The sequence below is a fragment of the Alexandromys fortis genome, unplaced genomic scaffold (genome assembly GCF_014885135.2).
Source record: "Alexandromys fortis isolate MF-2015 unplaced genomic scaffold, M_Fortis_MF-2015_v1.1 scaffold_140, whole genome shotgun sequence".
Taxonomy (NCBI): Eukaryota; Metazoa; Chordata; class Mammalia; order Rodentia; family Cricetidae; genus Alexandromys; species Alexandromys fortis.
Window position 1 is genome coordinate 4,523,355 of NW_026068048.1, and position 66,812 is coordinate 4,590,166.

Below are 66,812 nucleotides of genomic sequence, written 5' to 3' on the forward strand. Positions count from 1 at the left end.
CGTGCCAGTGGGGCTGCGTTGGTGAGGGGGGACAGAGCAGGAGGTCTGGTGGGCAGGTATGGTGGGATGTGGGGCCAATGGGCTTGAGTGAGGCTCTCTGTGTGGCTGGGAGCTGTTGGAGCACCTGGCAACCTCTGCGTACCATGGAAACCACCTTTCCCTCAGACCCACTGGAACCCCTAGGGATTGGGGCCCTGGTCAGAATGGAGATGTGCCTCTGCCTTAGGGGACCCAGAACTTATCAGTGAAGAATGGGAGAAATGGCCCTCAACATTCTCAATAGCATCTCCTTTGATGCAGGAACTAAATAACTTTATTCTCAGGGACATCATCTGCACCGTGGGTATTTAGCTACATTCCTGGCCAGGACCCACTCAGTGCCAATAATACTTTTCCATTACTAGCCATCAGTCATATAACCCAGTTGTCTTTGGACATTGCCAATTGTCCCCCGGGAATGCAGTATCATCCCAAGTCAAGCACCATTAACCCAAGTGCACAAAAGACCTCGATTTATTTTATTTTATTTTATAATTTTGTGTTCTAGAGTCCTGGATGAAAGAGATGAACCAGCCAGCATCTGGAATTTCTCGTTAGAAGACGCTGGCTGTAAGGACCCCTCTGGGGTTCTAGATGTAACTGTGGCCTGGAGTCCGGAACCAGAAAGGGCTGTTGTGAAATGGGGGAGGATTCTTTTGAGGGAAGATTGGGGAGATGTACTGTGGGGTAAAAATGGGGTCACACTGGGGCCACATGGTACACAGGGTCTTGAGCCACAAGGAGCAGGAACTCGGGGCAGAGACAGGGACAGGGTGTGCCCTGGACTCCCTGAGAGGGTGAGCTGGAACTGACTCCTTCCCTAACGCCTGGGGTTAGAGGACACAGTGTGAAGGGTTTGTAAAGCGGTCCTGGGAGGGTGTGAGGGTCCTCTCCTAAAACCGTCAGTACACCATGAACACGTGTGGCACCCAGGTTTCCACAGCCTCTGCTCCAGCCCTCCAGAAGTTTCTGTTCTTCCTGTTGTAGTTTTGAGATAGTTGCCTGCCAACCTTAGCTGGCCTCAAACTTGCTTTGTAGCCAAGGATGACCTTGAACATCTGCTCTTCCTGCCCTGCCTCCCACTTCTGGGAATATAGGGGTGTACTACCTAAAAGAGGTGTAAGGAGGGCCTGTCTCAAAATAAAATAAACAAATAAATAAAATGGCCGGCCAAGTCCAAAAGAAATCAGTTTGTGTTGGTTAAATCTTAACAGTCAACTTGCCTGGGTTGAGAGGCACTTAGGTTTGTAGAACACCTCCTGGCATATCTGCACTTAGGTTTGTAGAACACCTCCTAACATATCTGCACTCAGGTTTGTAGAACACCTCCTAACATATCTGCACTTAGGTTTGTAGAACACCTCCTGGCATATCTGTAGGCCTTTCTAGAGAGGACGGGGTAAGGCAGAGGACCCACCCTAAGTACAGACGTGTGTCAGCACACTACAGGATGGAGATCTTATTCCGCAACAGGTGGGATGAGAAGGGATAAAGGAAGAGTTCTAAGAACTCGTCGGGGGCAATCTGTCTCTTTTCCCAGCTACCATTTGGGGATTTTTGTGCACAACAATTAAAGTCTAACTAGTTAGTGCAGTCCTTCAGAATGACTGGAGCCCCAATCCTAAAGAAGCGTTCAGTGGGTTGGGTTATTATGTAGAAAATGAAGAGGAGTTTAAAGTGGGATTAGGAAAGTGGAAAACACATTAGGGGAAATTTCACGAGCAACAGTATAGAGGAAAATAGGAAAGGTTAAGTCTTGCATTAGAATAAGAAGGGCCAACCTGAATATAATGTTGAAGACTGTGCTAAAGCATCCAAGACCTATCTTCACATTGAAGATACACACCGAATCCTAAGGATCAGTGCCTAGTGCCACATTCCTGTAAGTCTATGCTCAGGAGGTTGAGGCCAACGTATCAAGACTAACCTTGGCTACATGGTGAGAGCCTGTTTCAAAAATAAAATAATTTAATTTTTTTAAAAGCACTTCATACCACAATAAAAGAACACGAAAGACAAAACTATTTCTCTAAGATGCCAGGGAGAAATGAAGGCCACCGCAGAGTGGCAGTCAGTCTAAAGACAGCCTTATCAGCACTGACTCTCAGAAGACTGGAGGCTGGCATCTCGGTGGATCAAGAAACAGAGAGCCCTGGGAAGACACTCTTCCACCCAGTGAACCAAACTACAGACCAATAATCAGGATGGCTTCACTTTGGATGGGTGCTTTCTACTTAAGAGTGATCAGGCCCAGGCGAGTAGGCAGTGGTGGTGCACACCTTTAATTCCAGCTCTTATGGGGGGCGGGGCAGAGGCAGGAGGATGTCTTTGACTTCAAGACCAACCTAGTCTACAGAGCGAGTTCCAGGACAGTCAAGGCTACACAGAGAAACCCTGCCTCCAAACAAAACAAACTCACAAAAACTGGTGAAAGCCAAGATCAAAAACTGAGCTAAGTATCCGGTCCTGTCCTGTAAGCAGGGTCAAAGGTCAGGGATGGTCAGAGGATGCTGTCACCCCCTGCCAGCATCTCACATGACTTTTCTTTGCATTCTGTTCCAACATTGCCTCTTTCATATGCCTTCCCTGTAGAGAGGGCACGTGGGAGAGGGAACAGGGCCTGATTCTGCACAGCCCAGCAGGCAGCATCCTCAGCCAGAAATGCCCTTACCAAGGCCACCTGGTTAAGTTACTCCCTTACTGCTGTGATCCAATAAGCACCCAACAGCAGCCACTTAAGGCCAGAAGGAGTTGCCTTGGCTCACGGTTTACGGGATTTCAGTTGGCAGTGGCAAAGAGGGTATGGCAGTTAGGGTGGCTGACTGTGGTGGGGGGAGCTTGCAGCCTGGTTTGTTCCGGGGGAATCAAGAGGCAGAGAGTGCAGTCCAGAACCAGAGTCAGATATCACCCCCAGGGCTCACTCCAGTGACCTACTGCCAGCCGAGTCACAGCCCCAAGGACTGGACAGACTCCGGAGCAGCACTACCAGCCGGGGAACCAGGCGCTCAGACATAGCAGTAGGAGACATTTCATATTTGGACCACATTAGCATTTGCATTAGCATATTTCCACGCGGGGAAGTTGGTACCCATGGGTCTCCCTTCCAGTCGTGGCTGTAGGCAGGGCAGAGCAGTGTGGGTACCACGCTAGACAGAATAACGGTGACAGTAAGATGAACTCCACTTGCGTCTTGCTTCAGCCCCTCTCAAGGCTGAAATTCCAGGAAAGTACGACTGTGCCCAGCTTAAACTCTATAAAGTCTTTAAGTTAGACACCACCCAATCTCTTTGTGTGTGTGTGTGTGTGTGTGTGTGTGTGTGTGTCACAGCAGTACAAAATAGATGAAGTGGAGAAAGCATTGAGTTCTTCCACCCTGCCAGGCATCATGGAGAACGTCAGTTCTCTTTTTGTACCCCCTGCGGACGGACCAGGAGCTGCGGTTTACTGTGGCCGCTGCCAGCATCACAAGAGAGAATCACACCAAATACCAAATGCCTGCATCATAAAGGAAAACAAATTGCATCTAACTGTTGTAAGCCTGGAGCTAGCTATGTGTACAGAGCACCTGAGGTTCACCAGGCCCTGCTAACCCACTTTGCACAGAAACTCCCAGGAGAGACCTCCAAACCTGCTGAAAATGGGAAGGCTGCTCCCCCACCTTGACTATTGTCTTAGTTGGGGTTATGACTGCTGCAACGAAACACGTGACCAAAGAGACTTGGGGAGAAAACGTTTTATTTGGCTTACACTTCCACATCACAGTTCATCATCAAAGGAAATCAGGGCGGGAACTCAAACGGGGCAGGAACCGGGAGTCAGAAGCTGATGCAGAGGCCATGGAGGGGTGCTGCTTGTCGGCTTGCTCCTCATGGCTTGCCGAGCCTGCTTTCTTATAGCACCCAGGACCACCAGCCGAGAAATGGCCCCACCCACAATGAGCTGGGCCCTCCACCGCCATCAATTATTAATTAAGAAAATGCCCTATGGGCTTGTCCGCAGTCTGAACTTATGGTGGCATTTTCTCAACTGAGGCTTCTTCCTCTCTGAGGTCTCTAGTTTGTGTCAAGTTGACATAAAACCAAGCCAGTGATGGAGGCCACTCCAGGGCGTCAACAGGAACCGTGGCTCAAAGCCTGCTGTATAGGAAAGAGATCTAGAGCCTGGGCCTGTGCAGGTCTTGATATGGGACAGAGGGAAGACATCCTGCTGGGGCAGGATCCAGCAAAGGGTTTATAATCAGCATCTGTCAGTATGGAAGTCCTCAAAGGCTCCAGACGCCTGGCTTTTTCCTGGGTGCAGCGGGAACCCAGAAAGTCCTTGCGAAAAGAGAGAGACAGAACGGAGCTCTGTGTCCCACTTTTAGGTGAGGCCATGAGCAACTTTACAGGCTAGCTTTTCAGGGACAGCAGTGATATCACAGGTAGTGAGCCTAAACAGTCCCCAGCAGGCAGCTTGAGTATGGGTCCAAGGAAGGCAAGTGTGGAGGCCTGTGGCACTTCCTAGAGACACAGTAGAAGGTTCCCGACAGAGGGTGACTAAGGCTCTATTCAGGAGCAACCACCCCCACACCCGGAAGGAATGGCAGGCGGACGCTTGCATGGCACTGGGGGCCACTTCCTAGTTTCATCTTATCCTTGCTGGGAGTATAAGTCCTGCCCAAGTTGGCCGGCTCACCAGCCTCTGAGAGGACCACAGCGGAAAATGGAGGGTAGAATTTGTAGCTGACCAGGAGGAGACAGGGTCCCCGCAGAGCCAATTTAGGCAAGATGTCCTTTGCCAGAGCAAGTATGGGAACCTCTAGAAAGAAGGTATCTGTCATCCTGTACCCCCTGAGGCACATCTTCCCAAGGGCCCCCCTGCACCAGGTGGGAGTGGCCATGGATGTTTGTCCTCTCAAAAATCTGCGTCCTTTTGCTTCCTTTCTCCAGAGATAAAGTGGCTTTTACTTCCACCACCACTGACGTCTCTCAGGCAGGGAGGCCTAGAGAGCTGGGGCCAGTGTTCACAGTCGGCTCAGTGGGCAGCAAGGAATCTAGAGCGAAGCTCGGTGTCATTTTACCCAGGGACTCACCGCAGCTATGGTCACCCGTGTAACACCAAGCCACCATTCCAGCAGACAGGGCTAACTAGACTCAGCAGGCTCTTAACAACAGCAAAAGGGGAAACCGGGCCTGATGGTGCATGACTTTAGTCCCAGCACTCAGGAGGCAGAGGCAGAGGGATATCTGTGTGTTCCAAGCCAGCCGGGTTTGCATAGCGAGTTCCAGGACAGCCAGGCTACATTGGGAGACCCTGCTTCAAAAGAAAAAGTGGTCGGGAGTCGGGACAAAATGGGGTGGAAAGTCATGTTCAGTGCCTTGGAGGAGTGAGAAGGGGAAGTTGGGTGCAGCAAGACATTATTTACATGTATGAAATCATTGAGAAATGAATAAAAGATCTACTCTTTTAAAAAAGAGTGGCCGTCACGAGGGGGCGTGGCCTTGCTGGGCAGCGACACTGATCTGGCATGGAATGCCCTGTCTTGCTTAGAGGGACCACAAGGCAGTCCCTCAAAGTGCTGCCTCAGCCCAGAACCTACCTGTCCAGCCTCTTTTGTCTTTTTTTTTTTCCCCCCCGACGGAGTCTCTCTCTAGCCCGAGTTAGCTACAGATGTCAAAGCGTCCTCCCGGCTTTTCCAGGGCCGTGATTCTAGGCATTTAACCACCAACCACACCTGGCTCTGCCTCACCCTTTGCACCCTGCTGCTGCTGAGCTGGCCCACCCCGAGAAAGGCGTGGCAACCTCTGTGCTCGGAATCCCACTGCCCACTGCCCGTGACCTCTCGGAAGAGCCTTCCAGCATACAAGAAGTCAGCTGTCCTCAGGAGCCTACACGAGACCTCACCTGCTTTCCCTGCCCCACCCTTTCCAACTAATTCCCAAATGGTCACCGGTTGGTCCACATTTTAGTAGAGCCCGGGGCTCTTTGAGATAGCAGGGTCTAGCTGCAGGGTGGAATGTCAAGCAGTGAGTCAGAGGCCTCCAAGGCCTTGATCTCCAAGATCTCCAAGCCTTTGGTCTCCATCAGCTCACAGGTCAAGAATTCGAGGCCTGGGAAAAGGCCTTCTTGTGGCCTGGGGCAGATGGTAGGTCTTGGCTCAGATCAAAAGACATCTCCTGTAGGACAAGCCATTTGTTCTGGGCACAAGATATGAGGGACCCCCCACTCACATCTGAAGTCCCGTGTCTCAAGCCACAGGGTTAGCAGGAAGGGTGGGTGGGTCAACCAAGGAGTAAGTGGGGTGTTCTGTACCCACTCAGACTCCAGGGTATAGGTAGTGACACCTGGCTCTCATGAGGTCCTTGGGGCTGTCCCCTAGCCCAAGGCGTCTGCTTCTAGCTCCCCATTAAGAACTGCAACCTGACCCCTGCCTGCCTCTCTAGGTCTTGTAAGTCCCCCACTAACCTCTGCCTTCCTCCCTGGGTCCCAGCCCTCCAAAGCATCAGGGTTGATGTCTGAGAGCGTCTGGGAGTTAGGAGGGGCTCCATGCGGCTCCAAGGGCTTCTGCAGGTCCACTGGCTCTGCAGTCTGACTGCGTTCTACAAGATGGGCAGAGTGAACAGAACTTGTGTACCTGTAGGTAAAGTCAGTGTGTCTCTGCGTCTGCACTGTCTGTGGTGATGTCTGTGGGCTGCACTGGGGTGGGGTGGTATGTATGTGGTGTGTGTGTGTGTGTGTGTGTGTGTGTGTGTGTGTGTGTGTGTGACATCCCTGGGCTACATCTGTGTGCTCTGAAGGGTGAAAAGCACATATCTGTATTAGTATTACGATTATCTGAGCTATATCTGTGTGGTTGTGCCTTCCATATGTGTATAGCATGTATCTATATACATGTATAGGTTGTGCCTGTGTTGTATGCATTTTTTAAAAATTTTATTTATTTCATCTTTTATGTGCATTGGTATTTTAGCCATGGGTGCCAGGTCCCCTGGAACAGGAGTTACAGACAGTTGCTGCCATGTGGGTGCTAGGAATTGAACCCCAGTCCTCTGGAAGAGTAGTCAGTGCTCTTAACTGCTGAGCCATCTCTCCAGCCCAAGTGTGTGTATTCTGTGCATGTGATGTGTGTCTGCTTGTGTATTGTATGGCGTTTGTGGCTTGTGTCACTGTGTTGTGTGATGTCTCTGGATTGTGTCTATATGATGTAGCTGAGGTACATGTGTGTGATTCTGTGTGCAAGGCATGTGCCCATGGCCCCGTGGGGGAAGCCATCTCAACAGAGTCCCCATGAGCACTAGGCAGTGCAGCGTGTTATGCTAAGCCTGGCTGCACCCAGAGATTTAGGCCCCGAAAACAACGAGAAATGAAGAGAACCTGATTTCTCTCTGGTGGACACCTAGTCTCCAGGCCTTGTGAGGGGCCAGCTCAGAAGCCTGATCCCCACATTCTCCTTCCTGGCAGATGTTGTTTAGTAGACTCAGGGCTGGGGAAACTGGTGCTATTATCTTTCCCTTGTGGCCAAGTAGGTCTCTGGGTACTCACAGAAACAGAGAAGCTGGTGACAGACACACCATGGCCATGCCCAAGTTTCTCGACTTACCCTGGTGGAAGATTTACAGTGGGGTGTTAACTCGGTGCCCAAGGAATCCAAGCTCCAAGTCCACACCTAGGCCCTGAGCCACAGGAGCCAGCTCCCTTCTCCTGCTTTCCCAGGAGGTTGACCAGGTGTCCAGATGCCCAAGTGGGTCCGTCTGCAGGCTATACACACAGCACTCTAACTCAGAACCCCATGGCAGGGTGGGATAGATTATTCCTACCTGACAGACTCCAGCCCTAGCTAAGGAGGCCACCCGTGTTCTCAGAGAGGCCAGAAGGCTGGCCGAGGGCTGGCCAGAGACACAGCCAAGGCCATGGTGTGGGATGCAGGCTTCATAACCACTATTTAGCCAAGCCTGGTGGCATATGACTGTGATGCCAGCTATTCAGGAACTGGGGAAGGAAGATGACATACACAGGGCCTATCTGGGTAATTTAGTGAAATCTTGTTTCAATGCAAAAAATGCAAAAAGAGGGCAATGGAGTGTGACTCAGTGGTAGAGCCCCTGCCTAGAATCCCCCAGTGAGGGGCTGGGGTGTGGCTCAGTGGTAGAGCACTTGCCTAGAATCCCCCAGTGAGGTGTTGGGGGTGTGGCTTAGTGAGGATCTGCAAGCATTGTCCAATGGTAGAATACTTGCTTAGCATACATAAGATATTAGGTACAATCCCCAGGACTGCAAAACAAAACAAACAGAAAACCACAAGTTACCATGGTTGGACCGTCTGCACTACCCATTGACCTCTGGGCCTGCTGCCTTTGTGGTCATCTGTGTATCTTCCACCTGTCTGGTCTGCTCTTTGTCCTGATAGTTTCTCTAGTAAAACAGTCAGGCAAGACCTAGACAGGGCACGGGGGTCCCTGCTGCGGTCAGAACGTTTCCTAGGGCCAATATGCTCAAGTCTAATGGGGTTAAGAAAGAGATGAGAGATCCCAGCACTCTGGGGCCAGGCCCATGTGAGCATCCCTCCTCGCCTTTCCCGTTTACACCCCTCTCTAAGCTTGAGTCCCCATCTCCAGTGTGCTCCCCACCAAATGCTCACCCACATCTTCCGTGTTAGCCAACAGCCTCTCATGGTTCTCCCTGTTCCCCTTCCCTGCCCTTCCTCCTCTGCTCCTTTTCCTCGCCTGAGAGGGGAAGTTTGTCTTTGTTGGACTCTCTGAGCCATTGTCCCTCTCTATGGCAGATGATCATGGACCTGAGACACACAGTGACTAAGCCTATCTGAAGGCCAGGGTGACTGGCCTTCCAAATACCCCAGGGAGCAGAAGGCATCTCCTCTCAGGAGCCAGGTAAGGCTCATATGTTTGTTACCCCACAGTCTCTGGGTCAGTGGTGTCTTCCAAGGAACCCTGGAGTCCTTAAGCTGCAAGCAGAGTGGGTCGGAAGAATGGGGTCCTGGTACCCCCAGTAGATCCACCAGCAGACAATGTACAGAGCTTCCCAAGTGGAACAGGAAGAGTGGGCAGGACAAGAGTGGGCACATCAGTGGCCCTCCCAGCAGAGCCACAGGGCAAATGACCCAGGGAGCACAATGGAGGCCTGTGAGTCATCCTCCTCTCATTCCCAGTCCAAGCTGCAGGGCTGCTGGGTCTCGGGTTGGCAGGGCGCTTACTGCTGGGAGAAACCCTCTGGCTGAGAAAGACAGTGTCTCCTATCCTCAAGGTTTGTGGACTGGCTCTAATGTTGGCCGTACGCCATCTGCTACTACACCCCATTTCAACTAGACCATGCTGAAAACTGGGCTGTGAGCCCCAGAATCCAAGCCCAAGGCACAGAAGTTTGACTCTGCTAGGCACCTCTGGGGACGCTGGAGAGAAAGCAGGAAGGCACCCCAAGGCTGGAGCTCCCACGGCCCCTTAGCCTCAGAAGGGCTTTTCGAATCTTTCATTCATAACCTCCCTGGGCTCTGGAGCACCAAGGGGCCTGCACACAGAGCCCCCACTCCATGCCTCAGCCCCTGGTCTAGAGGAAGGCGAAGAGACTGGACCTACAGGCCTCCCTTCCTCTCTAAGCCTGGACCAGAGCCAGGGGCCAGCCCCTCACCCACCCCAGAGACCAGGGCAAGGATTGGTGGAAAGACCAATAGGTTCAGGGGTCACCATGTGTGACCAGGTCACAGGTCAAAGATTTGCTGACAGTAGCCTGGAAGGTATTGATCTAATGGGGGAGGTGACAGAACTCTGACCCCTGCCAAGGACTGTGGGCAAGGCTGGTGGTCAGCACGCTGGATTCCACACAGCCTGCTCGGAGCAAGGCGAAGAAGTAAACTGAACAGAGAGCTAAGGTGGGTGCTGTGATCATCATAAGGGCTGGAAGGCCCTCCCATGGCCCCAGGTCTCTCAACGGCAGGGACAGATGATGGTGCCACAAGTGACTTCATTGTCACCCTTGAACTGATGTACCAGCATGCTGGCCAGGGGACAACAGGGACCAGAGGTCATGTGCTCCAACTTCTGAGGTTTGAGACAACCAAAGAATTGAAGAAATTGAGAAGGCCTGTCTTGCCGGACATGTTGGTACACACCTTTCATGAGTTCGAGGCCAGTGTGGTCTATATAGTGAGTTCTAGATCAGTCAAAGGCTAGACAGAGAGACTCTGTCTCAAAGACATGAAAGATGAAGGAGGAGGAGGGAGAAGAGGAGGAGGAAAAGGAGGAAGAAGAGGAGGGGAAAGAAGAGAAAGAGGATGGAAATGAAAGAGAAGGAAGAAGAGGAGGAAAAGGAGGGAGAGGGGGAGGCTGTGTCCCCACTTCTAGCCGGGACCAAGGGACTGGAGGTCTTTAAGACAGCAGCAAGCTGAGGGCTGAGTTGCTCAGCTTCAAGATGCCCCCATGACTCTTCCAGCCCTTATGATGAGCACAGCACCCACCTTAGCTCTCTGTTCAGTTCACTTCCATGGACGGCAGGAGGGATTTCAGCTCCTCCGCCCCAGACAGCTGTAATGGGTGAGCCTGGAGAGACTCCCTGGTCTGATCAGAGGAGCCCCAGTCATGGCTGGACACTGTAGCTGCCCCTCAATCTTCCCACTCCCGTACACCCACCAGTCCAGATGGGGCAACATCTGGAAGATGCACACGGGAAGAGGCCCTCTCCCAGCTAAATTCACCCCGGAGCCTTTCCACATTTACCTACAAGAGCCTGGGGACAGAGAATGGGAGTGTGTATGAGTGAATGTGTGCGTGTGCTCTGTGTGTGTGTGTGTGTGTGTAAATGTCCATTTTCACAAGCATCTCAGTATTCAGTGCACTCACTTGTGTGTGCTTGAGTTATCTGTGCGTGTATGTGTGTTGTTGGTGTGCATCAAATGCATGAGTGTGCATATGTATTTGTGTGTACATGTCTGTATTTGTATGCACATATGGGTTCATTTGCTCGTGTTGACATGTGGTTGGGTTCTGTCCAAGGCTGGGATGGATCCCTTTGAGGTCCGACTGGAGAAACGCTGCAGTTGTCCCTTGCAATGGCTTGGCCCTGACTTAAAAACTTACCAGTCCCTGCAGTCCTGGCCTTGGCCAGGGCTTCTGTAGCTAAGGGCTACTGACTAGTGCTGGCCAGCTGGCAACATGGCCAGAGGGCAGCTCTGTCCACTGGGAGGACATGTGGTGGCCCCTGGCTTAAAGCCGACCCAGGCTGGAGGTCACTAACATTAAGGCAGAAGCACGTGAACCCTCCTCTTGGGTCTGCAGCTTTAATATAACCAGTGCCTGGTGGGGACTTCCTCATGGCATTGCCACCTACTGGACATATTTGGTACTGCAGGATGACTCTACTATGTCTTGTCATAGTAACAAAAAGCTCCCTTTAGAGGAACAAGGTCCCTACAGTGTACCCTACAGTGTACAAAAGCTGGAATTTGTCTGGTGTTGCACCTGGAAATCTCTCGGGTTACTTCAGATTATTCCAGAGCTCTCCCCACATATATACACATTGAAGGTTCATCGCTCTTTACCGCTCTCCTTGAAAAGGGGCGTTGGTTTTAGTTCCCTACAAGTGCTTTAAAATCTCTCATCTAGCTTTACCTGTGTGTGTCTCCAAAAGACCTTTCTGTTTGAATGACAAATGGATTTAAATGCATTTACAACTCAATTATCTCTTAAAGGGTGTGTGAAATCACGGAAATGATGCTGTGTGTGCCCAGTGCAGGAGAGAGCTGATTTAAATATCTCTTGGAGACCAAAAGAGGCGATGGGAGCCGGGGTCACCCCTGGAGCTGAATGGCCTCCATGGCCCATTCCTGGGAATCTCCCAGGGGTAGTTCTGCCTCACCACCAAGCTCTAGTGGGGACCCTATGGCAAGACATTCCAGTGACCTGTGGTTCCTCTCCAGAGGGCACAGCATCCTGATGGCCCGACTCTCCTGAGGCACCACCTCTTTCTCACCATGTGCTTTCCTGACTCCTGTACGTCCCCCACAATGCCTGTAGCCCACACCTTGCCGAAGGGAAACCCCGAGTGACTGTGGCTTGGCCACATGGGCCTCAGGTGGTCCCCCGACTCTAGCCTAGACAGGCCGTAAGAAGCTCCCCTCGTGAGATTTTCTACAGGGAGCGGATGAAAGCTAAGGCCCAAACCCTTGTTCTATGGCCAGATAACCTTAGAAAGGATGGAGGCAGCCTTGTACCTTGTTCCTACTCATTTCATTCATTCATTCCCTTATCCAGTTATTCACTCATTGCTGGGTACGAACACTGAGTTGGTCTGTATGAGCTAGGTTCTGCCCAAGTGACGAAGCCAGAGTGGCTAGCATATAGGATAGAGTGGGTGATGGAAGAGATAAATAGGTAGATAGGTAAGTATTACTAAAATAGGTGAGTAGCGGGCCTGGTGGCACAGACCTGTAATCCCATACACTTGGGAGACTGAAACAGGAGGATTACAAATTTTAGGACAGTGTTGACTATATAGTGAGTTCAAGGCCAGCCTGGCCAACATAGTGAAACCTTTGTGTAAAGACAAGAAGTAAAAAGAGAGTAGGAGTGTGACTCCTTGGTAGAGCCCCTGCCTAGAATCCCCCAGTGAGGGGTTGGGGTGTGTGGCTTAGTGGTAGAGCCCCTGCCTAGAATCCCCCAGTGAGGGGTTGGGGTGTGTGGCTTAGTGGTAGAGCCCCTGCCTAGAATCCCCAGTAAGGGGTTGGGGGCATGGCTCAGTGGTGAAGCCCTACCTAGAATCCCCCAGTGAGGGGCTGCTGTGTGTGGCTCAGTGGGAGAGCCTCTGCCTAGCATGAGTAAGGCCCTGAGTTCAATACTTCAGTATTGAAAGAATAAAACAAAATAAAAATAGTGAAGTGGGGGAAAAGCAAGACGGTCGGAAGAGAAAGAGCTGTTCAAATGACTGATCAGAGCAGGCCTTGTTCTTGAGGGAGGGAGGGACTGGGCTCTGAGGATTACGGGCAAAGAACTTCCCAGGTGGAGAGAACAGCCAGTACAAAGGCCCTGAGGCAGGACAGAGCTGACTTAAGGAGCAAGCAGTGTGGCTAGTGCCAAGTGGGGGAGAGGAAGAAAAGCAAGGTTACAGGGGCTGTGCATGTCGCTGTCATGGCTGGATCTTGGGTTTCCTAAAGGGGGGGGGGGCAGCGGAGACCAACCCTGCCCTGAAAAGGAGAGCCCTAGGTGTCGGTCTCAGGTTCCAGCTGCTTCTCAGCTCGCGGAGATGTAGGGCTAGGTCCTGTGTGACGCCTTGGAAATTGTGCCCTCTCTTTGCAGCCTCTGCCAGTTCCAGGCAGCACAGACACAGCAGCCAGAATGTTCCAGGGTTTTTTTTGTTTTTTTTTGTTTTTTTGCCAAGGGGCTGGATCCTGAGGGGGACCTGGTGAGAAGAAAGCAATATGACCCAAAGCTCTGGCTTCCTACCCATCAAACACAGCTCCCAAGGCCCACAGTAGCCTGGGTGGGGTCTGGGAATCTGATTGTCAAGGTAGGATCTGGGTGGGGTAAGAGTGGGGATGGAAATGAGGAACCACCTACTTCACTGAGGCTGTCAGGTAGGGGAGGCACAGGTGGGGTACTTTGACCTGGATGTGCTGCAGAAGGTCCCCTCAGCATGAATTTGTGTGGGTGGGAGCAGAGGAGTTTCTATAATGTGTCGTCTTGAATAAGACGCTAAGCAGACATCTCAGCTAGTGGCCTAGACACCGTAACAGACTCGGGAGCGCCCTCTACTGGCGGGAGTGGGAATACCTGAGGGATATGGGGCTCTTAAGTGGAAGGTGCAAGAGCTTTTTCAGTCCCATGGGCTCCTGGTGACACCTAGTGGCTAGTATTTTCTTTTGAATTGTCTGCCTCCATTCCCCAAACTTTGTTCCATCTTCTGGGGTTATACGCCAAGAGCAAGAGCACCCCTTGCTGCCCAAAGTCTCCACCCACAGACTCGTTCTCACAGTCCGCCTCCCCCCACGCGGGCTCTGGGATGTTTGCTCCCACACGCTCACTCTCACGCTTTCTTTGGTGGTTCATCCCTCCCACACACACACTCAGTGACAACTCATGGGGCCCATGACAAGGTGTCCCTCAGGCCTTCTGGGCAGAGAGGGTCTTTTCCAGGCTAACAGCACCTCTCCCCTCCCAGACACGTGTGCCTGTCCAGGAGCACCCCCTTGTAACCCTCTAATCCGTCTAGAGAGGTTTGGCCTAGGAAGAAAGACCCATGGCGACCCTGGACTCCTGTCCCCGTATCCTCCCAGCTGGGGTTCCCCTGCTGATAAAGTCAACCGCACAACAGAGCCAAGACAGGGTCAAGAAACAGCCCGAACCCAGGTAGGAACAAGGCTGCCATTTGACCAGACGCCTAGAAGGACTCAGCCCAAAAGTAGGCCCACAGCGTGACAGCCTCTCTCCTAACTCAAGCCAGGCTCACGTTAGCCAAGAGGCAGCCTCTCTCTGAGACACAGCCAGAATGCCTGCGTCACCCGGAGGAGCCAAGGAACTGGGGGAAAGGCCTAGTAGGCAACGGTGCCCAGAGCCCTGCCAACTGAGGTATGGGGCACACACAGCCAGTGGCACATGGCAGTGCCAGGGGTCTGAAGCTTCAAGCCCAGCTGACCTGAAGGGTCCCACTGTGGACAGGCCACGCCACTGAAAGAAGGTGCCGGTCACAGGGCTCCTTTCTCAGGCTGGAAGCACCAAAGCCCACAACGGGGCATGCTGGCCCAGAAGTCGAGGCGAGTGCCCTGTCTCTCAGTTTTGGAGGGGAAAGCTGCTCGGTTTTGACTTTCTACACCGTCCCTGGACCCCGGTGGCCTTCAGCACTGCATGCCCGGGCCTGCCAGTTTGGAGGTGGCATCTCCTTCTGGGCACTGTCTGCAGTGACTTCCAGTCCCCCAGCACAGGGCAAAGCAGGATTGGGACAGGGTAGGGTCTCTTGTCTGATGGCACTGGGGACCCAGTGGGACTGAGGAATGGCTGGATGGGGGCAGTCACCGCCTTTTCCTAGTCATGAGCCACAACGATCCGGGCTGGGCAGGTTTGGGGGTACATAGAAAGGGAAGTAGATGCTGCAAGTTACCGGCAGTGCTTACCCAGAATCAGTGCCCAATATCTTAGGGACCCTTTGGGAACTGGAAATTTAGGTTTCCCAGAGAACTGGCCCTAAGCCATAGACTCCTACAGGATCCCCTGGAGGGAATGGAGGTGCCCCTGCCTCCTGCTGATCTTTTTCTATTTGGATTAGGGTTGTTGTTTCCTGGCGGGTATTTTCAGACAGAGAAATCCCATAATCATAATCCACCTGAAGGAACTAGAGGAAAGGGCTGGGTAGGCAATGGTGCTGAGAACCGTGCCAACTGAGGCACCTGGCAGACTCCCCCCACCCCCAGATCCTGCAGAAGAGGAGGGAGCTTTGGGCAAAGAGGCAAGATTACAAGTGGCTCCCCAAAGGATCCCAGGGACTTAACCTTGTCCACTGTGGCCCCACTGTCCCCCCCAAGTCTGTATGTGCTTCCGGGGGTGGGGCAGGAGAAGCATCCGAGGAAGCAGATAGAATTGAACTGAGTCACGGTCTCAACTTTGCCATTCATGTTCCTGATGTCTTTCAACAGACAGCCAGGGCCAGGACTTACTAGGAGGCTGCAGAGGGGAGAGGAAAGGCCCTAGCTGCAGCCTGGTGAGAAACATGTTGGGAGCTGCCAGGGAGCGGGAGAACCCAGATCTGGGGGAAGGACTGCTCAGGGGGGCTCCCCAGAGAAGGGCATCCGGACTGAGGAAGCTCCACCGGGTCAAAGATGTGGTCCAGTTCTGAAGGAAAGAGGAATGGGTGGAAGGGGAGTCACGGTTTAGGGCGGAGACTAAAGCAGGGAGCAGAAGGGGCCACAGGAGCCTCTGCTTAGAGGAGAAAAGAGGGCATCGGGTCTCACAAGAGGAGGGGGAGCTTTCTGACCCCTGTAACCACTACACTCAGGAAACAAGTGAGTCAACCTGAAGCATGGGGTGCTTCTCCCACTGTGTGGCTTGGAAATGAGAGAGAGAGAGAGAGAGAGAGAGAGAGAGAGAGAGAGAGAGAGAGAGAATGTTTGTTGTTGTCTTGTAATATGCTTTGTCTGTTTTCTGCTATATAGGAAAATATTTAAGGCTAGTTAATTTAGGAAGAATAGAGAGAGATTTTGGGAGTTCATGGTCCTAGAGGTTGGGAAGGCCAAGTATCCAGGTGGTGGCGCCTGGTGAGGGACTCCATTCTAATGTGGCAGAAGGCATTATGTGTGGAGTCAGAGAGAGCATTCTCTTAGAACAGAACCACTCCTGTCAGAGCCTGTTCTTGGCCAGGTGTAGTGCTACATGCCTGAAATCCCAGCACTCATGAGTCCCAGGTAGAGGACCAGGAGTGTAAGGCTAGCCTGGGCTACATAGTGAGCCCCTGTCTATAAACAGACAGACAGACATACATACAGACATACTGACAGAAAGAAAGAAAGAAAGAAAGAAAGAAAGAAAGAAAGAAAGAAAGAAAGAAAGAAAGAAAGATAGATAGATAGATGGGTTTGGAGATGGCTTGGTTGGTAAAAAATGCTTGCCAACAAGAATGACTTTGGATCCCCAGAACTCATAGAAAACTGATCACGGTAACATGCGCCTATAATCCCCATGCTCTTCCTTTGAGACTGGAGGCAGAGACAAGAATCTTGGGAGGCCCACAGGCCAGCTAGCAGCAATGGCAGACCCAGTCTCAAACAAGGAGGAAGAAGTGGCCAGCACCCGAGGTTGTCCCTGATCTCCACAGGCGTGCGCTATAACACGCGTGCAACCACACTCACACACAGTCACATTCTCCTCCTTGAGAGAGACCAGCGTGTCTGATCGTGTTCGTGGGGGCAGTGCAGGGAAGGAGAGTGATAGCCCCTGCGCGTTCTGCTTGTCTGCCTTTGTTTAGCAGCACTGGGCATGGGACTCAGGACCTTGTGCCCATTTGGCAGCAGCTCACCCTCTTCTCGGGCCCTTGCCTGGGGAAGCACAGGCAGCAGCAGATGGAGGTGCGCCCTGCCTATGTAAAGAAGGGCAAGGGGGGTTAAGGATGAAAACAACCCTATGCTTGGGTGCTGCCCACCCAACCGTCGGCTTGAGGGTAGCTGGGCACAAGCGACTGAGGTCTGAAGCCAGATCCAAAGTGGACATTGCAGACCAGAATGTACCCTGGGAAAAGGAAAGAGGCCCGAGGGGCAGCGCAGGGCTAGGTGGAGGACAGAAGCAGGTCTTGTATGTCCTCCCCACTTCCTGTTTTTTAAGATAGGGTTTCTCTGTGTAGTCCTAGCTGTCCTGGAACTCGCTCTTGTAGACCAGGCTGGCCTCAGTCACAGAGATCTGCCTGCCTCTGCCTCCCGAGTGCTGGGATTAAAGGTGTGTGCCATCGCCGCCCGGCGTCTTGTGTGTTCTTATGGAGAGTGGGCAGGGGGTCAGGTCCAGGGTGGCTTGGGGTGGGAGGAAGGTAGGAAGGATTAGGAGCTATTCCTAATGAAGACCGGAGTGGTTCTGGGGTGGCGGAAACACAGTGAGGCCTAGACACCCTCTGACCTGTGTGGAGGTTTCCCTCTGAGACTGCCATTCTGGGAAGAAGCCATCAGGCCCCACTCAGGCCCCTCAGGGTGAGGCTGGCCATGCCCTGCCACTGGCAGGCCTGCCTATCAAACTGGGCAGGGCCGTGGTGAGTGTCTGGACCCAGGGGAGGATAAAGCAGAGGCCACGGAACATGTGACATCGCCTTCCAGGGACTATGGCTTTACTCTCTGGCTGTTTCAACTCACCACTGAGAGCCACGTGACCTCCTTACCTCCCCTCTCCATCTTCCCGGTTCCCACTCTGCAACGAGGGGATAACAGGTCCTATGTCCCACCCTCACAGGACACCCTGCCTGAGCTGGCTAGACAGTGCTCCTTCCTGGCATAGGGCCGCCCTGGCCAGGTGGCCTAGGCCCTAAGCACCCACCAGCAGCCTGGAGCACCCACCCTGCACATTCCTCCTCCCAGGCGAAATGGCCTTACACCAGTGTTCTCGTCCAGACAGCCTTTAGGCCAACGTTGTTCCCAAGTTCTCTTGGTCAGGCAGCCAGAGGCCCTCTGTGACTCACAGAGAGACAGGGAGACCCATGTTTTTCCAACAGAGGTCTCAGACCAGTCCCTCAGAGTTTTGGGTGCCTTTGTTCAGAGAGGAGAGGCAGGAGGAGGGGCGGAATCTTTAGACCCTGGGTACATGATAGCATCCAGAACCTATCTGGGTCCCTGGAGAAGTACACCACAGGCCATCCTGAAAAACACAGAGCCCCCCAACTTCTGCACTAGAAGCAGAATGCAGGCGCAGGCAGAAAGGCACCTCAAAAAGCCTTATGATCAGATTTGTTTTTAAGTCCCCCCCCCAAAAGAAAACCGAGGGCACCCTCAACGCCCAGGACAACTCCAGCTCATGTCTAGAAGAGGCTGCTTGCCTCACACCCCACAAAACCGCTCGTTCTGTTTGTGTTTTGTTTTTGCAGATTGGGTCTCAAACTCTCCATCTCCCCACCTGGGACTCTAGGCATGCGCCATGGTGCTAGGCTCCAGCCAGGGCAGTCTTAAAGTCAACACAGCCCCGCTTTCTCTGTTTGCATTGGAAACATTTGTTAGAAGTAAACACCTACATTTCCGCATTTCTGCACCCAAGTTTAACCTTTCTTTAAGCCTCAGAGAAGCCCATGTGGCTTTCAGCCCCAAGGTGCCCATCATACTGCCCCGGAGGCCCAATCGGGCCACCCGCGCTTTTCCCATGCTCCTGGTAGGTGGGGCCCTGAGCCCAGGGCCTGCCGAACATTCACGGTGAGACCTCCACGACGGCTCTGGCAGGGCCGTTCCATTATGTTCCACTACGCTGTGAGAAAAGTCCAAGCCCATCAGATAAGGCTGGGGCAGCCCCCGCAGCCACCTGGGCCGCCATATGGCCTCCTAGGCCCTCCCAGCCTTGGCCCGGGGCAGGTGTGCTGCACGGAATGAATCTCGCTACCAGATCATTCAGGTTTCACTATGAGTTTCCCGCCCCAGGCCAGCACCCACGGCCCCTGTCAGGGGGCCTCCTCTACACCTTCCAGGCCAGGAGGCAAACCCCACTGGAGCTGCAGCATGAAGGTGCCTCGGGGACTGCCGCCTGGCCTTCACGACCTCTGAGTGTCTCGAAAGAAGCTAGGGCACCGTGCCTGCTCTCCTGATCCCTCTACCGCATCCAGCATCCTTCACCACGCAGAAGCTGGAGGTCCAGCTGAGACTTTCAGACGGTGAAGTCTGAGAGACACACTGCCCTCTAGTGTCTGTATTTGGGACGGACCATGCCTTTGAATCAAAGACAGAGCATAAAGGTCCATGGAGTAGGGGTTCTCTAACCCATCCCCACTCCCAGTCCAGGAACCTGGTCTGGCTCAGTTCATGTTGGGACCTCTTGAGAAGGAAAAAAGTTCCAGGTTGCAGATCAGAAACCCCAAACCCACCTTTGTCGGTGTTCTGGATCCGTGTAAGTCACAATGACCCCCGGTGGCCAGCACAGGGTAGAGGGTAGACGGCCTAGAAAGCCCTGCGCCTCCAGAGCCTGGAGACCAGGAAGGAGTCCACAGGAGTTGCCACCTGAAATGCTCAGAGAGGCCACGTGCTCTGCCACACAGAACAGGGACTCCAGAGATTAAGGATGCATCCAGCTGCAAGACGAGGCAGAGCTAGGGTGAGAACTGTAGCTCAAATTCTAATTGGTCTTAATAAATAAAACCCGAGGTCAGATATTAGGGGTGAAAGCCGAGAGATTAGAGAGGTAGTGTGGTCAGTCACTAGAACCTTCTACCTCTACCAATGCTCAGACAAAAGAGGCGATCCTGTCCTCAGACGGTACCCTCAGGCTGCATCTGTCTCCACCAAACCTCAGACTGTACTGAGCTCGTGCCACTCCCGTCTGTACCTCCCTAGTGCTGGCCTTAAAGGTGTGGGATCCCAACTGTGGAAATCACCTTTGTGTGAGCTCTGTTTCTCTTCAGCCCTGTGTAGCCCGGGGTGGCCTTGAACTAACAGAGATCCCTCTGCCTCCTTCTCCAGAGTCCTGGGATTAAATGTGTGTGTGCCACCACTCCCTGGCCTCTAGTGGCTTAGCTCTCTACTCTGATCTTCCAGCAAGCTTTATTTAGAACACAAACAAAAACATCACTACAGAAGATGATTCCTGGGTCAAATGCTTCTTTGGAGACCCGTTCAAGACCACCCCTTGAACAGCAACGTGGGCACCCACCATTCACTCTGGGGACTGGGAAGGCCTCCTAGAGAGGACAAAACCCTGACTCACCAGCTGCGTGAGCCAATTCTCACGTGCAGAGCAGAGTGACCAAGGCTGGGTGTGGTCTTTAATCTCAGCACTGGGTGGTAGAGGCAGGCAGATCTCTAAGAGTTTGCTGTCAGACTGGTCTACATAGAGAATCTCAGGCAAGTCAGGGATGCAAAGTATGACCCTGTACCATCAAATAAAATAAATAAATAAATAATAGCAGTGATCACATGCCCAGCTTGTGTCAATACCTTGCCTCATACCCGTGCCCTAGATTAATTGTTAATAGTGACTTTTTTTTTAATCTTAAAAATCGTTTCCACTGGGGACATGAATGGCTTGACTGCCAAAACCTCATCGTGTGTGTGTGTGTGGGGGGGGGATACTTGTCACCTATGGTAGCACTGGGCAAGATGGCTTGGGATGGGGTGGGGACTAAAAGTGCCCTCTAGGGCCGGGCGGTGGTGGCGCACGCCTTTAATCTCTGTGAGTTCGAGACCAGCCTGGTCTACAAGAGCTAGTTCCAGGACAGGCTCCAAAACCACAGAGAAACCCTGTCTCGAAAAACCAAAAAAAAAAAAAAAAAAAAAAGTGCCCTCTGAAGCACACTGTCCACTTCAAGAAAAGGTTGTCGGGTGTTTGGGCGGAAAGGGGTGGCAGTTAGCGCTTTGGGCAGGCGCACTAGGCTCTGGGCCCCATCACAAGAGGAAGCTGGTGCTTTGTTGCATCTGACCACTCCAGAAACCTGGGAGTGACGTCCTCGGGTCATTCTAAAAGCATGGACAGACATGGAGCCCGACCACACACTCGCGCTGACGCTGTGGTTGCTACCATGACTACCACCACAACGGGGAGGCGGGGCGTCACCTGCATTGCGTCACGACGTTTCTCAATCTCATCGCCCAAGGTGTCTAAATTTGACGGCTACTGGGGCAGAGGAGAGAGGCGGGGGAGGTGTGAGCAACGAGCCCCTCAAATGAAGAGAAGGCTGGGTAACCGCGGCACGCATGTCAGCGCGTGTGACAGTGACTGAGTATTTGAATTTGTGTGGGAATGTGTGTCTGTGTGCGAGGTGTGGGTATGATTGGTCTGGGTGGGTGTACCGGAATTCGAGCGTGTGGCGTCTCAGCGTGGCTGTGTGAGTGTTCGGAATTCAAGAGTGTGGCGCATCAGTGTGGCTGTCCGTGTGAGTATACACGAATTCGAGCGTGTAGTACGTCAGCGTGGCTAGGTCAGTGTCCCAGTTTTTTCTCTGTCGCTATGGTAAAACACTCACCAAAATCGATTTGGGGGTGTAGGGTTGAATTCTGGCTTACAGTTTTAGGGTGTAGCCCTTTAGGGAAGAGAAGCAGAGACAGCAGGAGAGGAAGGCTGCTGGCCACCTGGCATCCCCAGCCGGGTCGCTGGGAAAGGTGAATGGGGCCACTCTTTTCTCCAGCCATGGGATGGTGCCAGCCTCACACACTTGGGGTGAGCCTTCCTACCTCAGTAGCCTCAGTTAGAGGCTCCCTCAGATACATGCCCGGAGATTGTTGGTATATTAACCACCAAAGGGTTGTAACGAGGGACTTAAGAAGCACCCCTTCACCCCTTTACCTCTTCTGTCCTAGGAAGACGGCTCTGCCTTGCTGGTCATGTGACTTCCCTCGGAAGCAGTGAGGACATTGGCTCTACCCTTTGCAGAAAGTGGCTAGAGTCTCACCGATGCTTGTCCTTGGCCTCTTAAACCAATAGGACAGGATACTTAGCTGAAGTTTAAGTCTCCTAGAGGCGTCCTGTCATCCCTTGGTTCCCTAGGGCCTGGCTCATCTGAGGCAGGGGACACCATATCAGTTGTCCTTTTGGCCACCCTGTCTTCCCTGACTTCGCTCTCATTAACTCCTGTGGTTATTGAATACACAGAAGGTTGGTTGTAGCAGTCCCGAGGAACATACAGTGGCTTAACACGGAGCTGCTGTACAGTCTTTATTTATTTTTTTAAAAGATTTATTTATTTATTATGTATTCAGTGTTCTGCCCACATGTGTCCCTGCAGGTCAGAAGAGGGCACCAAATCTCACTACAGATGGTTGTGAGCACATATGGTTGCTGGGAATTGAACTCAGGACCTTTGAAAGAGCAGGCAAAGCTCTTAACCACTGAGCCATCTCTCCAGCCCCTACAATCTTTAGATAAAGCTGACAAAAACAGGGTTTTCAATTTTCATTTTATGTGTATGGGTGTTTTGCTTGATATGTGTGTGTGTGTCTGTGTGTGTGTCTTGTGCTACATGCATGCAGTGCCTGTGGTGGCCAGAAGAAGGCATCAGATCCCCTGGAACTGGAGCTATCAATGGTCTTGAGATACCATGTGGGTGCTGGGAATCCAAACTGGATCCTCGGCAAGAGCAGCCAGGGTTCTTGACTGCTGAGTTGTCTCTCTGCAAATCCCCAAAAAATAGTTTTAAAAAGCATTTTATTTCTTTCCTCCCTTTTTCTCTTCCTCCTTCTTACCATGTGGTAAGCAGCTTGGCTTCACCCTGTGGTGCTGCCTGAGTACAGGCCCAATGGCCATGGGGCTAATCCATTATGGACAGAATCTCCAAAGATAGCTGCTAAAATATATCCTTTTTTATTGGATAACAGGCCTTTGACAAAGTTCAATGTCTTATGAAAAAAGCCCTGATGAAAGCAGGAACACACGGGGCATGCCTCAGCACACTAGAGACTGAATATAATAACCTATAGATGACTTTAGGCTAAATTGGGGATGATTGAAAGTTTTTCCTCTAAAATCACGAACAAGATGAGCCCAGAACTTTAAGTCTCAGGTAGAGCAATACGCCAAAGAAGAGATGAGGGATCGGAGAATGGGAATGGGCGGAAGGGAGAGTATCCCCTGCAGGATGTATGATGCTACACTTCAAAGACCCGGAAAGTCCCAGAAAACTCTGGGACCTAGGAACACTCCCAGCAAAGTAGCAGAAAGCAAAATTAATGTGTACAAGTTAGTAGCTCCCCTATATGGCTCAAACAGACTTCCGATACCTACTTACACACACTGGCTTCCTGATCCATGGCACTGTGTGAGGAGGGGCAGGTGGTACAGCCTTGCTTCAGCAAGGGCAGCACTGGGGTGGTGTCTCGGTGAGGGTTTCTATTGCTGTGAAGAGACACGGTGACCACGGCAACTCTTCTAAAGGAAACACTTAATTGAAGGGGCTCACTTACAGTTTTAGGGGTTCAGTTCATTCTCATCATGGTGAGGAGCATGGTGGCCTGCAGGCAGATAAGGTGCTGGAGCCGAGAGTCCTACATCTTGACTAGAAGGCAACAGGAAGTCGACTGACTGTCACCCTGAAGGACACTTGAGAAAAAGAGACCTCAAAGCCCACCCCCACCGTGACACATTTCCTCCCACAAGGCCACACCTCCAAATAGTGCCACTCCCTTTGGGGGGAGTCATTTTCTTTCAAAGCACCACAGGTGGACTCTGAGATTAAAAGCCTCAAATTACTTTCAGTTTGCTCTCTGCTTTGTCCTGATGGTTGAGATGGGAGCTCAGCTTCCTTTGCAGGCCTGCTGCTGGCTGCCAGGCTCCCCTGAGATGGATGGACTCTGATCTCGGAAATGGAAGTCAAACTCACTTCTCTCCTCCTTAAGCTGCTTTTGGTGGAGACGTTTTGAACGTAGCAAAAGAAAACGACGGACACACTCCGTATAGAAGAATGAAACCATGCAAATTAATGCAAAACGGATCAAAGACTTGCAACTCTGGAGCGGCTGGGGGGAAAGGCATTTCAAGGTGCGGTCCATAACAAGGCTTCTAACAGGAGCCCAGGAGACCAGAAAGTAACCCTAAGGACTGGCAAATGGGATCTCACAGCAAAGGAAGAACTAGAGTGAAAAGCCAGCCTACCGAATGGAAGAGGGAAAAGGATCTTCGTTAACTAGACATGAGACAGGGGGTTAATATCTAGATTCTACTAAGAGCTTGACAAACACAGAAATCCCAGACTGTCTCATCCATAGATGAGCAAATGAGTTGAACAAATAGTTCTCAGGAGATTAAAGACAAATGGCCATAAATATTTGAAAGCAAAAGAAGTTAAACGTCCTTAGCCACCAGGGAAATGCAAGTCACGCTGCTTTGAGATTTCCTTTCACCGGGTCGGCATGGCCATCATGGAGGATGGGAGGCAGGGTAAGGGACGCTGCGTGGTGCTGATGGGACTGCAAACTGAAGCGGCCTCTGTGGAAATCACTATGAAGTCTAAAAGCAGAACTGCCATAAGATTCAGGTACCTCAGTCCTGCTGGAGGATTCTGTCAACGCTCCACAGAAATACTGGTACACCCGTGTTCGTGGCTGTGGCACTCACGATAATCAAACAGCCTAAAAGGCCATCAACAACAAATGGATAAAGGACACAATGGAATTTGATTCAGCTGTAAAAAAGAAAAAAGAATACTGTCATTTGTAAGAAAATGAATGGAAGCCCTGTGGTGGTGGCACATACCTTTAATCCCAGCACTCAGGAGGCCGAGGCAGGTGGATCTCTGTGAGTTCAAGGTCAGCCTGGTCTACAAAAGCTAAGTTTCAGGATAGGCTCCAAAGCTACAGAGAAATCCTGTCTTGTAAAGAAAAGAAAGAAAGGAAATGAAGGAGTCAGAGAATTATGTTAAGGGAAATAAGCCAGACTCAGAGACTCAGACTCACATCTTTTCTCTGGCATCTAGAACTGTATCCAGCTACGTCTGTATTTATCTGTGACACTATGAATTATGGGAAGCCTAGAAGGCATTAAAAGCAGAAAACAGTAACCCAGACACAGAAAGACAATTATCACATGTACTCACTCATAGGTGGTTTTAAAACATAAAGCAAAGAAAGTCAGCCTACAAACCACAATCCCAGAGAACTCAGACAACAATGTGGACACTAAGAGAGACATACATAGATCTAATCTACATGGGAAGTAGAAAGTAGAAAAAGACAAGATCTCCTGAGTAAATTGGGAGCATGGGGACCTTGGGGGAGGATTGAAGAGGCGAGGGGAGAGGCAGGGAGGGGAGCAGAGAAAAATGTAGAGCTCAATAAATATCAATTTAAAAAAAGAAGAGAACAGGAAAGGGTGATAGGGCAGTAAGACAGAATACCACCTGTTTTCTCACATATGTGGAATCTGAGCCATGTACAAAATACACACACACATACATACATACATACATACATACATACATACATACATACATAGGTATGCGTGTATTTCTTTTCTTTTCTTTTCATTTTTTCGAGACAGGATTTCTTTGTAGCTTTGGAGCCTGTCCTGGAACTCCCTTTGTAGACCAGGCTGGCCTCGAACTCACAGAGATCCGCCTGCCTCTGCCTCCCATGTGCTGGGATTAAAGGCGTGCGCCACCACCGCCCGGCCTGGTATGCGTGTATTTCTGACATAAAATAGAAAGATGTCTACTTGAGGAGAGAAAGGGACCAGTGAGTGATGCATGGGAGGGGTGAGGAAGGGTGTTGAGGCGCAAATATAGGCAAGGTACAATAGTAGACGCATATAAAAACTTTACCATGAGACCCACTAATCAAAAACGTTTGTAAAATAAATAAGTACTTTCTAAGTTAATTCTCAGGCATTACAGTTTGAGAAGCTAATCCAGATAGGGTACAGTGTGAAGCAAAGTTGGGAGAGTTTTGCTGCCCCACCCGATATGGATACAGAGAGGCTGACCTGTCATGGTGTCTTGGCCCCATTGCTCTGCAGTGCCATCTGGTGGTGAGTACCCAGAGCGGGGAGAGCTCTAGGTTCCGTCTTGTTTCTCTGAGTTCATACTCACTGCTATGGTGCATTAGCTTGCCTTTGCCTCAATACCATGTGTCTTCCACACCAGGGTGTACACCTTCCAATGTTAGTCCAATTTACATATATTTCAATATCAGCTTGCCATCTTCTACTCCGCCCCCAAGAGGAGGGACCAAATAAACACAAAGATATTGAGATGTGTCAACTATCAACCTATTTGAAGGTTAATTTGTCAAAGCCTTTTGTTGTGGAATAATCCTTCTGTACACTGTGAATATATATTACTCTCGTTGGTTAATAAAAAACTGACAGACCAGGAGCCAGACAGGAAGTACAGGTGGGGCAGCCAGACACAGAGGACCCTGTGAGGAGGAAAGGTGGAGTCAGGAGAGCTGCCAGCCAGTCACTGAGTGAGCAGGATGTGTAGAGAAAGAGGCAGCAAGCCATGAGCCATGTAACTAAGCGCAACTAGAAATATGGGTTAATTTAAACGTAAGAGCTGGTAGCAAGCCTGGGCTATCAGCTGAGCACTTATAACTAGTATACGCCTCGGTGTGTTTGTTTGAGAGCAGCTTTGGGCAGGAAAACTTCTGTCTACAATCTTTTGTTCTGTTTTGTTTTGTTTTGTTTGTTTTTTGGATGAATTCTTGCTATGTAATTCCAGGTTTAGAACTCTCCCTACATAGATCAGGGCGACCTTAAACTCACAGAGATCTGCCTGCCTCTGTCTCCTGAATGCTGTGATTAAAGGCATGCAATATCATTCTCAGTGGGGAAAAGCTATTTTAAGTTCCAACAACCAAACATAGTGTATTCTTAAGTGTTTTCTAAAGATTTTCTTATGGAGTAGTTGGTGCACATGCCTTTGATCCTAGCACCCACAAGGCAGAGGCAGGCAGAACTCTGTGAGTTTGAGGCCAGTCTGGTTTATGGAGCTAGCTACAGGACAGCCACGGCTACATAAAGAAACCCTGTCTTTAAAAAAAAAAAGATTTTTTTCTTTAATATTTCCCCGTGTTTATGTACATTATGTGCAATTCCAGTAGTGGCCGGAAGAGGGTGCTAGATTCTAAGGTACTGGAGATACAGAGGGTTGTGGGCCTTTCTGTGTGGGCTGGGGACTGAACTAGGGTCCTCTGCAAGACTGGCAAGTGCTCTTAACCCATGAGTCATCTCTCTAGCCAGAGTATTTGTTTTTATGCAATTATAAACTTTTCTACATTGTTGCTGGTGTACAGAGATATAATTCATTTCTGTATATTGAGCTTGTATCCAGTTACTGGACCAAATAAATTTATCGACTTACCATTCTATTTTAGTTTCTATACACCCAGTCATATCCCATGTGAATGACAGCTTTTGCCTTTCCCCCTGTTTTCAAACTGCTTTCTTCTTCTTCCTCTTCTTCTTCCTCTTCTTCTTCTTCTTCTTCTTCTTCTTCTTCTTCTTCTTCTTCTTCTTTTTCTTCTTCTCCTTCTCCTTCTCCTTCTCCTTCTCCTTCTTCTTCTCCTTCTCCTCCTCCTCCTCCTCCTCCTCTTCTTCTCCTCCTTCTCCTCCTCCTCCTCCTCCTCTTCTTCTTCTTCTCCTCCTCCTCCTCCTCCTCCTCTTCTTCTCCTCCTACTCCTCCTCCTCCTCCTCCTCCTCTTCTTCTTCTTCTCCTCCTCCTTCTCCTCCTCCTCTCTTCCTTCTCCTCCTCTCTTCCTTCTCCTCCTCCTTCTTCTCCTTTTCCCCTTGTGACACTGGCTCACATTGGACTTCACAGAACTGACGAGTGTGCCCTTCTCCCCTTCCTCCGGTGTCCGTGGTACAGCATTTGCTATTTTGCCCTCTCAGCACGATGGCAGCTGTAGGGATTGTTTTTTGGTTCCTGGGCTCCCTGCTTTCAGGTGGGAAGTTATCTTCAGGTGAAGGCTGCTGTGTTTCTAACTTGCTGAAAGTTTTGCAGATGGCTTTGTTTAAGTCATGGATGAGCATCTGTTGAGAGGCTCCCGCACTGGCCTCTTAGTCTAGTCTTACTGACTTTTTGAGTCCTGTTTTAGTCTGCAGATTCTATCCAACTAAAACGACCTCCTGCACTATGCCCCAGGACAGAGACATGCACACTCCACCCGGCGCAGAGCCCCAGATTCAGCCCTTCCTCTGGGACACAAACGCCATATTTCAAGGCCCAGGAGAGGGTCCACTTTGAAAAACCACTGGCTTTGGACTGTGACTCTGATACCATCCTCTGCCCCTTGGCAGCTAGCCTTGGTGGAATACTTCTGCCTGGTCCCTCGTCCAGCAGACCTTGGCATTGCAAAGGCAATGGAGTTTCAGTCAAACCAGAAGGTCAAGGCTCTCGGATCTTTTGCCTCCTGCAACAATCATGAGTGTCCTGAAGAATCAGGACCTCTCTCCCACCACACTCCGCGGGATGTTCCTTTAAGAGAGCCCGCCACGTTAACTCAACGCGTCTCTGGGGCGGGAGGCAGAGGTCGCCAAGAATGTTGGGCTCCGTCGGGAGTGCGAAGGATGTAGCTCTGCCGGGTGGCTTCCCCCACCCCAATCTCCCAAGAATCCTCCCTCTTCTATTTATCAAGTCCCCGCCCCAACTTCGCAGTTCCCTCCAGCCAGTAGAGCTGGGCCTTGGCCAAGATCCCACCTCCATGCTCCGCCTCTAGTCCAGGCTCTTGGACTTCAGCGTTAGTTCCATCCAGGGTCCTCCCTATCCTTCCCCAGCAAGCCTGAGGCCGCGATCGGGGTAAGGACCAGTGGCCCCGCGTGGCCTCATCCACATGCAGGAGACGGTGCGAAGCAGCGATCGCCAGCAGCACACAAAGACTGTTCCGTCGCCGGCCACACTGTGCCAGCCTCGCTCTGCCCGCCGCCCTGGTGGCCTAGACGGGCTCCCCCTCCTCCTCATGCATTTATCTGCCCCACGAGACGGGCTGCACCATCCGATGGCTTCCGGGAGGAGGCAGGCTCCCCTGGACCCTGAGCTCCAAGACCTCCTTGTACCATAATTGCTCCCTTCATGACTCCCTGGCACTTCCAGTAGCCTAGTCACCTTGGGCCATGCTGGACCGCATGGGACCTGGGCCAACATCCTAGTCCACCGAGCCCTGGCTCTGACCTGTGCAGAGGAGTGTGCGGTGGGGAGGGACATAAGGCTGAACGCTAAAGGAATTGGGAGATTCAGAGAGGCAGGGATGGATGGGGGTGTCCCAAGATGCCCTGGGACCCCCTAAGTGACCTCTAGGGTCTGTAAGGTCTTCATCTCTCCGCAAGCCTTTGACCTCCAGAACTGTTCTAGGGACAGCTCCCCACCCCCACCCCCGCCGCATCCTATAACCCCTAGAGGCCAGCGAGCTATCAGAAAAAGTTTGCGCTGAGGCTGTGAGGTAACTTGCCTCTGGGTCGCAATTCTCACCTGTGCAATGACCATCCTTCACTAATGGGGCACGAGGGATTTAAAAAGTACATGTCCTGGCATGCAGCACCCCCTACTCCCCCCGCCCCCGCGTGCCTTGCATAGACGCCTTGAGGGCAGGGCCAGTCTGGTCTTGGAGCTCTGCTCCCCCACCTCACCCAAGACAGGGTGTAGCCCCTTCGTTCACTCAACTAGGAAGTCCTCCGTAACTTCCATCAAAGCCCCCTCCTGTTTCCCCAGGTTGGGGTTGGGGGAAAGGGAGTTCCCTTTAAGGGCGGTGGGGGAGGGGGCTGCCGGCGGGCCCTCCTTCCGTCCCTCCCTGGATCCAACCGCTCGGGGGCCCCGGGGGCCGGGGCTGCGTGCCAGCGCATGCGCCCGTCTGTGGGCGCTGTCCCGGGCTGCGAGGGCCGCGAGCGCACCGACAGACGGGCCGACCGACAGACTGGCGGCGGGCCGGACAGACGGGGTAGCGCAGAAAGCTGGGAAAAGGCGGGACAGCGACATGACAGGCCACATACAGCAGCCCGGAGGGCGCGGGAACCCCGGCCCTACGTCCTCGCCTTCCCCGGGTCCTGGACCCGGTCCGGGCACCTCGGAGCGGGTGGCACTCAAGAAAGAGATCGGGCTGGTGAGCGCCTGCACCATCATCATCGGTGAGCGGGGTGCACACAGGGTGGAAAGCTCTGGGGGATCCCCTTGCAATTTTTTCCTCACAGGGTCAAAGAAACCCTTGGAGCACCTGTTGCAATGGCTGCAGAATACACCTGACCCCTCTCGGAACAGGGCCTGGCATAGTGACCGCAGATCCTTTTGCCCCCTCTTCCCCAGTCTCTCTGGAAATTTGAGCGTGGAGGTGGCGGCGCGCGCGCGGGGTGGGGGGGGGTGGGGGGTCTCCTTGCTGCAACCTCCCCTGGCCTCATTTCTCTGTGGGGCTTTGTCAAGGCAATTACCCTGCTTCCCTCTCGGAAACGGAATTAATGAGTAGGCCTGCTTTTAGTGGCAAGTTCTGGATTGCAGGGCAGGCTGTCTGTCTCCCTACTGCCTGCCGGGTTCAAGTGCCAGGGCAGTGAGGCCATCTCTTCTGGGAAAGCGGGAAGGACTGTGGGGAAGTGGCCAGGCAGAGACGGAGAGGAAATTGCTCCTGAGCCGTCCTTTTCCTGGCAGATGTGGCGACAGAATCCAGGCAGCGGCAGTGGAGTAGCCAGCGATAGCACTATCAGGAGCAGACCAAGCCTCCAGGAGAGCTCCTGTTCAGCCCTGGGATCTGAGTGGGTGCTCTCATGGTCTGGCCCTCTAGTTCTCCTTACAGATGGAGCCCGTAGGGTAGGTAGAACGCTTGGAGACAGGGACAGTGGTGTTGTCCCCTACACACACACACACACACACACACGCACGCACACACGCGCGCACACACACACACACACACACACCTCTGTCCCTTGACTTCTGAAGGAGAACTGGGTTAACCCTTTTGGGAGGGACTTTTTCTCTTCCCCTGTGCCCAGGAGTTGGGGGTCTAGAAGATCAACAATTAGGGCCTTGACTGTCCTCTTCCCCAGCCCGTGGGAGCTGCAGCCACAACTTTGCCCTTCTGCCCTTTGAGCCCTAGAGATAGAGAAAGGCTGAGGGGCTCACTGGGACAGGCAGACCTTTTCCGGCTTCACACCTCTCGATGAGACACTCCAGCTGGAGAGATGTAATATCTCCTGGGTACCCAGCATCCTCATACGGAGAATCACCCCTGAATCCAGATAAAGACAGTTCCTTCATCTTATCCTCTAGAATGGTCCTGATGTACCTCTGGGAACCCCTGCCTGGCTGTCTGATAATAGAAAGGGTTGAGTTTGGGTTTTGGCCAGAGAGTACTGGTTAGAGCTTTTCCCAGGCAATACCCTTTGTAGGGGCTGTACCCCCCCCCAAAAAAAAGGGGGAATCCTACATATCACTGGTGGGCTAGTGAGTCAAGAGGCTGCCCATGTCCGGGGCTGGCTACAGTGCCTGAGATGTTCTCAGAGAGACATAAAACCTGGCAGCCACGCACTACCCATTGCCCTCGTTACGGTCCTGTCCTCCTCAAGTCAGTCAGAGGCTGCCAGGGTTCCAGCCTCAAGAAGAGGGTGACAGTGGCCATATAGGGAGTAGAAGAGGAGCTCCGCCATCTTGCTCCTTCTCCGGCACAGGCATTGGAGTCTAGGTCTGGCCCGCCAGTTCCCTTCACCCTTTCAGCTTATTCTTGCTCCATGGCTCCCCCTTGGCCTCCAGATTCTGCAGGCTGAGGAGGATGAAAGTCAACTAGGCTAAGCAACGATGGTAGACGTGGGGTGGGGACAGAGCTCAGATGATCATCTCCAGTCCAGGGTACTGGTGGTCTCCTGTGGGTCCGGCTCACGGAGCTCTGAAGAGTTTCAGCCACGACACTGGACCAGGCAGTGGACAAACCAAGTGAGAGGAGACCAGATCTGCACCTCCGGATGCCCCAAGGGCCCCCCTTCTTCCGTGCTAGGGCACGGCTCCCAGTTTTGGGTGCACCTGCTTCTTTTCCATTCCTAACCCAGGAAGCTCATACTTTAACATACACATCTGGAGAAAGTCGCCTTCTCGCCGTGAGTGACCTGTCTTTATCGGTTAGCTGTCACTTACGGGGTGTTTCCAAAGAGTTCAGTGGAGCCTCCCATTGGTTCTGTGATTCACTCCTCAATACATTGTCTGCCTCAGCCCAGGCGGAGGAGTGAGGTTTTGGGGGATGGGAGATACGGACGATTGGCTGCAGAGAAGATGAGACTGCCCCTCAGCTGTAGGACTGTGCTCACAGCCAAACCTGGAGGGGACGAGGAAGGAAGGAAACAGCCTGCGGGGGCAGGGCTGTGCAGGACACCAGTGCACCAGATACCTGTTCAGAGTGCCACCTCATTATAGTATGGATTTGCTTTACCTCTTTTGATTATCATGCCCGCCCTGTGGGGTGGCAAGTTTTGTACCCATTACACAGCTAGAAAAGCTGAGGTTGAGAGATAAATGGTAAATTCTCAACTGGTGAGCTCAGAATTTGAATTCAAGTTTCCAGAGTCCTTTGTGCGATGGAGGTTTGGGAAAGCGAAGGCCTGACTCAACCCTGTTGACGGAGGGCCACTGGGGATCGAGCTAGAGTAGACAGATCTCCCTCTACTATGCAGGAACAGAACAAGAACAGCCAGTCCTTCCTGTGGCTGTGCATACAGGAACTTATCCTGTTGTCGAGACCTCAGCTATCCCCCTCACACAAGCCCAACAGACCGAGTCACTGCGGCTTTGCCGCCCAGGCCACTGCTTCTCCGCTCTCCTTCTGGGACTCAAGTGTCTAGCTCATGTAGATGTCTGAACGTCAGGCTCAAACGTATGCAGGGATGTGAGGGGCTAGTGCATGAACCCCACCTTTCTAGAGGCCAGTCCCTTGTCATCCAGCCCTCCGCATTCTTGTCCACAATCCCCAGGGCCGTAAGTCAACAGGTCTCTTCAGAGACACTCTTCCTTACCGGTCCTGAGGATAACCCCAGCCCCACTTACAAATGAAGAAACTGAGGCCCTGAGCGGCAACCTATTCAAGATCAGATGTCCTTAGGATAGCGAAGGGACACCATTGGAAATCGAGGCAGCTGCAGCCACAAGGCTGACCCCAGAGACCCTCATGCACCTGTTCACGGATGCCAGGTGCGTTGGACACCCAACAGGACGCAAGGCAGGCTGGTCCCTCTGCTGGGGCTGATGCCCCAGAGCGGACAGTCAGCACACAAAAGAAACAGCCAGACATGCAACCAGTGGCCACGAGGAGGCAGGAAGGAGGACAGGTTGTGCTGGGTGGGGCAGGGTGGAGTCTGGCAGGGCTTCCTGGTGGGTTGTGAGCTATGGTAAAGACTTTGCCTTTTTTTTTCCCTTTAGGAGGTGGGAGCTGTGGGGTGAGGGGGTGACCTGAAGAAAGATGTGATGGAACTCAGCTCACTATGGAGGAGAGAGAGGCCATGGGGATAAAGGTTACAGAAAGGAAGCCAGGCAGGAAGTCACTGGGACAGAGTCAAGGGTGGCTTTAAATGGGACAGCGGTGGAAGGCGGAGAGAAAGTTCAGGTCAGTGTTAGTGACAGCCTGGACATGGGGCAGGAGGGGACAGTAACAGAGATGGTGGCCTGAGCAGTAGGGAGGACAGTTTGTCTCTGATTGGTCAGGACAACTTCAGAAAAGAACAGATCCACAGAAGGGACGGGAAGTCGGGGGTTCTGTTTGGAGTTACATGGGAGAGGCTCAGTAGTGGGAAGTTTGTAGCCTAGGCTGAGTTTAGTGGGGGCCCCTGCTCTGGTTAGAAGTTTGGGGATTGCCATAGTGGGCAGGACAGTAATAGGGAGGGTCAGGGGCCCTGGACTGAGCCCAGTGGTTAAAAGTCAGGGTTAAAATGAAGGCACTGCAAAGAATTCCAAGAAACAGGGTGTGGAGGTATCCACCTGTCACCCCTGCACTTGGCAGGACCATGAGTTCAAGAGCAGCCTGAGCTACGTATTCAGACTTTGCTCAAATAAATAAAAAAGCCTGGGAAACCAACCTCTCAGGAGCTTGGCTGGGATGCTGAGTGGCCAGCATGTACTAGCCTGCTATGTAACACCACTTAATTGAGGAAGATGCGGTCTGGGGCTTGAGGGTCAGAATCAGTATCTTAGAGTTTGTTAGTGACCCTGACAAGTCTGGGCCTGGAAACCGGGCACTGGCAAGCGTAGCCGGCTTGACGGGACTAGACTGGGAAGGCCAGAGTGAGAGGTTTCCACATATCTGTTCATCCTCTATCCAAAGGAAACTGGGTTAAGCGGGAGGTGCAGGCTGGCTGATTAGCAACCAGGGCACGTCCTGGATGTCCCCACTCACCTCCTTGGTATTCTACCAAGACCTCAGTGGGGCCACTATCACACCAGGGAAGGACACTCTTACTAGAAAGACCCAGAAGAGGAGGGCAGACTTCATCCAGGCCTCAGCAAAGTTCTAAGTGCTCACCCCAGGCCCCTGGCGTCCCTCTGGGAATTGGGTCTCCAGAGGGACAGTTGTGTGATGGGGATCTCCTGGTTTTATAAAAATAGTGAGATCCATAAGTACTTCCCTTGGCAACCGATGTGCCAACCAAAGCATGCCAATGCCTAGGTATTAACGAGTCCCTTCCCGCCTACCCCCTGAGCTATGAGAAGGGGGCAGCTATCAGATTCTTGGGGCCCAGGTGGGTGATTTGGAAAGCTACCTGGATGGGGGAGGGGTGCTGCTTAGAAGTCTGGTGACCAGGGCTGTTCACAACAGCAGGGGACAGGGAGCCTGATCAGGATCAAGAATTTAACATGCTTCTTCTCTGGCCAAGTCAGGCCAGATTGGTTCTCTGCTGAGCATGGTGCCCCACTAGTGGATGGAGAAACTGAGTCCCGGAAGAGAGCACCTGCTGACCTATAATCCTGTATATGTTTCTAAGAATAGGAATGTTGCCAGTGTTGTGACCTCCCTGTCCCTCCTCAATCAGACTGCATGTCGCACACACACACACACACACAAGCACATGCACACGCGCACACACACACGTGCGCACGCTTGAGCCATGGGTAAGCAAGTGGCTCATTCTGCAGACTTGACCTCCACAGCCTACCCCTGTGACCTCTATGGTCTGCTACCGCCTCCCAGAAATAGGTCAGCAAGCACCGTAGCCACAGGGAACAATGGCCCTTTCTTCATTTCTCCTGGAGGCAAGTAAGCCCCATCAGGCCAAACATCTTAATGTGATAAAACAGCACAAGGAAGGGGGATGGGGGAAGACTCAGAGGTCCTCCCACCTGCCTGCCTGGAAGGACCAACAGGAACCAGAGGACTGCCGTCCCATTGGATGGACAGGAATGTAGAAGCCCGGGGACCCGCCTCTTCCTGGCTGTCACTCAGATGCCCACCTTAGGACTCTAGAATATCTTCATACCATATCTTCATATCTTGGTCCTGTTGAACCCTGGGTCCCACCCCTCCTCTTCCTCCTCTTCTTACTTCTTTTTTTCCTCCTATTTCTCCTCCTCCTCTTTCTTTTCCTCCTCCTTTCTCCCCTTTTCCTCTTCCTCCTTCTCCTCCAATGCAGAATTCCTCAAGGGCTGGTGTGTTCATTGCAGTTTCTTTCCATAAGACAGATCTACTGGACTTGAATGTGGGATCCAAGAACAAAGTTCTTAACCTACCCCTGGTAGGAAGAACACTCTAAAACAGTGGTTCTCAGCCTACAGGTCATGACCCCTCTGGCAAACCTCTATCTCCAAAAATATTTACATTACAATTCATAAGAGTAGCAAAATTACAGTTATGAAGTAGCACCCAAAATAATTTTATGGTTGGGGGTTCACCACACCACGAGACTGTATTAAAGGTTACAGCATTAGGAAGGTGGAGCGCCATTGCTCTAGAACATCAGCTTAGGGACCCTCCTCACTTCCATAATCACTCAGTCACTTAGGACCACCCCCCCCCAGCCCTGGCCTCAGTGTCCTGCCACCTACCCCCTCATTGCCCTCTGCTGCTTACTCAAGCCCACCACCATGTGGCTGCCTGCATCCACCACACCCACATGATACCCAGAGCATCCAACACGGTGTTGTGGTTTCTTTGCCATTTTCAAGCATGAGTCTGGAGCAAGTGTTCCAGGTTGTCCTGCCTGGCAGAGCTCTCCGCTTGCCCACAGGCCCTCAGAGACACATACACCTTACAAATGAGGAACCATCATCCTTCGCGTCCATGTCTGGAGGCCACATGGGACATCAGGGTGATTGGTCATCTATTAGTTTCCACGGCACCTGCAGTGAATACCGGTGCAGGGCCCAGGTATTTGAGTCACAGGAGAGAAGTTCTGAATGGTCGCCTGAAGCCACGTGTCCACAACAATCATACATTTCCACACACACCCAGTCCAGCACTGGGGTCTCAGCTGTTGGCTCAGGGCTAGTGATGCGTCCCTGACCTCGAAGACCCTGTGAGTTTTCAGCAGACGGAGTTGTGTAGAGCTATGGGGTCTCCACAGGAGAGGGGTGCCTCAGAGCCTTGGATGTCCCAGCTCCAACATACCCAGTGCCTTCCAAGGCCACCCAGTCCCCCCCCCCCCCGTTGGCTTCAAACTCCACTGGCTTTTGGCAAATCCTGTTCAGCCAGGTCCTGAGAACTACCGCCGGATGAAGCGAGCTCAAAAACTCTTTACAAACGCAGCAGCCCACCCAGACCTTGGGCCCCTTGTCTGAGATATGGAAGGCGGCTCCTCCCCAACTTCCCCAAGCCCAGACCCATTCCCACAAAGCTGACGAAGGTTATAGCTTACCTCTGGGGATTTGGGCACAGGAATTATTCCATCCTTATCTGGATGTATTTAGGGCTCCTGGGATGTGACCAGAACACCAAGTAGGGTATCGTGGCTGTCCAGACTGGAAATCTGTGTCGGCTGGGGGCGGGGGTGAGGGATGGCAGGGTGGACCTGGAGTGAATGCAGATTGGCAACCACAGCTGTGTCCTCTGCCAGCCCCGCCTGTGGACCTGACAGGTGAAGTGAGCAGACACGCACACACACACACACACACACACACACACACACACATTGCCCTACTAGGAGGGGGCTGAGCTGATGGCCCCACCAGTGCTGGCTCTATGGTACATGTGTACATGTAGCCAGTGACTGGAATTCTTTCCTGTGGGCAGGCTCTAGTGCACATCCCGGGGTTTGCACAGACACTAGTGCACATCCTGGGATTTGCACAGGGACTAGTGCGCATCCTTAGGTCTGGACAGACACTAGTGCGCATCCTGAGGTCTGGACAGACACTAATGCACATCCTGGGGTTTGCAGAGACACTAGTGCACGTCCTGGGATTTTTCACACCTGGGGTTCAGGCACAGACCGCTGACCCTCTGCTGCCTGTTACACAATGTGAAGCCGGGGCTTAGAGACCTGTCTGTAAAATGGCCTACCGTAAAGGTTCAAAGAGCGCGGGCATGGGGTCCTCATCTGGTTCAGGTGTCTTTACCGGGACCTTCAGCAGCAGGCAGTGAGGGCACCTGCCTTCCCTCAGTCCTGGGCGCTGCACCGGGCTCACTGCAGATGCAGAGTAAACTAACAGACGACAAACCAACCTGATGTCCTATGTGGCCTCCAGGCATAGGCACGAAGGATGCCGGCTCCTCATTTGTAAGGTGGAGACAGAAGTTTCTGTCCATGGCTGGTGTGGGTGTCTGTGGAGGAGTGGAGAGTCGGGGTCCTGAGGCTTCTGCAAGGGGAAGCTCCCGGGGGTTTAGAAGGGCTTCCTGGTGCAAAGGCGTCATCCACTCATCCATGGAGTAGGGAATACAACTGTGGCCTCTGGGTGTCTGGGAGACAGAGCAGACCCTGGGCTAAATGAGTTCTCAGCATCCATTTGGCCTCATACTTCTCAACAGACAGAGCGGGATGGGGCTGTGTCTGGGTATTGTGGGACTCGGTACCTGCAGTGAGCGCTGGTGCAGGGCTGAGTGCAGGCAGGTGCCCCACTGCCTGCTGGTGGAGGTGCCCCATAAAGACACTGAGCTGTGGACCAGATGAGGCTAATAGGAGAAGGGCAGGCAGATGGAAGATGGGTCAAGGTTTTGCTGTGGGAGGCCAGCTCTGGCCAGCGGGTGGGAGGGCAACAGATGGCAGGAGCTGAGGGCCTGAGCCTTGGCCGTGCCTGGGGTGTGTGGATTACAGACCAGTGCCCATTCTCTGCCATTGTTCAGATGGCTGGGACACCTTACTCTCACCTGGAATGGAAGTCAGGGAACAGGAGAACTCGGTAACCAATACCGGCTAGCTGGGCAAGGTGCCATTCCCCAGCCAGAGACAGAAAAAAGCCAGTGGTGATCCCAGAGTGGCCCTGCCCAGGTCTGAGAGTCTCAGCGACAGCCCGTGCCTCCAGATCACCTGCCTTTCACTCCTCCAGGGCTGGCCAGGCTCCCTTCTTCAGCGAAGTTATCTTGGACCTTCTACCCCCAGGAAGCCTGAGCCCCTGACTGGTACCTCAGTCTGATACCCCCTGTCTTTCTCTCTGCAGGGAACATCATTGGCTCAGGCATTTTCATCTCACCCAAAGGTGTCCTGGAACACTCGGGCTCTGTGGGTTTGGCCCTCTTCGTCTGGGTCCTGGGTGGGGGCGTGACGGCTCTGGGCTCACTCTGCTATGCAGAGCTGGGTGTCGCCATCCCCAAGTCTGGTGGGGACTACGCCTACGTCACTGAGATCTTCGGGGGCCTGGCTGGGTGAGTGTGCAATCCTGGCAGAGGATGTTCTCTCTGCTGTGGGGTGAGGGTAGGTGGAAATAGAGGCGGGGCCTGTCTGACAGCCTTCCCTAGCTAGGGTGGGGAGCACCAATGCCCACTTCATTTCTCTGGTATCAGATCCTTACCCTCTCTGGGTTTCCTTTGTGTTGTTATTTTATTCTTTTCTCTTCCTTGGTCTGGTATTCTGGGACAGAGTCTTTCTATATAACCCAAGTTGATCTTCAACTCACAGTCCTCCTGCATATACCTCTCCACTGGGGATGACAGGCCTGCCAGGAACAGGGCCCCCACCTCTGTGGAACTCCCTTTCAACTCTACTCCCCTTGGGGCGATTATGGAGAGGGGGAACGCTCTTACTCTCTGAAGCCACTAGATGATGCTAGCATTCAGGCGAGGAAGGTCTTTAGTAAAGTCATTGCTGCGAGGAGAGAGAAGGGGCAGGACATATCTTCCCACACCTGTTTGAGCTGGGACACACACACACACACACACACAACTGTCCCCAACCTCAAGTTTTTCACAAAGCAGAACAGTCCCTCAAATGGGATTCAACCTAAGAGATCCTTGCCCTGAGAATGTGGCCACAGTCAGCAGCTATGCAGCAGAGAACGGGTGCATACCAGGCAAGGAAACCCAGCTTACACAGCCTTGTAAAAAGGATGCTGTTTGTGTCAGCCCCCTCAGCAAGGAGCGCATCCTTTCCAGGCCCCGAGAGCATGGCCAGAGGATGTGGTGGGCTGAGTAGGGGGGTCTGCCTGCGGTGGATGGAGGCCAGGCCAGGTTCAGAGCGGGAGTGGAGGAGATGGGGAATTGAATTTGCTGTAGTTGTCCAGATGCGTTCAATGAAGATGCTTAAGATCCCAACCTGTCTTAGTCATTTAACAAACTAACCCAGGAGGACACAGTAGCTAGTGTGTCATGAGGGTCGGGTATGTACAGCAAGAGTGACATTCACTTCCCACTTTAAAGGCCCCATAGATGATGGTCTCAGTAGATGGAAGCTCTTGGGGCAAGACTTGCACCATCGTGAAGGTCTGTGGCACATTGAAGGAGGTGCTTAGTCGGGCCTTGGGTAGAAAGTCTGGGATCCACAAAAGTAGAAGTCTCTTACTGTGGGCCTGGAGATAATAGTCAGGGAGAAGGTGACGGAAAAATGACCCTGGACTCCACTTCATGGGTAACCAGAATGCAAGGATGAGCAGCAGAAGGGGTGGGATATTGGTCCATAATGTCTCGGAAGCCAAGGGGTTGGGTTATCCAAAAAGGGTGGATCAAAGATAAACATTAAGAGCCCTGTCCCAGGCTGGAGAAATGGCTCAGAGGTTAAGAGCATTGCCTGTTCTTCCAAAGGTCCTGAGTTCAATTCCCAGCAACCACATGGTGGCTCACAACTATCTGTAATGGAGTCTGGTGCCCTCTTCTGGCCTTTGGGCATACACACAGACAGAATATTGTATACATAACAAACAAACAAACAAATAAATAGAGGCCTGTCCCAAGGAGCCTCAGTGGCGAGCCAGGAGCTGGCTAAAGCCATCCCCAAGGGTGTGAGCAGCAGCACCTGTCTGGATGAAGGCAGTCCTTGAACATATACCTAAGCGGAGAGTCCCGGTTCCCCATGGGGTAACACATAGGTGAGGTTCTGGTATCAGGAACATAAATCACTCTTCTTCCGAAATCAAGGCAGGAGCACCGCTCAGCATCAACCATCTCAAGTCATAAAGTGTCAAGAGCCCCAGACAATGCTATAGCTTAAGGGCCGGGATTCGCCTGCCTGGACTCAGGGGGGCAGCCTGGGATCAGTTTCCAGTTGTTCCGATTCTTACCTCCCCAGCCTCCGCAGTCCTCCCGCTCTGGGGGTGGGGCTGGGGGCTCATCTATCCCAGACCCTCCCGTCTGAGCCAGGCCAGCATGGGTAGGGGACTGAGCATGCCTGTGCAGTGCTGGCTCTCACCTCTTACAGATTCCTGCTGCTCTGGAGTGCTGTCCTCATCATGTACCCCACCAGCCTGGCTGTCATCTCCATGACCTTCTCCAACTACGTGCTTCAGCCCGTCTTCCCCAACTGCATCCCCCCAGCCACGGCCTCCCGAGTGCTCTCCATGGCCTGCCTGAGTGAGTGGTCTTGAGCCTCTGTCCTCTCAGCAGCTGGCTGCCCCCTCCCCACCTCGTGATGCTCTCTGTCCACTCTGACGGGAGGAAAGCTGAGTGGGAGCCCCTGGCTGCTATCACCTGTAACACTTATCTCAAGGCTGCTGAAGACTCTGCCCTTGTTGTCTGGCCTAGATTTGGCTTCAGGTGCCCACGCCTTTTTCTTCCCCAGTGCTCCTGACGTGGGTGAACAGCTCCAGTGTTCGCTGGGCCACGCGCATCCAGGATATCTTCACTGGCGGGAAGCTGCTGGCCCTGGCGCTCATCATTGGTGTTGGCTTTGTCCAGTTCTTCCGAGGTAAGAAGCAGGGTGTGAGCGTTGGAGAGAAGGGGGGCGCACTGTGCTAATCCCTGACATCTGGGCTCCCCAGGACACTTCGAAGAGCTGAGGCCCACCAACGCCTTCACCTTCTGGATGACACCATCTGTGGGCCACCTTGCCCTGGCTTTCCTGCAAGGCTCCTTTGCCTTCAGTGGCTGGAACTTCCTCAACTATGTCACCGAGGAGCTGGTTGACCCTCGCAAGTGAGTGAAGCTGCCTGGGCAGGCACTGGGAGGAGAAGCAGCTGTCCCCACAGATCTGCTGTCACACTTGCTGCCATGACAGCAGGCTTGAAGGAGAGCCCCGAAGCCGTGTTCTTCCCTGTCTGTGTCTGCAGCTGCAGCAGGACCCCTTGTAGGGCCTCGGAAAGACTTGAATATCGTTACGCTGCTGTGTTGAGTGATTTACATTTGGTCCAACATTGTCCATATGCACACAACATGGTCCTGAAGGATAGAGCCCCATGGCACTCCATCTGATGCTCAGTCGGGAACCCTGGCAAGGACAGTGGCAGCTAAGGGGGGCAGGGTTGGGTGGAGAATCCCCAGGGAGATCTCAGACTTGACGGCTGAGCTCTGAAGGCATCTGGGAGATTTTCTAGGCTGACTTTGGCTACATGCAATTTTTCCCTTCTATCCAGACATTAATTAGATCCTGGCCTCAGGGGATGACGTGTCCTCATCCCAGCGGCCTCATCGTGTGTTCCCTCCTTCTGTTAGCTTGTACTCAGACAGGGGCTGGGTAAAAGGCAGACAACCATATGTCCCTGTCCCCAGTAGCGGTGCGGGTCTCTTTCCTGCCTGAAGCCGCCCCCACCTGGGCGCACAGGAGACTCTAAGACTCTCCCATTATCGTGTCCCCAGTTGACACTCCGATCTCTGTCCCCAGAAACCTACCTCGTGCCATCTTCATTTCCATCCCCTTGGTCACCTTCGTGTACACATTCACCAACGTTGCCTACTTCACCGCCATGTCCCCCCAGGAGTTGCTGTCTTCCAACGCAGTGGCTGTGGTGAGTGGGGACCTCGGCCCTCTCTTCAGCCCCTGCCCGCATCCCATCCCCAGCCTCATACTTGGCCTCTCTTCTGTGCCCACGCAGACCTTTGGCGAGAAGCTGTTGGGCTACTTCGCATGGGTCATGCCTGTCTCTGTGGCACTATCGACTTTTGGAGGGATCAATGGCTACCTGTTCACCTCATCCAGGTGACTAGACTGAGGACAGGGGAAGAGGGTGGTATAGGTAAGACCGGGCGGGTGACTTCCCGTGTGCAGGCTGCGCTAGGGGCCATGGGAAGGGAAAGCGGAGGCAATGAATTCTCCAGTAACAAATGTCTGATCCCAATCTTGAGGGTAAGAAGCCCAGGAGGCAGACTACATGAGGAGAGCTGGCAGGGCCTGGAGGGCCGAGGGCAATGGTGACAGCTGGGTCCTAGCTAGCCACAGAGAAGCTCCAACACCTGCTCTGGCTCATCCATCGCCCTTCCTGTGCCTAGGCTATGCTTCTCTGGAGCCCGAGAGGGACACTTACCCAGCTTGCTGGCCATGATCCATGTCAGACGCTGTACCCCAATCCCTGCCCTCCTCGTCTGTGTAAGTCTGAGAACCTGACCATCCAGTGCACATAGCCAGAAACACCTAGTAATGGCTTTCTTTTTAAGATAATGGCAAAAACTCATTCCCTGCCTATGGTAGATAAGCCGTGGAGGGTGGGAAAGGGCTGGGAACTCACCTGACCTCCTGACCTGAGTGGGAAGGCCCAGAGCAGCCCGCAGGGATGGCCAGAAGCAGGTGAGAGGCCAGCCGTCAGCCCTCGGTCCTCTCCCAGTGCGGGGCCACAGCGGTCATCATGCTCGTGGGTGACACATACACACTCATCAACTATGTGTCCTTCATCAACTACCTCTGCTACGGAGTCACTATCCTGGGCCTGCTCGTGCTGCGCTGGAGGCGGCCAGCACTCCACAGGCCCATCAAGGTGAGGCTGGAAGTAACCAGGGCCGCCTTCATCTCAGTTGAGCACCCGAGGCAGGTGTGGGTGACCATGCCCAGGAGGGCCACAGCATTTGCAGAGCGCAGGGCTTTTCATGCACTAACAGTCTCTCCTCACAACCCCAGGAAGCATGTGCTTTTAATATTCCCAGTCCACAGACAGGGACAGAGACAAAAGTCACATGGGCTGCCAATGACAGGGCCTGGCATTCTCATGCTCTCACATGAAAGAGTGACAGAAAAGCCCCCCCCCCCGTATATAAATCCCGAAGACTGCCTGAAATAGGAAGCACCGAAAAAACAGTTGAGCTGCAGCCAAATGCAAACAGCATTCTGCGGATAACGGCAATGGATAGCTCAGCACACTGCTCAAGTAGACAGCCTCAGCAGTTCAGCCAACTGGTCAACCCAGGGATGGCTCTCCAGGGCACTGGGCTGCAACCAGAGGGGGCCATTGCAGGCCCTAGTTTTCAAGAGATGGAGGAAGTGCCTCTGATCCCCATTGTGGTTCAGGAAGGAGAGCTAGGGTGATGCCCCTCCCCCGGTGCTCCTGTCCTTCCTTTCTCTGTTAGGTGAACCTCCTCATTCCTGTTGCGTACTTGGTGTTCTGGGCATTCCTACTGGTCTTCAGCTTCATCTCGGAGCCCATGGTCTGTGGGGTCGGAGTCATCATCATCCTCACTGGGGTCCCCATCTTCTTCCTGGGAGTATTCTGGAGAAGCAAACCAAAGTGTGTGCACAGACTGACAGGTGAGTCAGGTTTTGCCACCATGCCTCTTGGGGATTAGGGTGAGCATCTCTTTGATCCCACCCAAGAACAGGGGCCTCTACCAGCCAGGCTGGTGACAAAGGACCCAGTGACTTCCCCCTAAACTCCCTGCTACGTGTAGATGTGGCCAGGATCCATCTGCAAAGAAGCAACTCTTTGCCCAAGGAGGTATCAAGAGTTAGGGTCATTTTAGCCGGGCGGTGGTGGCGCACGCCTTTAATCCCACCACTCGGGAGGCAGAGGCAGGTGGATCTCTGTGAGTTTGAGACCAGCCTGGTCTACAAGAGCTAGTTCCAGGACAGGCTCCAAAACAACAGAGAAACCCTGTCTCGAAAAACCAAAAAAAAAAAAAAAAAAAAAGAGTTAGGGTCATCCCTGCCTCAAAGGATCAACACTCTGCCTCCCACGATCTATCTGTCTATTCTTAGAGTCCATGACACGCTGGGGCCAGGAGCTGTGTTTCGTGGTTTACCCCCAGGGCTCCCTGGAGGAAGAGGAAAATGGCCCCATGGGCCAGCCCTCTCCAATGCCCATCACGGACAAGCCCTTGAAGACACAATGAGACCGTGCAGAGACTGAAACAGCTGATTCTGTTTACATGTTGTTTATTAAGGAGGGTTTTGTGTTTTGTTTTATTTTCAAAAAAAAATTCTGGAAAAAAAAAAGAGAACCGACCCTTAGAGGCCTACTGTAAGGGACCGGCCACTGGGGTCAGGCTTCCTGCCTTAGCACTGCCCTGCTAGCTTCTCCTGAAAAGCCTGGAAATAAACAGGGCTGGTTGTTGCTGTGTGCGAGGGGAGTCCATGGGGACTCGGCATGGCGTATCAGTTGCTAGCTGGGATGGTGCTATGGAGGAGGGTTTCTGATGGGTTTTGCTGTTGGAACCTGAGGCTGACTCCATGGGGCCCATAGGACTCCATCTATGACCCTCCAGGAGAACCCAGATGTCCCCAGCTGTGACTGCCCTTTTCCCATAAATCACCAGAGCGAATGGGTGCCACTTCTGATAGCACAGCATCGCCCTGGCTTCAGGTGGGGAAACTGAGGCTCTGAGGCAGGACGGGATGGACGTTATCATTGTCGCTCAGTGCTTTGACTTCGTATCCTGAGAAAGCACAGAATGGCTTCTCTCGTGGTCGTCCTCGCCCATATTTCCAGCCTCACCATTATGCATAGGGACTGACCCAGCAGCCAGTGGGCAGAGTGCCCCGGCCTAGCCAGGCCTATGCTGCCACCACAGGCATGAGGATGGGGCAGAAGCCACTAGCCCGTCTCCCCCAAGGGCCCTGTGGGGAAGGGTGGATAGAGCACTCACCATGAATGAGGTCCAACACCCCCCATGACCTCCTCAGGCCTCAACTACAGCTCCCGGCAGAGTTCTGGGATGGGCAGCCGGTGCCACTGCCGGCTGAATGAACTGAGAAGCCACAGAAAACATTGCAGAAAGCCTGGCTCTGGCTCCCCTGCTTTTCTGGAAATGAATCCCCAGGTTAGAGTTGCAGGGAACAATCTGACGTGCAACTCCAAGGGGCTGTGCTCTTGCCCACCTCCAAGGTGGTCTTACCACTCCACCCTCCTTCCCAGGCCAACTAATGGGCCCCTAAGCCCCTGCCAGCGATACCCATCAGGGCCATAGGCTTGCAGAGGTAGCCCACTGGCTGGGCGCCCAGGCCTTCCACCAGGGCTGCTAGGTGGGTCTCTGTTTGTAAGAAGAAATGCAGAGGCAGGGTAGAAATGACTGTGTATTCCCTGGTTACAAAGCGGGGCTGTGGCAGTCACCAGCATGTCCAATGGGTCAGCAGACCAGCAGGGCCTCGTCGTCACTAGCCTCCAATATTGGGGAGCAGGTTGGCAGGGGGCTCCTGCAGACCCCCGATGACTCTGGCGAGTGGGGATCTTGGGTGCTGCTGGCAGTGGGATTCTGGGGGTAGGGGTCTTGGGCCAAGCAGGGCTCTGGAGGCGTGTCCACAGGGGCTGGGCTGTCTTCCGGAGGGTCCTCACAGGCTTTTCTCTCCTTGTCCTCTGGCCTGTACTCTGGGTCTCGCGGGTTCAAGGGTGGGGGTGGCACTGAAGGCCCCACTTCTGGTACATGGCCAGGGCCACTGGGAGGCCCACCTCCAGCTTCCCTGGGGCTGCCTGTGTCTGTATGGGGCGCTGGGGGATCTGGGGCAGTCCCTGGTGCCGCCTGGAGGAGCCCATCACCCAGCACGGTCTGTGAGGTCCGTGCAGCCGTCAGCAGTGGGATCTGGCCTCGAGGTGCCCGTGGGCGGTGGAAGAGCCTGTTCCAGAGGCGGCCGAGCCTGCGGCGGGATGGCCCCCTGCGGGAGGCATGCCGGCGCATCTGTCGACGCATGGCTGTGCGAAGGTTCTGTAGCACTGAAGCCTGGGGGTGGGGCAGCAGCTAAGGTAGGGCCAGGCCATTCAGGAACAACCCCCTTCCAGACCAGAGACTAATCTGAGCTTCCTCCACCTTCCCCCCTCCAGATGTTCTAGCCCTAGCTGGCCCCTAGGCCTCCTGGTCTTGGGACCTCTCAGGTCCTCCTGGGGATCTCATTCTCATGGAGGCTCACCTGGGATGCACTGTAGACAGGAAAATCCTCGACGGGTGGGATGAGGCCCTGAGCGATGAGCTGGCCGTAGGATGGGGGGGCCTCCCGCCGCACAAACTCTGCCTCTAACCGGGTCATTTGGGTCTCAAAGGCCCTGGAAACAACGGGCAGAAGGGAAGTATGATAGAGACCTGCCTTAACAGCAGGATCTAGGGACCCCACCCTTCCATCTGGGCCCCTGCATGCACATACAAGAACAGTCCTCCTGTATTGTAATGACCCAAACCCATAGCTTGGAATGAGGTGAGCTTTTTCTCCAGGGAGATGGAGGAACTGGGGCTCCAGGCCACCTGTACACGTGGTGCCCACCTGTACTCCTGCGTGCGCAGGGAGTAGAGTTTGAAGGCACAGCCTAGGGCGATGACAAGCAGCAGTCCACACACCAGGCTGCCAATGAGAGCAGCGGTGATGACCTTGCGGGGCACAGCGGCCAGGCAGCCATGCTCATCGCTGCCATCTTGGCAGTCCTCCTGGCCATCACAGCGCCACGTCTCAAAGATACACAGGTTGGTACCACAGTGGAAGGTGCCCGGCTGGCAGGAAAAGCAGTTCTTCTCATCGGCGCCATCGGGGCAGCTTTTCTGGTTGTTGCAACGATCGGCGGGGGCATAGCACAGGCCGCTGCCACCCTCGCAGGGATACTGGTCCGGAGGGCATGCCGGGCAGCCCTGTTCATCCCGGCCACTGGCACAGTGCCACCAGCCATCGCAGCGCTGTGGCTCTGAGAAGCAGCCCTGCTCCCCGGAGCTGCTGTCATCTCCCTCACTGCTGCCCCCACACGGCTGCTCCCACGGAAGGCAGTAGCCCTTCACCTGGTATGTGGCATTAAAGCCATGACCAGCACTGCGGGCACGAGCATGGTAGGCCACCGTGAGGCGGCCCTGTGCCGCCTCGAGGCTCACGGGCCGGTGGTTGCTGCGGTAGGACAACGTTTGCAGCAGACGGTCGCCACGCTCGCCCAGGCCTTCATACACTTGGACGTAGTCATCGTAGCCTAGCCGTAGCTCCAGCTGCAGCAGCACGCGCCGAGGGTCCTGGGTGTCCACCAGCCACGTGCAGTGAAGGTCCGAAGGCCCACGGGCAGCACCAAACAGGTCTGGGGAGGCGAAGGAACCATAGAAGCTGCCCAGCCGCCGGCCACATGCTAGGTCGGGGCAGCCAGCCTCATCGGAGCCATCGCCACAGTCCTGTGTGCCGTCACAGCGCCTCTCCACCGGAAGGCAGCGTGTGGAGCGGGCTCCGCTGCACGGGAAGGTCCCCCCGGGGCACAAGCTGCCTGGTGGCTCTGAGGCAGGCGCCGAGCAGTTACCCTCGTCCGAGCCATCTCCACACTCATCCACCATGTTGCACTGCCAAGGCCCAGGCAGGCACTTGCCATTGTCACAGCGGAACTCGTCTGTCTGGCAGGATGTCTGGCCCAGTTTCCCTGGAGGCAAAGAGGTGACAGGATGAGCCGCCTCCTTCCAGCACCAGGCCGGAGGCTGGGAGCAGGCAAATGGCTTCAGTCCCAACTGAGCCTCTGTACCAAGAAGTAGGGCCACCTATGGGGCAGACTCATTGATGGAAGGCTAGATTCAGTATCAGGGCTGGGCTTAGGCTGGGGTTCATGTCCAGCAAAGTGGAGCTGATTACCCAAAGAGACACAGAAGCACCCCCAGACTTCAGTCCCACTCCCAGCCTGGGATTAGCAGGGCAGGTAAGGGGAGCCTCTGCAGAAAACGGCGGCCAGTGGAAAAGCTTGTTGCATCACCTCGGATATAGGAGAGGCGGAAGCCCTGGGCCTGGCCGGAGCTGGAGGCGTCTGAGTGGAAGAAGATCCAGACATGGTCACGGGCAGAGATGAAGGCGGGCGGGATGGCTGAGCCACAGAGGCGAAATGCCTCCTGGCGAGGTGGAGCTGCCGGGCCCAGCAGCAGCCAGTCCAGGGAGCATTGGTGAGATTCCTCCACATCAAAGTTGCGGAAACTGTGGGGGCCGAGAGAATCAGTGGGATGGGTAGGTCGACAGGGGCCTCCTGGCCCAGGACTGACCAGCAGTGGTCAAGCTGAACTCATGGCAAAGGCAGCTAGCTAACTCTGTCCCACCCAGTGGCTCTCCTTGTATATCCCAAATTGCCTGGCTCTGCACTCTGGGCCCCTCGGGGTCTACTCTGCCCCCGCTCCAGGGTCCAAAGGCAGCTCCGTGAGGACTCACGACATTCATGGGCTGCACCCATCAGTCCAGCTCCCTTCAAGCTCTCTGCCCCACGAGCACACATACAGCATCCCCAGGACAAAACTGGGTGTGAAGTGTCGGCAGCTCTGACACTTTCCCCTACAGGGTGGTGACCAAGGGCTCAGAGCCCTCTCATCCTAAGTCAACTGAACAGCACAAACTCCCAGGGCTGCACACTGACGGTGGGGCTCTGCCTATGCTACCACTGGGTGACCAACTACAAGCTGCCCAGTAGACTGGGCTCAGAAACCAGAAGAGCCTCTGCTCCTGCCCATCCCATTCCTGTCCTTCAGATCTATGGAGTAATTAGGGCTGGACAGTGGGCCGGCTTCTGGATTTTACAAGTATGGCAGGCAGAAGACATGGGGACCGCCCCAGCCAAATGTCCCCATGATCACCCTAGGTCCGGGTTTCTAGCTCTTCTGTGACACTCTCTAGAACCTTCTCCTGTCTTCCTCTGCTCTACCCACAGCTCCCTTCCCTGAGGGACCACCTGAGGTCCCTGCAGAAACCCTGACCTGGGTTCCATGCCAGCCTGGCCTCAGGTCACTCCTCAGGGCAGAAACAGACACCTTTGCCATCTTAAGCAGCCAGCCCCGACCCCCTACCAGCTCCTAAGGCTCACTTTTGGGGACTAAAAAGAAAAGACTCAGAACAGAAAGTGACCAAGCTCAGAGCACCCAGCTCTGATGTGGTCAATTAAATGCTCATACACTCACATGCTCGCACATGCTTACAGCTCACAACTGTGGCCACGCAGGTCTCTCAGATACCTGTTTCTAAATGTGTCTATACACCTAAACATACACGTGCTGTCACACACACACACACACACACACACACACACACACACACACCATGCCTGCTAAGACCTGGGCTTGTGTACATCACGCCTGTCCACACTCATGTGCCCTCCACACACAGAAGCTCTCCTTACCTGATGGTGATCATGTCACCACGGTCACCCTGAATGTACCAGCTGCAGTTGGTGCCCGGTGGGTAGTTGAGGGGCCAGGCTGGGCTGTAGATGACCCCTCGCCGTTCAGTGTGCTGTTCCAGCTTCCCACTGCAGGCGGCTGTTGGGAGAGAAGGCCGAGGAATGTCCTCTCACCTTTGGGGTGGAAAGCAGGTTTTGTGGGGTGTCCCTGATCATGGCTTGAACATGAGCTTCCACTAAGGCCAGCAAGTCCACAGTTCAAGTCTTCATGGAAGTCATGAGTGGGTGGAGTTCAAGGAGGGACCCTCCAGACTTGAGGCAGTACAGCCCCATCCTTGCAGTATACTGGAGTCTTGATCCTGTGTGTTCAGTTCTTCCCCCATCTTAGTAGTGCTAAGAGCAAGACATTTTTAATTCCCCTTGGCATCCAAGGCATGCATTGTGAGGCCTCAAGACCTCAGCTTAGTGGAGGTCTTACAAGTGGTCCCTCTGCATGTAGGTCTACACACTAGAGTCCCTGAATACCCGTGTGGAACACAGCCCCAGGGGAGCTGGAGGAGGGGTAGGCAGTTAAGAACACTTTCTGCTCTTGCAGAGGACCCAGGTTCAATTCTTAGCACCCACATGACTGCTCAGAACCATCTATAACTCCAGTGCCAGGGGATTCAATGTCCTGTTCTGATCTCCATAGGCTCCTGCATGCACACGGTGTACAAACATATGCTCAGGAACACACATATGCATATAAAATTAAATAGATAAATATTAAAGAAAAACACAGGGCCCGGCGAAGGTGGTGCACGCCTTTAATCCCAGCACTTGGGAGGCAGAGGCGGGTGGATCTCTGTGAGTTCGAGACCAGCCTGGTCTACAGAGCTAGTTCCAGGACAGGCTCCAAAACAACAGAGAAACCCTGTCTCGAAAAACCAAAAAAAGAAAAAAAAAAGAAAAAGAAAAACACAGACCAGGAAAAGAAGGGCTTTGCCCTCTGAAACATATTTACTGGACACTTATTATGCACCAAGCAAAAGTAAAAGGCATGCTGAATAAGCAAATCTGAAAACCTTCCTATGAATCTCAGAGGTTGAAGGTGAAAACACACAAAATGTATACAGAATCCTGGTGACAAGAAGGGAGATGGCAATGTCCAGACCTGGCTGACAGTGTAGTCTGGGTCTCAATACATTTTGTACGAAACTGGGGTTTAGAGGCTGGAGAGATGGCTCAGTGTTTAAAAGCACTTGCTGTTCTTGTGTAGGACCAACGTTTTGCTCCCAGTACCCACAGTGGGCAACTCCCAGCTACCTGTAACTCCAGCTCAAGGGGATCCAATGCCCTCTTCTAGCTTCCTGCACATGTGTGTACAACATGTCCTCCAACACACACATTATACACATATGTAAACATGAATTTTTTTTAATTTAAAATTTGGGATTTTATCTCAATATATGTGAAAAGACACTGGAGGTAGATATTCTAACCAGATAAAGAAACTGAGGCTCAGAGAAGGCATATGACTCCCGGGGCACACAGTCAGCTAGTAGTAGCAGAGTCAGGATTCACCCGGCCTCTGGTGGGCTCAGCCTCTCACCACAGGTCCCGAGTTCACAAGCATTTATGGAGCACCAACTGTATGTCACATGAGGAATGAAAATAAAGCGATCATTAGCCAGCATGAGTGAGAGACACCACACCTGCCCTGCTGCCTGGGCTCTCTCAGGGCCAGGCAGGGAACCCTGACACGTGGCTACAAACCTGCCACGACCCCCAAACATTTATCTAATCCAACCTGCCACAAAGGCTAGGCATACTTTACAGATGGAAGAGCAAGGCTCAGGAAACAAAACAGTAAACCTTTTCTCTGAGTCTACGTTCTCATCCTCCCACGGCAGGCACCTGTGACGGTGCCTCTGAAGCTGGACTCTCTCCAGCTGTGGCTTTGGGCTGGGCGGCTGCTGCAGGAGGACCCTACTCCAATCTATGCATCCCAGTCTCTCAGGGAGATGACACAGTCGCCTGTCTACCAAACTTCCTCCTGCCTCCTTGCTTCCCTTGCCCCCAAGAGCCCCCCTCCCATGGAAAGGAAGGCTGTTCCCCACTCTCCTACCCCACTAACTCTTCACTTCCCTCAGCTTCAGCTCTGTGGGGCCCTTTGTAGAGAAGCCCTTACCATGTCACCCCCAGGGGAGCCAGCCCCTATCCTTTGCCCCTCCTTTCCTTCTTGGCTTCTGTCACCATAATGACTTACCTATTGCTACATAATTTGTTTGACGTTAACTCACCTTAGGAGGGCAGGCTGGGACACTCTGGCCTGGTACCCAGGGGCCAACAATGTCTGACATACAGTGGGTGTCCCGCACGGCCAGTCTAGTGCCTTCTAAGGGATCACACCCACTCTGCCAGCCAGGACCTCTGGGGTCTTGGTTATCCAATCCACTCATAAGAGCTGAGTCAGAAATGCCATCTTTGAACAAGGCATGGTAGCATACAACTGTAATACTAGCACACAGGAGATGGAGTTTGAGGCCAGCCTGGACTACATAGTGAGTTCTAGGCTGGCATGGGCTACATGAGACCCGGTGGAAGTAAAGAAAGAAAGAAGGAAAGGATAGAGAGAAAAGAAGGAAGGAAGGAAGGAAGGAAAGAAGGAAAGAAGGAAAGAAGGAAAGAAGTAAAGAAAAGGAATTGGGGGGGGGATTGGAAGGAGAAAGAGACAGAAAGAAAAGGGAAGGGATGGAAGGCCACCTTTGGGCCTAGTGTGAGAGTGGCCCTCCTCAGAGCTTCGTCCTATATAGCATCAAAGGTCCCAGCTCACTGAGGTATGTGCCAGTTCCTCTCTTCCTGATGCTCGCATGTGGCCCTAGGATGCAGCCTCCCCAATTTCAGGTGCTTCACCAAGGAAACAGCTGGTGCACTCGACTCCCAGCCCAGGAGCCAAAGCTAAAGGAACAGGGACTCAGGAGAATCTGTAAGATACCCCAGCCTGAGCCTGGCTCCTGTGAACAAATAAAGCTACTACCTAAAGAATCTTAGGGACCTAGGTGTCTACCTGATGCGACCTGGAGTTCTCCTTCGTGGGATGCAGGGTGAGTGGTTCCTGACAGGCAGAGCCCAGTGACATTGGGGCATGTCTTCCTCCCACTAAGACCCCATCAAGGTTCTAAGTAGACATCTCGCTCTCTTCCTGCCTCAGCCAGGACACTTGTCCCTGCGTGCCTACATTTATTCAGGGTTTAGGTGGGTGGCTCGTCTGTCCAGATGACTGGACCACCGCCAGCCAGCTCAGCCTTTTCACAAACCTCTATCCTGTAAGCCCCATGGAGCATTGCTGTTAACTCTTTCCTCATCTCTGGAGGGTGTCATGGGTACCAGACCATGATTCTACAGCTACCACTTGGGTCTCACATCAAGAGGGAGAATGGGGATGCTCTGGGATCCAGAAGCGCCACGAAGGACCCTTGATTAGATACCACTTGGCAGTAAGCTTGGAAATGTGTCTAGCTTGGTCAATACACCCCAAACCCCAGCTTTCCAAGACAGGGACTTCATTTCCACCCCAATGTACAATGTTAGGGCCCAGGCCTAACCCTCCATGGCCATACATAATCTTTGTGTGAGGATGCGAGGATGCATCTTATTTGTCTGTAAAATAGGAGTCATTACATGTTGCTGTGGTTGGAAACAATCAAGAAAGTTACAGTTAGGGCTGGAGAGATGGCTCAGAGGTTAAGAGCACTGACTGCTCTTCCAGAGGACCTGAGTTCAATTCCCAGCAACCACATGGTGGCTCACAGCCATCTGTAATGAGATCTGGTGCCCTCTTCTGGCCTGCAAGCATACATAAAGACAGAACACTATACATAATAAATAAATAAACCTTTAAAAAAGAAAGGAAGGAAGGAAAGAAGGAAGGAAGGAAGAAAAGAAAGAAAGAAAGAAAGAAAGAAAGAAAGAAAGAAAGAAAGAAAGAAAGAAAGAAAGGAAGAAACAGTTACCGGGCGGTGGTGACACACGCCTTTAATCCCAGCACTCAGGAGGCAGAGGCAGGCGGATCTCTGTGAGTTTGAGGCCAGCCTGGTCTACAGAGAAGTTCCAGGACAGGCTCCAAAGCTACATAGAGAGAAAAAAGAAAAGAGAGAAAGAAAGAAAAGAAAGTGACAGTCTTGAGGCAGACAGTCATGTGATGGACAGACCAATGGAGCAGAGGAGTCTACAGAAATGTCTTGTAGGAAGTGAGGATTTGACAGGGTATGTAACTGTCAGAGCAGAAACCGAACTGTTCATGGGATACTGGTATAGGAGAGATTCCTGGGAGTGTTTGGGCTGTCAGGGAGGGGCCTCTGAGCTTGGAGTGGAGACTAGCCTTCGCCCTTACAGAAGACTGTCTGAGCTCTCAGTGACTGTGTAGGAAAGGTATGAATTGTGGTTCTGAAGCATTGTCACACACACACACCCCCACCGAGAGGACAGCGGCAGGGCCTGATGCAGACTTGTAGATCTGATTTCCAGAGGCTATCGGCAACTTGGACACCTGCATGTTGTAACCTGACAGCAGGGAGCTGGGCTCCTCTCTCCCCCAGGCATATGGCCATGTGCATATCTGAGTAGAAGACAGTGGAAGCTTATCCAGGCCAGCCCTAGCATGACAGAGGGGAGCGGGGCATGCATGAGGTAGGTCTTTTGATCCAGGGAAGACCTGGCAGAGGAGGAGCAAGGAATGGACTGAGGGACCAGAATGTCTCTGGTGCAGGCTGAGAAAGGAAGGGCTAGGAGACAGTAGGAACATAGAGAAAGTATTTGGAAATACAACCATGAGACCCATGCTGAGAGAGGTCAGGTAGGCCGGGGAGAAGCTGGTCAGCAATGCCAGAGGGCTCAGAGCTGGATCCAGGGACACTGGGACCCACCCTACCACCTGCCACTGCCATGCAAGCTGCACAATCAGCTCCCAGCATCAGGAGCACCATGCAGAGGCAGCAATGGGTGAACGACCATCCCTGCTGGAGAGTGACCATAGTCTGCTAGGAAGGCCAACATGAGGACCTGGGTCGTTCTCTCCAGTGCACGGGGATGAGTAAGCCTTGTCGCTTGAGCATCGCTCTGCAAACCTGGGGAACACATCTGGGACAGCAATGCCCACCCACCCACCAGGAGCAGAAGGGCTGGTCTGGGGTTCACGCTTGCAAGATATCAGCGTTCTCTCAGCCCACTTCCCGCATTGTACCCTGGCCACAGACACGGGACCCATTGCTTTCCTGGAATCGGGATGAGAAACTGGGCCGTCCTTTGTGGTCAGTACATCAGGCGGGGCGGGGTTGGTCAGTGCTGACTAAGACAGGACCCTGGGCCAGCCTGGGTCAGCAGAGGAGGCCCAGCTGCAGAAAAACACAGAGTTGGGGTACAGAGAGGATGGGGTGGGGGCAGAAGACCAGTCTTCCAGACAAGCCGAGAAACTGGACTCCGTGAATATCTCTACCATGCCTCTGCCCACCTCCCATAACCCTTGTGATCAGCTACAGCTAGACCTTGAGTCTCAGTGGGCTCAATGGCAGATGAAAACCGGAAACCCCATGTAGCTCCTGCTTCACCGTGTGGCGCAAGAGACAACACAAGTTCTAGGTCCCCAGACTTGGGGTCACACATCCTTATTGACCACACCCCGAAGCACCTTGTCTCAATGTACTTCTGCTATTACTTAGCCTTTGGAAGCTCTGGCTTACATTTGAGGCAGGGTCTCTCTATGTAGCCCAGACTGACCTGGAACTTGCAATCCTCCTGCCTCAGCCTCCCCAGGCGTGCAACACTATACATGGTACTATACACCATTTTAGGGTTTGCTGAAGATGGCCACATATTGACTAAAGAAGCAAGAGATGGCAAGGCCCAAGCTGTATTAGTGATAGAGCAGGCTCCCTCGGTCACCCGCCTTACAACTATCCAAGCTATTTATTCTCCAAACAGCAGGAGCCTCTCCACAGCCAAGGAGAGGAACAGCCACATTTGTGGCTGCTCTTCCCTCTCTTGACACCAGTTCAGAGCTCAAAGACGGCCATCAGATGGCCAGGCAGCACTGACAGGCAGGAGGCCAGCACAGGGCTTCTCACTGCTTCCTCACACCTTATGTGTTACCTCTCTGCTGCGAGTTGCCTGGAACAAGCCTTTCACATGCAGAGCTGTAGATCTGGGGCTGTGTTCTTATCCACCATCCTCCTGACCCTCACACACAAGCCAATAAATACGCTGTTCTGCCCCGAAGAATCCCAGGGCTAGGTACCAGCCAATCAGAGGCTGCCCGAGAACTAGCCGCCGCAATGACTCAAACAGGCCATTGTAATCTGTCAAAGCTGTTTGCCTGATTGCTTTGCCTTTCTCCTAGAAACCTCAATGCAAGCTGTGGTTCCCCTCATCCTGAGTCAGCCTGGCCAAGGCTTGAACCCCCAGCTTGAACCCCTGGCTAGGCAGAGCTCCACCACTGAGCCACGCCTCCTGCTCCTCATTGGTGAATTCTAGGCAAGTGCTCTACTACTGAGCTACATCTCCAGCCCTTTAAAAGAAAAATGTTTTAGACAGAGTCTCATAAAGTTAGCCTGACTTTCCTTGAACTTACTCTGTAACCGAGGCAGGTCTTAACTTCGATCTTCTGCCTCAGTCTCTAGAGTAGCTGGAATTATAGGCCTGTGCTACCAAAATAGTCTTAAAGGTCTGATTTTTTTTTTCCTCAATGGTACTGGCCTCAGTGGCAACATGAATCTTACCTCTAGAAGTAAACCCTAGGCATTATTTGATGCACATGAGCATCCAGTGTTTCTCAGGAATGCCACAGCCCACAGAGGCACGTCTATCAACTGCACAAGGCTGTGGAAACCAGCAGTGGTACCAAGTCACAGAGCACCCGGCCCCTTCCTGAACACCCCGGGCCGTTGCTTCAATGGACCCATTAGGCCAGGTTTGAGGTAGTATGGCAATTCACCTATTTTAGCAAAGAAATCAAGGCTCACTAAACTTAAATCCGTTTGCCACCAACAGCTCCATCGTGATGTTGTAAAGGTGCAGAGGGAAAGGTTTGTTCAACCTCTTAGAGGCCTGATGGCCATGGGGTACGGGCAAGACTGAAGGCCCATCCTTAGCGGTCCCTAACCCCAGGCAGGCAGGAGAAAGGGGCTTACTCACCTAAGGCAGGGACTGCGCTGCTGAGCCTCCCAGTAAAAAAGAGATTCACTGTGGAAGACACAAAGAGGTGTCAGAAAGGGACAGTATCTCTTGGAGTCCCGAGCACATGTTTGGGCTAGCAGCGAACACCAGACAATACAGTTGAAGTCAAGGCCCCCTTTACCTCACTGGGCATGGCCCAGATCATTACCAGAGAACCTCTCTCCCACCTGTTCCTTCTGGGATAGGCAAAGCTAGAAACTCAGAGGGTCTCAGGACCTGCTCTCAGACACCCACAGCCCGAGACAGCAGTGTGGCACCCTGACCGGATTGTCCCCTCATGACACACCTCAGAATTAGCTGGGTTTCTGTCAGGCTTGAGGCTACCGGTCACACAGACTCACTCCCAAGACCTTTGCCTTTCAAGAGGATTCCTACCACCTCGAAGGGCTTCCTCCCTTGATGGGCATTTGGGGTGACGATATCATCCTCTTCCCTGCACCCAACTGTCCTAAAGGCAGGGGTTTCCTGCTACCGCCACAGTACGTGTCCACCTCCACAGGGTATCCTTGGCTTCCAGCTACTGTTTTGCTTCAAGGGCTCCAGACCGAGACTGAGAGTCTAGGCCAAGTGAGAAGCCCCTCTAACTTCCTGGGAATTAGGGGACCCCTCCCTGATTGAGACATTCATCTCTGGAGCAGTCACCCCATTCTCCACCCCAGGGAATTCAGGATCTTCTAGGCCCAGACATGGACACCCCCTGAGCCAGGAGGACCTTACCTCTACCCTGCCCACCTGGGAAACACACAGCCGGAACCCAGATGCCATGAACACCCACAGCACGGGAACCAGGCACGCTGGGCATATGCCACTTCTTGGATTACCTCTCAGGGCCTATGTATGCCGTAGCCCCTCCCCCCCAACACTCACCCTTCTCTGTTCTTGGGGACTAGAAGAGAGTTACAACTTAAAACGAGCAAGCTTTCCTCCTCCACCCCCCAGCTTATCATTTCAGTGGTTTCAGGGAGGCTGTCAGGTTCCTGGGACCTCAATGGTGACATCACCAGGTGTCCCCTAATGACCCCAGTTCTTCAGGGCCTCCCTCCTTCATCAAGGTAAATAAAGAGCCATGTGGGTAGAGGATTTAACTCTTTCCTTCCCTCCCCTGCAGTGAGCCCCAGGAAAGTGGACAGAAAATTTTCCTGGTCAGGGAAGGAGCCTTCTAACCAGTCCGGGCAGGTTCTTAGCCCTCCCCAGAACAGATTCCCACCCCCATCAGGGCTGAACCGGCCCATGGCCATCTGGGTTCAGGAAGACACAATGGGAAAACGAGTTCTCACATCTGCCGCCCCCAAACCCTCAACCCCCAAGCTGAGTCCCCATCTTTGGCTAGCTCCCAGGCCTGCCCTGACTCCAGGCAGGAACCGGTTTCTTCAGGGAGCAGCAGTCCAGGCCTTTGTCCGCAGCTTTGGAGGCCGCAGCTCAGGCGGCCTGAAGGCGACAGGCAAACCCCAGCCTCCCCCAGGAACCCAAGGCCGGCGTTCTTGCTTCCCCACCCCACCCCCAGCTCCGGGCCTGGAGTGCCGCTTTGTGGGAGTCCCCCTCCTCGGTAGCCCAAGGGTGCTCCGCAGCCTGGGCACGGGAACCATCGCGGTGCGGGCTCCAAGCCCTCCCCCGGCCGGCCCCGCGCGGCCCACTCACCCAGGCAGACGACTGCGAGCGGCGCCCTGGCGCCCGGCGCCCCCTCCGGCCCCGCGGCCGCGCGCTTCTCCATGCCGGGGCGAGCCGCGCGCGGGCTCCCGCTGCCCGGCGGCCCGGGCTCCGCCTGGGGCTAGGGCTGGCTCGGCGGCTGCGACCCGGCTGCGGGCGGCGGCTGCGGCGGCGTCTTTGTGCGGCGGCGGTGCAGGCCCGCAACGCTCGGGGCCACATCGGCCGCGGCGTCACGGGCCCCGCGGGGGCTCAGCGGCGGTCGCCAGGGAGGACCCTCGGCCGCCGCTGTCCCCAAGCCCCGGCCGGCTCGCCCAGCCCGGACTGTGCACCGACACCCCCGGCACGCCCATGCCCCGGCGCGCCCTGCCCGTCGGGTCCCCGGGTCGACCCTCGCTGCGCCGCCCGCACGGTGCCACCGAGGGTGCGTCGGTGGGTGCCCGTCTGTCCTCCCGTCCGGCCCCTCGCTTGAGCCTGGAGCCGGGAGGCCGCGCCGCGCCAGCCACGTGACGCGCCCGCCGAGCCGCAGTGGCGCTGACAGGGCGGGCGGAGGCGGCTGGGGCGGGCCGGGGGGCACACGCCCCGCCTCGGGGTGCTGGACAGCTCCACGCACGCGGCTCTGGCGGGGCCCCGCTAGCTCCCGACCCTGGACCCTGAAATTAGGGCTGGCACTGCGCCTGGGGTCCTTGGGCAGCGCTCGACTGGCCTGTTGATCCCAAAATCTGGTCTCTCTCCGGAAGCCAGGACCCCTGGCTACTGTGCTGGGGAGAGAAGGAGATAGAGGGTCAAGAGAGGTGCGGGTGGCACTGAAAGGGCGGCTGAGGGACCAGGACAATGCGTGGAGGCGCGGAGGGACAAGGCTGCGGCCTGACTTCATTCCTGGGTGGTCTACCCTCGTCATTTACCTCATCCTGACCCTAAAGTGACTTACTTTTGAAAAGTGAGGCCTATAAAGGGACATTAGGGAGAATTCTGAGAGGTCCCTGGAGAAACATCTTTGTCCCTGACCCGCTCGGTAACCCCCTCATCTTCTAGGGAACCGCGGTGACGCATGCTTTCCAAGCGTGGACCTGCCCTTTGGAGACGACCTGTAAACCAAGGGGTTGAATTCAGAGGAGGCAAAAGCCAGAATGGGCTTGAGAGAAGAAACGAGGAGTTGGGCTCAATCAAGGTCTGCTCTCCTTTATAACTGATACTAAACGGAGGTGCCCAAAGACTCCTTGGCGAGGAGGCTGCCCCAGCCCAGGTGAGCCTCGGCTTCCACACCCATGCTCCTGAGTGTGAGTGCATGCTCTCAGGGGCGTTCATCACCCATTCGTTACGAGGGCTGAAATTCACTTCCACTGTGCAGAAACTGAAAGCATTCGTTTGGGGAGACGCTTGAGTTTTTCTGTGTTTTCTTGTTCTTGCCGTTCTTTTGTAATTATTCCAAAACAGACTTCTTCAGGGAGTGTTAAAGGGTTTAAAAATCGGATAATGAAGCAATGTTGGAGAGACAACTCCGTGGTTAAGAGCTCTTGTTGAACTTCCAGATGACTGCGGTTGGGTTCCCAGCACCCACATTGGTTCACAACTCAGTCACAGGGGATCTGAGACCCTTTTCCGGCTTCCTTGGGCACCAGGTACATGCGTGGCACACAGACACGTGCAGGCAAAATCCGTGGTGGCACATGCCAGCTCTGCACGTTCTTCAATCCCGTGACCCGGGAAGAGGCAGAAGGAATCTCTCTGTACATTTGAGGTCAGGTCCTGCACCACCCCTGAGAGCAAACAGTATGGTGTGGAGCCTCAAAAGACTTAATGAAACGACCATGGAACCCAGGAATTCCATTTCTGGGTACATACTGAAAAGCGTTTAAATGAGGGGCTTGAGTAGAGACCTGTACACCATTACTGATAACTGAGTTATTAACAGTAGCTAAAACATGGACACAACCCAAGTATCCGTTGGCAGACGAATGAGCAGATGGGATGTGGCGCACATAACTGTGTGATGGGACTTTAGAGAGATGGACGTTCTGACCTAAGGTGCCTCACGGATGAACATTGAGAGCATTATGTAAGTAAAACAAATCAATCACGAAAGGACAGACTGTATATGACTCCGCTCAAATGGGGAACCTGGAGTAGTCGAAATCGTACGGACTGAAAGCCGAGCAGTGGCTGGGAGGAAGAAAAAAAACCTCTTTACCGGAGGCAGCGTTTCAGTTTGGGAAAATCAAGAGGTCTATAAATGGACAGGGACGGTGGCTGTGTGACAGTATGAATTCATCTACACAGCCTGTTTTGTGGTTTTTAAATGGTTAATGGAGCTATGGGGCTACAGTTCAATGGTAGAGTGCTTGCCTAGAATCCCCCAGTGAGGGGCTGGGGGTGTGGCTCAGGGGTCAAGCACCTGCCTAGAATCCCCCAGTGAGGGGCTGGGGTGTGGCTCAATGGTAAAGCCCCTGCCTAGAATCCTCCAGTGAGGGGCTGGGGTGTGGCTCAGTGGGAGAGCCCCTGCCTAGCATGTGTAACCCTAGTCTTGATCACCAATACTTTTTAAAAAGGAGTTTAAGATGGCAAATGTATTATGTGTCTCTTACCACCATTACAAAAGTAAAATTTACTAAAAGCAAACTATCCGGGTACTTACTTGCTTGTAGCAATATGAGTTATGGCTGGAGAGATGGCTCAGAGGTTGAGCGCACTGGCTGTTCTTCCAGAGGTCCCGAGTTCAATTCCCAGCAACCACATGGTGGCTCACAACCATCTGTAATGACATCTGGTGAGTGTCCTCTTCTGGCCTGCAGGCATGCGTGTGGGCAGGGCACTGTATATATAATAAATAAGTAAATCTTTTTTTAAAGTTTAGTAAATTATCCTGTATGTTTTCCTTGTGGAAAGATGGTTAAAAACAGTGTAAATCTCTTTAATTGGTATAAAAATATTAACAATATGAGTTACATGTGAATTCTAGGAGTAGGGTAGCTTCCTGGGTGGCTGTTGATTACTGAAAACAGGTTCCCAATGTCTCTGTCATCCAAGAGCCTTGGTCTTGCAGGGTGGGGAGGGCAAGGCTCAGAACACAGATGTGTGTTTCCATGTGAGGTGCCCAGGCCGTGGTCATCTATCGAGCCCTGCTCCTCTGCAGGAACCTTCATAGCCCAGTGTGTCTAGCCACACTCTTAAAGCCATTGCCATCTGTTTACATCTTTAGCACATCTGTATATTTTGTGTGCACGTCGTGGTGTGCGTGTCGGGGTCAGAGGACAACCGTGTGGGTCATCAGTCTCTTAGTGAGCACCTTTACCCAAGGAGCTGTCTCCCCAGGCACCATTTGTAGTTGGTTGCTTTTTACTCTTTACTCTTTTCGGGGACCCGCCACCCAGCTCCCAAATAAATCAATCCCATACAGAGGGTTATTCTTACTTATAAATGCCTGGCCTTAGCTGCCTTGCTTCTAGCCAGCTTTCCTAACTTACCCCATCTCTCCTTCACCTCTGGGCTTGTACCTTTCTGTTTCTGTATATCTTTTCTTTCCTTCTTATTTTATGTTTGGCTATGTAGCTAGGTGGCTGGCCCCTGGCTCCTCTCCTCTTTTTCTCGTTCCTTGACCCCCTTTTCTCTCTCTTTCTTCTTCTGTTGATTCTCTCTGCCCACAAGAGCCCTGCCTGTCCTTTCCCCAGCACCGCTGTCTGGGGGCAGCCTCCAGCAGCGCCAGGGCTTTGACAGGAATCCACGGAGTCGGGGAAGCTGATCTTTTCTATCTGAGGGAGGTGAGGGGAAAGACACTCACAAACTCTCTTGATGGTTTCTTTCCTTATTCTTCTCTTTATTTCCTCTCTCTCTCCAGGCAATGCAAGAGTCAGAACAGTTGCATTCCATGTTTTAAGCGAATGATTATAGGTAAAAACATGTTTTTTATCTCCCTCACATGATTAAACATTTTATGTATTGCAGGTGTAAAACAAATTATCCCAGGAACCCACACACATTCATACCCAAGCAACTTGTTATAGATTAACCATGCGAGCAAACAAGGTGTTCTTGTCGGGTCTTTTACTGGCAGGGTACATTTTGCAGTTACAAAGAAAGGGCCAATTACTTCATTATGTATCTTGAGAGATAATCTTATAAGGAATCTTAAATGATAAACCTAAACTTTTATACATGAAAAGGCTCTACATTAAATCTTTAGGGTACATATCCATTCATTAATAGTTTTTTTACATCAGGAGATTGAGGGCATAAATGGGCATAAGGAACTAATCATCTTTGGTCATCAACCAAACCTAGCAAGGAGAGTCCATCAGCCAGTAATGACTGGGCTGCTTTGTTCTTGTTCCCTGACCCTAAAGAGTCCCACGTCTAACTCTGTGCCTTTCTACAACTTTAGATTGTCTTCTTGGGTTTTTCACCTCAAAGTTATTTAAAAAAAACATCTTAGTCTAACTTCGTTATTTTCAAAATTTTGTTTCAGCTTTGACGAACTCTGAGACCTGGGAATATTAAGGTTAAAAGAATTTAAACTAGCTGGGCTATTGGGACTCAATTGCTAGTCATTAACTTGAGCTACAATCCATGAAGCTCCTTGGCGGAGACTCACAGGCCCTGGCTGTGAAATTTATCCTGGTATTTATTTTTATTCATCAAAATTCTGCATAAGCTGTCATTATTATTATCAAATTAGACAGTACAGCTTAGGGAGGGGCCATCTTGACAATCCATGGTAAAAATGCCCAGTAGAACGGGATGTTTCCAAGAGATAAACACACTACCCTACAGGTAGTGGAGCTCTCCCCTCGTCCACTCACGCCATGCTAGATACCAGAGAAAGAGAGTCGTAGCAAACATGTAAAGGCACAGCAGAAGCAAAAAAACATTCTGAGGCCTGTAGTCGTGGCCTTGCCTAAATGAGATTGGCCCATCAGGGGATTCCCTTCTGGTGGGCTGACACCTGAACTTCAATTGCCACTCACTGCTCCTCTGACATGGCCGACGGCACTCCAGCCTTGCTATTGGCTGTTCAGCTCTTTACTAGACCAATCAGGTGTTTTAGACAGGCAAACCAACACAGCTTCACAGAGTTAAACAAATGCAATATAAAAGAATGCAATCCTTCTTTGCATCATTAAACAAATATTTCACAACATAAACAAATGTAACACATCCTCAACTAGTATTCTACAATACTCACTACTATAGACCAGAAGCAATAAAATCAGTTTTCCTTCAATACTGAGCAGTCATTTTTAAAAATAGGCTTGGCTAATGAGAGGAAGTATATTATAAAAGCACCATACAGAGACACACACACGCACACACACATGCATGCATAAACACATATGCATGCACATGAACACACATGCACACACACAGACACACACATGCATGCACACACAGAGGCCTTTATTGTCATAGAATGTAGGCACCAGCGCACCTTGGGCTGTGTAGCCTTCTGAGTGCAATCAAGACTCCAATTAAGAACCTCCCGCTGGGCTTGCTGGAGCACTGGGAAGTGTGTTGAAACACTGGTGGCTGAGGTGCTGACTTGGGGCAGGGGAGTCCATCCAAATCCAGTGTACCTGGATTAATGGTGAAGGATCCCGAGATGAGTTAACCCTGCTGTCTCCATGGGAATGAAGATTGTGTGTGGAGGCAAGGACACAAAAAAAGATCCTGGGGAGCTGAGACTAGCAAGATGGGTAAGAGACCTGTGGGGAAAGGCTCCTCCACCTCCTGAATAGGACCCTTTGGCACTTTGGCATGGCTTAATGGTAGAGCAGCCAACTAGAGCCCACTAGTGAGGGACTGGAAGCATGGCTCAGTGGCAAAGTGGGGCTTAGCAGGGGCTGTTTGTTCCTTGGGTTTAATTGTCAGTACTGAAAAAAAAAAAGCATGTATACCCATGTATGAGTCTTCCATCTTAGACCGCCCTCTCTTGCTCTCTTCTTGCCCACCCTGAGGAAAGCCACATTGCAAACTGTCCTAAGTCTCTCTGTCTCTGCCTGTCTGCCTGGCTACCTGTTTGTCTGTCTGTGTCCACCCCTTCGTGTGTGTGTGTGTGTGTGTGTGTGTGTGTGTGTGTCCACAAAGGCCAGAAGAGGGTGTCAGACCCCTTGCAGCTGGAGTTTCAAGCATCTGTGAACCACCCAGTGCGTGGGTGCTGGGAACTGAACTCGGGTCCTCTGCAAGAGCAGTCGAACGGCTAAGCCATCTCTCCAACTCCATCCAGTACTTCTATTTTTTTAAGGCACTAAGCATGGGGGTGCTTTGTTTGGTGTGCAGTGGTAGGCAACTTGTCTATACACGGATGCACTCACACACATCAGCCTGGTTCTCTCTATTCCCAGTGTTGAATACTGAGCTTTTCCTTGGTCACATCCCCAGTCTCAGAGAAGCCTTAGCTCATGACTCTACTCGAGTCTTTACTCATTCTTTCTTTACACTTCATGCTATTGGTCAGACGCAGTCTGCGGTCTGGTGATAGAGCCCTGGAAGAGAGGACCGGGGCTCTAGCAAACAAGCACACCACGGGCACAGAGAAAATGCACAGGAGAAAATAAAACTAAAGATATGGGAGTTTGTCCCCCCTCCCCCGCCACCACCACCCGGCAACCCTGGGAGAAAAGCCCTTGGTAGAGATCCCTGCTCCCGCTGAGAGGTAAATAAAGGGTCTGTCAGTCCCTGCTCCAGCAGGTGGCGCCTGCACCAACCATGTCTCTCTTTAGAGGTGGAGCCGAGAAGTTGGGAATGGAAAGGTGAGAAGCAGCTGCAGGGAGGTGAGGTGTCCCAGTCCTTGCCAGTGCCCAGCTGGTGTCTGTTTTGCAGTAAAGGCTTCCATCACCACCGCAGAGCCTCTCTCTTCTCCCCCAAATGCGCACATACGTTCCCCTGGTGGTCAATGGCATCACCGTGGGTAGAAATGGCCTCCAGTCGCTTGGGAAGTTAGAATCTACAGGAGTAGGGGTCAGGGAAAGGATGGGAATTAGACATTTGCTTCTGAGTTACACTTGCCAGACAGAAATGCTTGGCAGCATCTGGGAGGCAGGTTCCAAACCGAGAAGACAGCGGCTTTTGAATTTTAAATGGGGACGGGATACCCACTGATTCTAAGGCTCACAGGCTGGCCAGAATGAGCTGGCTGGATGTAGAAGTGACATATGTTTGTTGTAAAGTAAACAAAAGGACCACCCGAGAGCAACGCTGTTATTTTTGCTAATTTCAGCAATCCCCTTTTGTTATTTCAGCAATCTTTCCTCTCTCCTATTTAGATGAGTTTTCATCCCTATTTCTATTTTTTTTAAGTTGGTATACAAACTGATGGGTTACATCATGACATTTCCCTATGTGTGTGCCCCTGTACTCTGCTCATAGCCACTGTCTACTGTCCGTCTCCTGCCCCCACCTCTCACTGATCCCCATCCTCTCCCAAACAACCCTGCATATGTGTATAGATGTGTATATATACATATATGTATGTATGTACATATATACATGCATTTCAGAGAGAGAATGCGTATGTATGAGAAAACATGCCACATGTGTTTTTCCTTTTCTCCCTTCACCTCCTCTTGTTCTATTTCCCTCCCCCTCTAGACCTCTTTCTGTCCACCCCTCGGTCCCTCTGTCTACCTTCATGCTTCACCTGAAACATACATAGGGACTGGCGAGATGGTTCATCTGCTGTCATCGTGGACCAGGCTCAGAGGATCTGATGCCGTCCTCTGGCCTCCTTGGGCACATACACACACATGCATACATACATGCATGCAAACACTCATACCTAAAAAATAAAAATAAATACATCTTTTTTAATCACAGGACTGGAGAAATGGCTCAGTAGTTAAGAACACTTATTTGGGTCCCAGCATCCATGTCAAGTGGCTCACACTGTCTGGAACTCCAGCCCCACAGGATCTGATGTCTCTGGCCTTCTCAAGCACCCGTATTCCCAGGCATGTATCTACACGTACACATATACACATAATTGGAAATAATAAAAATTGTTTTTAGAAATTTGACCACATTATGAGACGTCACACCACCATCCACCTCCAGAACTTTCCCCATCTTCTTTAAACTTTTTTTTAAAATATTTATTTATTTATTTTCTG

At 52.7% G+C, this 66,812-nt stretch overlaps 2 protein-coding genes across 3 annotated transcripts; one reads left to right on the forward strand and one right to left on the reverse strand.

The window, feature by feature from the left end:
• Positions 1-29,969: 29,969 nt before the first annotated feature.
• Positions 29,970-44,662, forward strand: Slc7a10 (solute carrier family 7 member 10). 2 transcript variants are annotated; one of them, XM_050119287.1, is made up of 11 exons: positions 29,970-30,218; positions 38,641-38,845; positions 40,830-40,981; positions 41,190-41,315; positions 41,389-41,542; positions 42,228-42,351; positions 42,439-42,542; positions 42,833-42,929; positions 43,165-43,314; positions 43,901-44,078; positions 44,526-44,662. In XM_050119287.1, exons 1-11 carry the CDS (start codon positions 30,068-30,070, stop codon positions 44,657-44,659), a joined length of 1,575 nt encoding a protein of 524 aa, XP_049975244.1. In that variant the 5' UTR covers positions 29,970-30,067; the 3' UTR covers positions 44,660-44,662. The 2 variants fall into 2 exon arrangements, with proteins under 2 accessions (XP_049975244.1, XP_049975245.1); XM_050119288.1 differs by lacking the exon at positions 43,165-43,314.
• A 23-nt stretch (positions 44,663-44,685) lies between these two features.
• On the reverse strand, positions 44,686-58,854 carry Lrp3 (LDL receptor related protein 3). The gene is made up of 7 exons (XM_050119286.1): positions 58,708-58,854; positions 57,028-57,075; positions 49,858-49,996; positions 48,457-48,671; positions 47,016-48,132; positions 46,668-46,800; positions 44,686-46,480 (listed from the first exon to the last, which is right to left on the reverse strand). The coding sequence occupies exons 1-7, from the start codon at positions 58,778-58,780 to the stop codon at positions 45,893-45,895; spliced, it is 2,313 nt and encodes a 770-aa protein (XP_049975243.1). The 5' UTR covers positions 58,781-58,854; the 3' UTR covers positions 44,686-45,892.
• Between the last annotated feature and the right edge of the window lie 7,958 nt (positions 58,855-66,812).

What these genes read in the sequence shown, in the direction of transcription:
- Lrp3 (XM_050119286.1), bottom strand. Translation starts at nt 58,780, where the DNA reads ATGGAGAAGCGCGCGGCCGCGGGGCCGGAGGGGGCGCCGGGCGCCAGG. An exon ending in CCGCCTCTCCTATATCCGAG is followed by an intron (nt 48,133 to 48,456) that starts GTGATGCAACAA and finishes CTTTGCCTCCAG; the next exon opens with GGAAACTGGGCCAGACATCC. An exon ending in CTGCGCACGCAGGAGTACAG is followed by an intron (nt 46,801 to 47,015) that starts GTGGGCACCACG and finishes CGTTGTTTCCAG; the next exon opens with GGCCTTTGAGACCCAAATGA.
- Slc7a10 (XM_050119287.1), top strand. Translation starts at nt 30,068, where the DNA reads ATGACAGGCCACATACAGCAGCCCGGAGGGCGCGGGAACCCCGGCCCT. An exon ending in GCTCTCCATGGCCTGCCTGA is followed by an intron (nt 40,982 to 41,189) that starts GTGAGTGGTCTT and finishes TTTCTTCCCCAG; the next exon opens with TGCTCCTGACGTGGGTGAAC. An exon ending in CACTCCACAGGCCCATCAAG is followed by an intron (nt 43,315 to 43,900) that starts GTGAGGCTGGAA and finishes TTTCTCTGTTAG; the next exon opens with GTGAACCTCCTCATTCCTGT.